Raw genomic sequence first — 72089 nt, 5'->3', positions numbered from 1 at the left:
TGATAATACTTAAATTTGTACTGCAAGGATAGTTAAAAAATGAAACTTGAACTAAAATACCAACTATTTTCAATGACCTTTCTAATTTATCGATCCTAATTATATGGCTACACTTGGTATTTGCTTTCAGACAATTTTCGAAGCTCAGAATAGATCTTACGAAATCAAAAAGTCATTTAAAGCAAGTTTATAAAACGTTTTTGTTTGAATATTTCTTGATTTTATCTGAAAGTTCTTGGTAACTTTTCCATGTTGAGAATTGAACCCACGTTCCTACTAAAGCGGGTCAAATTTGTTGTAGGATTTATCAGAATGTTCCATTTTACTAAACTAAACCAAAAAATTGCGCAATATTTGCATGGGTAGTACAATTTTTCAATTTTATTTGATTCAAACCTATTCTGATGATCGCAAAAATTGGACACTTTTTTGTACATTTTTTATTATAATTGGGATATTTTCCGAAAATATGGCAACACCGTCAAGTTTTTTCTTGGGAATGTTGGCATAGGATAGGACTCTCAAAAACTAAATAGTATGGATCTGTAATACGAACACATCAGAAGATACCTTAACATATAAAAAGAAAAAAATTCAAACCTATTCAGATGACCGCTAGTGTATATGAGCTATATCATATGTCCACAATTTTAAGTGGAGAAGTTTTTTGATCACTAGAGACCCAAATACAAAATAATAACTAATTCAATCCGAAAACTTCAAGATACTCTAAATCGATTTACACCTGAGCCTACGTTCACACTTTTTGGTGCAGACTTTTTGGATCACTGGGAACTCTAACTACCAAGTTACAGCCAAACAAGTAAAAAGTCATTAAGTTCGGCCAGGCCGAACATTTTACACCATCCGCCATAAAATATTCTTAACTACACAATTTCAGGTGTACACATTTTTTGACCACGGATACCCCAAATGCCTAAGTTATTTGAGATATTTAGCTGTGTTTCTTAACTTGCTGTAATTTTACATTCGAAAATCCTATTGGTCACATCACTTCTCCACCAAAAGTTGTCAATATAGGTGCATGTGACTGCATAGAACGTTAAATGTCAAATATTGTTCCGTCAACAAATTTTCCTAAAATCCTCAAAATACCGTTATGAAAAGGGTTGGTATATAAGCGAACGGTAGTTAGAGGACGATTTCCAGGATATTTACTATCCTTTGAAGTCAAGTCAGTTCAACTCTATTTAAATTACAAAATTTTGAACTTTTGTGGGAGAGGTACCTGAAGGAGTGGATCGATATAGCTTATCATCGAACTTAAATTAAGTTTGGACAAAATATTACAAAGGCCAAATTATGGACCGTATCGGCAGATCCATTCGAGAGTTATCTTGCGCTCCAACCACTACACACAGTGTAATGGGGTTTCTTGCAACTTTCAGGCTATTTTCTCAGGAAGTATGGACTTGCCCCTGATAAAACTTGTACCGTCGTATGGGGGGCAGTGAATACAAGTTGCTACAACAAAAATCAAAGCGGTTCGAGAGCAGGTCCAAACGTTCGGGAGGTACCCGAGTGGACCTATGTAACCCATCTTCGAACTTAAACTAAGGTTCGACAAAATATTACGAAAGCCAAATTTTGTACCAAATGGGTTTATCCGTTCGAGAGTTATCGTGCGCACCAGCCAGCCAGACAGACAGACGGACGGACATGGCTAAATCGACTCCAAATTGTCTGAAACACATTTCGTCCAAACATACTTAGGGTCTAAAACCATTATTTCCATGAGGCATATTTTGCCCGTATAAAAGTCGTTAGCATAAATACTCAATAGGGTTATAGCTTTTTTGCAATTTTTGCAAATATCAAAAATACCACCGCATAGCCGTGTAGAGCATGAACAACTACTGTGAAACACGGTATAATTTTTTCTCTATCGCGAAAAAAGTTTCCGCACCAAATGCATTGAATTTCAGTAATGCATTATTTAATATTTTTTGTTATAATGATATATACGCTTTTCGTATTAACTTTTTAATAGTTTTAATCTAATTTAAAATCAATATCATACCATTCTGGACCAATTTCTTATCAAATCGCGGTATTTCAGAGCATTTAATGCAGCTTTGACAATATTGAAAATTTTGTTTTTCTTTATAAACTCGCGAATTATATGTTTTTTTATTGAATTCGCGAAAGTTACAGACTGTTTTTAATGAATTTGCCTGTGAGAATTGTACAAAGCAAATTTAAATTTTTGAATAGAAAAAATATCAAAAGGGCTTTAGTAATAGCAGTTGGTGCGGAAACTTTTTTCACCAAATCGAACAAAAACACGCGTTTTCGTTATCAGGACAATATTTCGAACATGGTTCCGGCGTGGTATTTTTTTGGTTATACCCCTAATGCTGAGGGTATAACAAGTGAAAAGTATCAGTCAGCTGTTTTGACGGAGATATACCCACAGCCACTAAAAATACAACAACAAGAACAAAACAAATCATTGACATGTACCTAACATTTTTAGTAATCAAACTTCTTCATAAAGTACTCGAAATATTAAATTACGCAAAGCTGCACCAATCAGAAATTCCCTGCGAGAATTATCTTGAGGTTTTGCGATTGTGGTTGGTGCCGTCAGGGTTTCATGGAGCTTTTATGCCAATATCTCAGGAAGTTATAATCGTAAAGGGAGCCGCAAGGACAACCTACTGAAGAAAATTTCAAGACGATCAGAGAGGAGCTCTTAAACTTGACTTTATCCGAATTTTGTGTGAGAGGTACCCGAAGGAGTTGACCGATATGGCACATCTTCGAACTAAAACTAAGCTTGGACAAAATATTCTTCTTCTTTACTTGCACATCCGGTATTCGGATATAAAGCGATTATACAATATAATAAATATGTTCTTTATACATTTTATTTTATATACTTCATTTTATGTTATGTTAGTGATATTAATTCTCTATTTCTTGCAGCGTGTATTAGATTTCTTTCATTACTGTATCCAGTCCAATCCTGGATGTTTTTAATCCAAGGTAACTATTTTCTGCCTCGAACTCGATTTCCTTCAACATTGCCTTTAATAATGGTCTGGAGAAATTTGTACTTATCGTTCCTCATGAGATGTCCTAGGTATGCAATTTTACGACATTTTTTGACAGATTTCAGCAATTGTCGATCCAAATTCATTTTTCTTAAGACTTCTTCATTTGTGACCCGCGCAGTCCAAGGTATTTTCAAAATGCGACGGTATACCCATATTTCGAAGCCTTCAAGTTTTCTCTCATCAGTTTTTTTTATTGTCCACGCCTCTACTGCATATAATAATGTGGACCAAATATAACATTTTACGAATCTGGTCTTTGTCGAGAGACTCAAGTCATGGTTAGTAAGAACTTATATTTGTAGAAAGCACCTCTGGCTAACTCCACACGACGTTTTATTTCTTTTGACATGTTCCATTGTTCGTTCAACAGTGTTCCCAAGTATGTAAAGTTTTTAACGCGTTCGATTGTATCATCTTTTATTTTGAGTATTGTATTGTAATTTTGATCCTTTCTGCTGATTACCATATATTTTGTCTTCTTTATATTAATTTAAAGCTCGCTTACGCATGTAAGTCTATCTAATAGTTTTTGCAATCGTGATAGGCTTCCAGCTATTAGTGTGGTGTCATCAGTATAACGTATATTATTTATTAATGTTCCATGCACTTTTATACCTATTCGTTCAGTTTCAATCGATTCATGAAATATCTTTTGTCTTTTGTGAGTATATGTTGAACAGCAGAGGTGATAAGATGCATCCTTGTCTGACCCCCTTAGATATTGATATTTCATCAGTTAGTTCGCCATTTACTTCTATCGGGGCTTTCTGATTCCAGTACAGGTTTTGTATGCATCTTATTTCTTTTTCTTCAATACCAATGTCTCTCAGAATAGTCATTAATTTGTCGTGCTGGACGTTGTCAAAAGCCTTTTCATAGTCAATGAAACATATAAAAACGTCCTTCTGCACATCTCTACATTTCTGAACAAGTACTTGTATACAGAGAAGGGCTTCTCGTGTACCCATAGCCTCTTTGAACCCAAATTGAGAGTTTCCCATAGCAGCTTCACATTTGGCATATATCCGTTTATGGATAATTTTAAGAAACAATTTTAGAATGTGGCACATCAAGCTAATAAGTCTGTAGTCGCAACACCTTTTTGCATTTGATTTTTTCGGTATTGCAATAAAGGTTGAGATTAGCCAATCATTTGGATATTGTCCTGTATTATATATTTGATTAAGTAATTCCACTATCAATAGTATATTATTTCCATCTATTAATTTCAGTATTTCTGAGGGGATTTCGTCGGGCCTTGTTGCTTTCTTGTCTTTTAGAGACTTTAGAGCTTGTTCCACCTCAGATCTCGTAATAGGGGTTCCAGTGACGTCAGCATTCAAGTCGGTTATATTTTCTGATCGATTTTCATCTGTGAACATTTGTTTAATATATCTTTTCCATAAATATTACGATTCCCAAAATTTGGTTCGAATCGGTTGATCCGTTCGGGAATTATCGTGAGCCCCAGCCAGCCAAACAGACGGACAGACAGGCAGTCGGACGGACATGGCTAAATCGACTTCAAGTTGTCTGAAACGAATTTCGTCCAAACATACTTGGGGTCTAAAACCGTTATTTCGAAGAGGCACATTTCTGGTCGTATCAACGTGCATATGAGTAAAAGACACACAAATTTAGTTTCCATGAAGCCAAGGCTAAAAATAACTAAAAACATGTTGAAGCTAACGAGGTTTTTTGGTTGCTATTCAATTGCTGGTTAAACTATTTAAATGATCTGTCAGTTAAAAAACCGACACACCACTCGCGTTTTTGCGGAAACAGAGGTTTAAAATGTTTAGCGGTATGGAGGCTGTATCCAATGTAAATCCACGGTTCTCGATGGATTTTATTAAAATAGGTTGATAGCGCATAAAATTGTATGCACTTTGTATAAATTATAAGCGTTATACAGTATTTTTGCACTGGGTTCATATCCGGCCAATGATGGATTTACCAGGTTGGAAGGCGCATTGGTATGGCCCAATTATTTCATTGACCATAGGCTTTAGTCGCTCCCACAATACGAGTATCGCTGACACTATCTTATAAGCAATAGAGAGCAGACTACTGCATTTGTTGTTAGAGCACATAGCCTTATCTCCTTTCTTGTGGACGGGGCACAGGATGCTCAGGTTCCAATCATCGGGTACGCGTTCTTCTTGTTAAATGGTGGTAACTTGTCGGCTTTGAACAGCTCGGTTGGTAAGTCATCGGCTCCTGCTGCTTTATTATTCTACAGCCGGTTTATTGCTGTCTTCACCTAATCGTATCTTTGGTTATTGGATACCAACATTTTGGAAAAATTGTTTTTCCATATCCTAAGCACACTATGTGTATCCGTCACCAAATTGATAGAGACCAGCAACTACTGGAAGATGTGCCTGCATCAAATTCATCGCTTTGATGTTTCACTTTTAGTAGAACTTTCGAACTTCATTCTGGCTACTGTACATCTTGATTTTTCAAATTCCCGCTTTTCCATTTCTCTTTTTCCTGCAGAATGTAAAAGCTCTATGCAGTCAAAATAAAGGCCTAAAATTGGTACACCTTAATGCACAAATCCTAAATAACAAAATGGATGAATTTCATCGTATTTTGTTTCATCCGGAGTCGATGTAATCTGCGTGTCTTAAACGTGGTTCCTAGAGTTGGGCAATCCAGTTCCTTGTTCACTGTACTAGTTCCAAAACGTATGAGTAACATCATAAAATTTAACATGTGACCAGTGGAACTGTGTCACACAGTGTTGCCGCTTCCATACAAAAGTGGACAAAAATAGATGTTGACCTAGGTTGATGATTTTTCCGATTTTGCTATAACTCGGTAAATTTTAACCGAATAACATTCAAATGTATTATGTAATATTTTCTTAGTCCCCTGAGTAGTTTCGCCGGTTATAGCTCTTTAAATATGAAAAATATTTGTCATCTCCTAGAATATTTCTTACGTAATCTAAAGCGATATTCATATGAAAATTAGTCGACCACTAAAGAAATTATTTCTATAATATCTTTCCCCGATTTTGCTATAATTCGCTCAATTTTTGATGAATAGCCTTCAAATTTAACATGAGAGGTTTCCCCTGTTCAGTTTTCATTCGTAATTTTGAGTGTTAATTTTACCAATTTTTGTCGGTGAACAATTACAAAATTCCACTACAGCGTTAAAATGTGAAGAAAACAACTTCTAGGAGGCGACAATTTATTACGAATTATTGATTTGATTTATCGACGCTATAATTACCGCGATTTTACTGTATATAAAAATATATATAATAGTAATAATTGTTCCACAAACATCCCAGAAGGGACAAGGGAGACTTCTCTCATATTAATGAGTGCACCCCGATTAATATTAGCTCAATAATATGGGACCTACAGTTTATCGCTGAGTCCGAAGGGGGTGTCGTAGGACACCAGTTATAGAGAAGTTTAGCGATAAATAATAAAATGCAGATATATAAATTTTGTATTTTTGCCACAAATTGTACGTACAAATAAAAGGATTTAATTTTATATTTTTAAAGTTGAATTCTGCCAAGGGCAAATTTATAACAAAAATTGTAATTTTATGTTTGCAGGACTCTACCTTTGTTATTGTGCCATGAATAACAACATTAAACAACTTATTTATCAAAGAGATTTAAACTACAAGAGATGGAATCGATTCAAAACTCCAGAACTGTATCAGATGTTCAAATTATCTAGACAAGAAGTTACAAAGAATATCAAACTGCCTAAATACTTCTAGGAAAAGTTCTCAACTGATTAAACAGAAAAAGCAAATGGCAAAGAATACCTGAGATGGTATTGGTCGGAAATCCCGATCACTTTCAAACATTGAAATCGACATTAATGATCTGAAAACTAAGTTTGTTGGTGATAATACACAACATGATTCAGAAAACGTTTACTCAAAGTTGAACTTTGCTCCAAAAGAAAATTAGGAAAATTGATAGATGCACTGATAAAGAAGGAGTTTTTTCTACTTAGAAAAACAAATATAACCACGAACGCCGCCGTTCAAGCAATGTTATTGATTTTATCGATAGTAACCGGCAATCGAACTTTGGAAACCTAAGTGTTAAGGTAGACGCCAAAAAATGTGTTTATTTAAAAAAATTGTGAATGAAAAAATGTAAATATTTGTGTGAAGTTGTGCTAAGAAAATAAGAAAATTATGTATGTATGTTTTCAAAACATTTTGACATTGTTGTAACAGATTGCAAATACATCTACCGTAAACAACAGCGGATGTATTCTATAAATGTTGTTCACCTATAAAAAAGGCTGTTAATATATGTGTCTGGTTTCGTGCAAATTCTTGCCAGAAGAAATTTCTCCAGCAAAAACTTGCAAGTTCTCAATGAAGAACAGAGAGTTAACAGAGACCAAGTGAGTTAACAGACAACTTTCTCTAACAATTTGTACAAATTGTTGAAAACTTTTAAGTAACCAGACATTTTTATTGGCATATTTAATTTGAACTTAGCCTACTCACAAGAAAATACATAATCTTAATCTATTTATCTACATAATATATGTTTTGAATGTTTCTTATTCTAGTTCTTTGATATATTCTTTCCATTTTTCCCTATTTCGGGCTATGAATCTAAGTTCGTTTATTTCTTTTTGGATTGTTCGCTTCCATGTAACTTTAGGTCTTCCTCTTCTTCTCGCACCTTGCGGATTCCAGGATAGAGCTGATTGTGGTATATCATCGGTCCGTTTGCAGAGAGTATGCCTAAGCCAGCCATAGTTCGAACCAGACATACCTAATATTAAATATTTTTTTTTTGCTGAAACGCTTACTTTTTTCAAACTATTTTTAACGACTGGAAAAGTAAATTTTGACTAATGAATCATGGTAGAACAAGAAAAGGTAGCAGCAATACCCAGCTGACTGAACTGGGTTGTAGTGTTAGTGTCAAATTCCATTCGACATTTTATGTATTTATTTCTATGTTCGATGTATATTAGGGATATATATTTTTGAAGAACAAATTTATTCATCAGAAAAAAAAACTATTTCCCATAAAGACGGCTTTATATCATTGACATGTAACCTCCTCCAGGTCCGAACGACATGCCGCACACTAAAACACCGCTTATAGAGGCGGTACAATATTTGTTAATATGTGTGGTATTTTGTTAAACTTGAAAAGAATAAAGCCCTAATAAACATGTACTTTTTTGTTTTCAAAAGCAAATGATTGAAACATCTTCTCTTTTTTCAATGAATTACCAGCGACCCGAAACATTTTTGCAAGTATTCTACTTTCTGAGAGAAATTATGCATTTAGTGGAATGATATGGAAACATTCAAATTGAAAATCTAACGAGTTTTCATTCATGTTTTCCAAAATATTCAATCAAATGTGAAAAAATATTAGTTTTTTAAATTCCAATAATTTATAGACATTTCCTTGTTTTGTTTACATTTACGTTGACACTAAGGTTTACAAACAAAAACAAATTCCTTTGTGGTTGTTGTTCGAGTTGTATTTGTTGTAGTATTAACTTTACCTTGTATTTGTTCTACCATGCTAATGAATGCATAAATTTGTATATTTATTTTAATTCTAATTTTATTACTATTACTCAAACGAGTGCAAAGGACTTTTTCCAATTTTTCTTGTTATTTTGTGTAAACAAATGCTGAGATTTATTTACTTATTTTATTTTTGTTATATAAACCGACAACAAACAACAATTTTTACATTTTAAACAAAAAGACAATAAGAATTCTTTCATTTTGTTGGTTAACGATAGGCAATTTAGCTATGAGTAATTACTCGCAAATTTATGTTCAATAACTCATTTTTGAGTACACGCCAATTTTGAGTACACGGTTCGAAACAACTCGATATCGAATCACATAATTAGGCTGTTTGAATGTATATTAACAAGTAAAACAGTATCATTCGGCTTTGCCTCAGCCTATATGAATCAAAACTTTCATCTACGGACAGATCGAATGTATTTAGGGTATTTTCAGAATTTTGTGGCCCTTTTTGTACATTTGAACATGGCGACAAAAATGTCGCATTGCCTATCTTCGAACTGAAACTAAGTTTGGACAAAATATGATGAATGTCACATTTTGGACCAAATCGGTTGATCAGTTCGGGAGTTATCGTGCTATCCAGCCACTATATATGGTGCATAGAAGGTTTCTACACCTTTCGGGCTGTTTTCTCAAGAAGTAAGGAGTTGCCCCTGAAAAAATTTACCGTTGTAATTGAGGCAGTGAATTCAAGATGCTTCAATAAAAATCAAAGTGATTCGAGAGTAGGGCTTAAAGTGAACTTATCCGAAATTGTGAGTGGGATGTACCCGAAGGAGTGGACAACCGGATCTATATGTGTCACTCTCTTTAAGAGTTATCGTGCGCACAATTTTTCCAAACATTTTTGAACTTTTGTGGGGGAGGTGCCTGAAGGAGTGGACCGATATGGCTTATCTTCCAACATAAACTAAGTTTGGACAAAATATTACGAAGGCCAAGTTTTGGACCAAATCGGCAGATCTTTTCGAGAGTTTCTTGCGTTCCAATCACTACTCACGGTGCCATAGGTTTTTTTGCAACTTTCAGTCTATTTTCTCAGGAAGTATGGACTTGCTCCCGATGAAACTTGTAACGTCGTAATTGAGGCAGCGAATTCAAGTTGCCTCAACAAAAATCAAAGTGATTCGAGAGCAGGGCTTAAAGTGAACTTATCCGAAATTGTGTGTGGGATGTACCCGAAGGAGTGGACCGATTGAGCCCATATTGGAACCTCATCTAAGTCCGGTAGACATTTCAAGATGTGCAAAGTATGGACGAAATCGGTTACTCCCTTCAAATTTTCCGAACATTTTCGAACTGTTGTGAGGGAGATAACCGAAGGTGTGGATCGATATGGTCTATCTTCGAACTTAAACTAAGTTTGGACAAAATGTTACGAAGGCCAAATTTTGGACCCGATCAGTTGCTTCGTTCGAGAGTTATCGTGCGCACCAGCCAAATTTCGTCCAAACATACTTGGGGTCTTAAACCATTATTTCGATGAGGTACATTTTGCCCAAATGAAAGTGTATATACCCTCGTTAGCATAAATGCTGAGGGACTTTGGAATGACTTTCCAGATGTGTTGAAGCATTGTCAACTACAAATTGAATCGAGGTGATATTCATAATTGTTTAATGGAAATTAATGGTGGTCTACAAAATTGTAGTAACTGGGCAAGAAATAATAAACTGATAATAAATCCTTCAAAACCTAAATGCATACATGTATCAAACAATAAGCACCGTGAGCAACTGGATAATTTGAAAATATATGAGTCTATAATCGGTTTTGTCTCCTCTGCTACTTTGGTGTTTTATTTAACGATAATCTTACTTGGTCAAACCACATTATCGTTGTTGCAGGAAAAGTTTACAAGATGTTACGTAACCTCTGGTCCGTACTCCCCAGGAAATACATATGTTGTTAGCGAAATCGTATATAATCCCTGCGCTTCTCTATTGTTCTGAAGTATTCTAGAACTCTCTCGGATCTCCGTTTTTGCCTACCAACCTAGTAAACTAATTGAAATATAAAAGTCTCGCATTCTTACATAAAATCATAAATAACAAGGAGCCATCATATTTAATTGAGAGATTAAGATTTGCAAATTCAAACAGAGGCAAGAAAATCATACAATTCAGATTCAAAACTTTGATGTCTGAGACACAATTTTTTATACCAACAATACGTCTTTGGAATAATCTTCCGTCCGATATTCAGATTTTAAGCAACAAACTGCATTTAGAAATCATGTTAAAAATATTATAGCATAATTCTTAATTTTTTCTCAAACATATTAATTGTCTAACAAAATTTATTTTACTTTATAATCTGTAATGTAAACCACTAACACTAATCCATAAGAATAATCATGTCCTCATTGTGCTAGGCAAACAAATAAATAAATAAAATATACGTTTCTCCTCTCTCCTTCTCTCCCGATATCTCTCTCGTGCGTTGCTACTGATTGTGAGTTAGGCATATTCTCCATAAGCTTACCTACCCCCCTCAAGTATCTGAAAAGTTTAAGTCAAGTTATCATGTCTTATATTATAAAATAATTTTATAATCTTCTCTTATAGATTCTTGGTTCCATATTGACGTGGTTTGGATCCTGGCTCTACAATAGTGTGGATGATGAGAAATTTGATCATGGTGAAGAATTGGCATCCATAGTCATAATGACGTTGGGAGGAGTGCTAATTTTTACAGCAATCTATGGAACTTTGGCAGCCGTATTTGAACTTTCGAATATGTTGATCAGTGTAAGTAATACATATCCATATACATAGTATATGAATAATTTCTGACATTCTTCGTTTGGATTTACAGTTTGCTGTTCTGTTAATAGCTTTACTGGTAATGCAGATTGTATTGGTGAGCATTAGCTATACTGCCCTAAATAATGGCGTTTCGAAAAGGCTTGAGAAGGGATTTGATGAACTCTGGGATCCGTTACATTTAAAGCCAAGCGAGGATTTGTCATTTTATGAAGAATGGGTTAGTAAGAACATTTTTCCAATGAATACACAGATTAACATGGTTGTTGCATTTCATTTCAGCTACAATGCTGCGGCAAAAATAGTCCTGAAGATTATTATCTGCTTGACAAATATCCCCCAAAAAGCTGCTGTAAGGACCACAATTGCATACAAATCTATAATTTATACAAAGATGGTTGTGCCGACAAATATCGCGAATATGTCAAATCAAAAGTGGAGAAATTCAATTTGCTTAGTTGGGTAATCATTGCGACTGAGGTTGGTAGAAATTCAGGAACTTTACCATAATATTGAATTTTAATGTTGTCTTTTATTTACAGTTTATTGGTTCCATTTTCTCTTGTCTACTGATTGACAGCATACGAAATTTTAGAGATTTAAGGCGATTTTATAGTTGAAGAAGTATAACCCCAACAATGTCTTAATTTAAGTATTTATTATAAATATTTCCATTTTTCGAACCCATGTTACATAATGTACCTATTTTATAGTTAAGAATTTGGTTTATTCTAGTCATGTACTCGTATAGTTATGTTTAGTTATCGAAAAACAATTATGTCGAAGGTCACACTAGAGTGGTTCCATTGAATCTTTTAGGGATTCTTAAATCCAGTTCCCCACTACAGCAACTTCATGAATTTACTCTAGTATGGAAATCGACCTAGGAACCCTGGATTTCATGAAATTGCTTCAATGAAACCATCTAGTGTGACCAAGGACTAACTTGGCTAGATTTATTTGTGGCCAAGCTATGCCGTAATACTCATGTTCATATGTATGTTGTTCTAAATAAATATAAAAGAAATAAAAAATTCCATTATATTCATAGTAATGCAAATTTAAATAATGTAGTTTCCCTCCTCCTGATAAAATGGCTTTTTTATACCCACCACTATAGGATGGAGGGTATACTCAATTTGTTCTCCTGTTTGTATGTAATTTGATATGGTCACAAAACTTCTTCATAAAAAATGTCAACATAGGTTCACATTTTGGTATGACCCCCACATAATGGCACCTCCGGATTTTAGGTATTTCAAGTATTTTAGCTGCATTTTTTGTCCGAACTAGCTGTAATTTGACATTTCAGGTTCCCAGTAGTCACAAAACTTTTCAACAAATATATAGCGTTACCTCTCGATTTTACGTATTTTAAAAATATTAGCTACATTTTGACTGAACTACCATTAATTTGACATTTGAGATTCCTAATAGCCACAAAACCTACCCTTCAAAAATTGTGAACATAATCCCACGTTGTGGTATTGCTTTACCAATTTCAGATATTTTCAATTTTTTAGCGACCGAATTAGCTAAAATAGGTTTCCGGTGGTCAAAAAGCTTTTCCACCTTAAATTGTGGGCATTGGTATTTTGGTAACGAAGGAAGGTATATTTCATATAAGTTCAGAATGTTTCAAAATACTATACACAAAATAATATACTATACACCACTATGTGGGAAGGGTATTATAAGTTGGTTTTGGCCAAAAAGTTTGTAACGCATCGAAATAATGGTCGTAGACCCATACATATATATACCAAAATGAATGTCTCGACGAGCTGAGTCGATCTGGCTTCGTGTGTTCGTCCGTCTGTCCATCTAAACCTTGTAATCACGCTACAGGTCGCAATTTTAATCCGATCGTCACCAAATTTTGGGTGTTGTCCCGGAGGGGAAGAAGCCTATTGATTTTGGTGATGAGGTGGGAATGGTAAAAAAAACTCATTTGGAGAAAAAGTCAACATTATATTTCAAAGCGAATATCTCCGCTTCTATATGGGGTATATCAAAAGCAAAACCTGCTAATGCAAGCAGAATATATCACCTTTGCAACGATGTAACGTAGGTTGTCGTAGGTGGTCAAACAACGAAGATATCGTAATAGCCGCTTTTAATAATAATGACGAATATCACAGCTTTGGTTGGGGACCTTCCAAGTAGAAAATCCCATCTTTACAATGATGTAAATCAGGTTGGCGTAGTTGGCCCAATAACGGAGATATCCCATTTTTTTTATTTTTTTTTTGTATTCACGCTACACGTCGCAATTTAATTGGATCGTCGCGAAATTTTCGTCACTAATGGTGGTGGTTAATGGGGGTCCCACAGAGGAAAACCCCTATTGATTTTAGTAATGGTCGGATATTATTCAGTGGTCGGAATGTGAAAAAACTTATTTGGAAAAAAGGTCAACGTTTTATTTCAAAGCGAATATCTCTCTTCTGTAAGAGGTATATCGAAAGCAAATCCTGGCAAGGAAGGTTGTCATAGGTGGTCAAACAACAGAGATATCGCAATAGTCGTTAATGCATCGCTTTTTCCATTTTTTGTGGAATCACACTACAGGTCGGAATTTTGATCGGATCCTCACGAATTTTTTGGGGTTGATGGGGGTCTCACAGAGAAAGAACCCTATTGATGATTGGCGCACATCCCACTTTTCCATTTTTTTTTATTTGAGTTGTACTGACGATGCACTTAAATGCGTTTCAACAAAATTGACCTGTATTAATGAAGACATTCAGAGCGAAGGCGCTAAGCTATCCCAATTTTAATATTTTTAATTTTACCAGTCAAAAGATTATGCACAGCCTTGTTTATTCTTGAAATTTTAATTTTTCTTGTAAATTCTCTAATATTGATTCTCCACTTTGCTTTATCAGAAAAATGGGACGTACAGAAATAAAACCCATGAAATAACACCCCAAACGACAATGAAAACCGACCCAAATTTTTTAAGGTATTTCTCATTTTGAAAAATGGCCCATTTTGAAAAATTTACAAATTTGGACACAAGTGATAATTCGGTGTGGGCAGAGTCCTTGTTGATTAGAGATATTTGCTTATTTTTATTTGTAAAAACTTCAACTTCAGATATATTTAATTTTAATAATAATTTAATTGTTATACTATTTTTCAGTAAAGTTTTGGTGTTTTTTTAAGAAGACTACATATTTTCTCAGATTATCGACGTAATTAGCTAGATATAAAACCAGTTTAAAAAAGTAGAAGTGTGCAATTTTCGATTGGGGAATCTGCACTCGTTGATTCGAAATAGTTTTCTATTTGATGGCATTTAGGTAGCACGTAGGAATTAAATAAAACCATATACAGTCTACTCAGATAAATATTTTAAAAGTAGTTTATAGGGAGAAAAATACTGAGTTAATAAAATACCTTGGAGGATTACTGTATACCAAATACGATTGAAAGTTTTTTTTTTAAATATATCCTCATATCAGAATAAGGGTAACACTATGCAACACTGAAAATGCAAACAACTTCTAGTATTAATTTTTTGAAAGTACATATTTAGACTACAAAAACCCTAGTTGGGTTTTGTCCTGTCAGATCCAGTTCGGATTTTATGGCCTCATCTAAACCGGCCTAAATCTACACTTTTTTGCATTTATCAGGCCTTTATCTCAGAAAGGAATAGGAACTTGGCCTTGCTGTCTTTAGCAATATTGTAGCCATAAACTAGTAGAAGTTATCTTTTGAAGAAACCACATAAGAAAAACTCCATCTAGGGCATCAAAATCTTTAAAATATAGAAAATTTTACATAATTGCTGAAATTCTGGTCAGTATCGGCTAAACTATTGGGAGTTGAACCAAGTAACCTTTTGCAAAAATCTTCCAAATAAAGTTCTCAACAATTCTTTAGAACATTCTGAAACTCTAAAATGCTTACTTCATGTTGTTTCAGCAGTATTTTGCATCATATCTTTTAGAACATGTATTTCAAATACAGTTCACACCAACAGTTTATTCTCGCATTTCGGATTTCACTACATTATTGACAATTTTTTTAAATAGTCGTTGAAAAATGTACTGAATACAACGGGATAGAGCCATTTTACAACAATGACATGTTCTGAAGAGTTGTGTATTACATTCCAGGGAATATTTTTCCAAAAGAAAATATTCAGAAAAAATTAACGGTTTTGGAGATACGGTGCGAAATGTATAAAAATTGTGATATTTTTGCATATATTTTGAAATTTGAGGCAATAAATGTAGTTTTTCGAGTTCATTATTTCTCCAAATATTGTTTTGTTGTCCTTATTTACAAATTTGCTTCAGAGGTCAGAAGAAGATTCGCATTGGTTTCAGAGATATAGCCCCGAATTTCTTTAAAAACTCAATATTTAACCATGTTTAGATGGGGCCATAAAATCCGAGCTGGATCTGACACAACAAAACCCAACAAGAGTTTCTTGTCGTTGGGGTCTGTACTTTCAAAAAATCTTCAGTTCGAATTGTTTGCACAAGGTCACCTTAAAAATGTTGCACAGTGTAATCAGTCCTCGTGGTCAAAGATTTGTTCTTTTGAAAACTGGGACTGAAACTAGAGTATATCTCGATATATACTTCAAAGAAAATAAGACATTATGTTCGGGACGCATTTTTTATACCCTTCACTTCGTTAAAACCCTGTTTAACTCTACGAGGGCAGTTCGGAAACTTCTTAGCCTAGCACAAAAAGCGCGGTATAAACAGAAAAAAGTTAAGTGTTTTGGAAACTTCCATCTCTGTTATGAACACATGTTAAATTTTGTTTCGATCTGGCAACTCCTTCATATAGAAACAGGTGTTCAAAAAAGACGCATCCGCAATTTTTTTACAATGGAAAAATTAGAAATGCGTGCTTTCATTACATAAAAAAGGTTTATCGGGACAAGAAATTCATAATGATATCGCTCATTTACTCAAAGAGTGGCATAACTCAAAAAATGCGTTTTCTGAGTTAGCAATTGATATTTTTCTTCGACTTCTACTTTACCGTGTGTCAAATTTTCATGCTGATATCTCTAAAACTCGACGAGTTACAGCTCCTTTACTACGAGTTTCTGATAATTCAACACAAAAGTTTTTTGATTTTATAAAGCACTAAAACACTTCAAATCATGCTTGATCTTGCACAGAAATTTAGCGCTGATATCTGGCTAGCTTTTTGCAAAATATGGTCCAAGTATTTATTTTAGTTTTTGTATAATAACATTCTTAAGTTGGGAAGTCAAATATCAATCGCCAACTTAAAACGCGTTTTTCTCGAAACTCGATTTTTTGAGATGTGTCACTCTTTGAGTAAATGAGCGATATGGTGAATGTGTTAGGTGAAAGTGCTCCTTCATATGCAACAGTAAAAAATTGGGTTGCTGAATTTAAACGTGGTCGTACAAGCATGGAAGATGAACCACGTAGTGGACGTCCAAAAACAGCAACAACAGAAATTGTAGCCAAAGTGCATGATATGGTATTAAATGATCGACGAATAAAAGTGCGTGAAATTGCTAATATCATAGGCATCTCAAATGATCGAGTCCATTTTTTTTTTTATTTTTTTTATTTTCCAATTTCTTTTATTTATTTTTCAAAAATCGTTATAAATAGTTAATACAATTACAATTTTATTTCGTAAAGTAAATAAAGAAATTATTCAGCATGGTTGTATTTAAAACCGTCAGCTGGAGAATTGAGTAATTTATTTGTATATAAAAATAGTTTTTTTTTTGATCAGTTAATAATTAAATTCATTTATTAGCATATTTCGGTATTTAAGAGCTTCTTTCAAGAATCTGCATAAACTAATCCAACAAAAATCTTCACCACCATTTAGGATTGAAATAATTTCATCAAATAACATTTCAGTTTTGTTAAAATGTCTAGATCGTATACTTGTTAATATGGGGCACCGCCCTAGAAAATGCACGAATGTTTCCGCTTCTCCCATGTTGCACATGGAGCACCTCTGCTCATTCGTAGTCCTGTACCTATTGTGATTTAGCCAAAACAGGTCACCTCTAGCCTTCATTATGAACGTGATATATTCTTGACTGTAATTCTTGCTGCAATAGATGGGTCCGATGCTAAAGTCTAGGAACTTGAATAATCTATATTCACTCTGATTAGCTTTTTGAATGTGTAAGTTGTAAGTCCTGTTCTTCATTTCCTGCAGCAGTTTTTTGCTTGCATCTGTCCAATATTTCTTACTTGTGTTGACATTTCTGTTGCATACATTATGCTCGTCCAATCTTAGCATGTAATCTTTGTACCAAGAAATGTTTTTGTTGCGTAGTTGTAGTGCAAGAATGTGTGGCAGTCTATGACCTTCAAGATCAAATAAAACTTTAGATAGGTAATTTAAGTGAAGCGAATACGTATATATAAATCCCGGTTCGTATGCCGTCTCCAGTGCGATTATGTAATTCGGGGTGCTTTCTGGTAGTCTTAATATTCTTTTTATGTAATAACGATACAGTTTGTCGACTTCTTCAAAATATGCGCCTCCCCATACCTGTGCTCCATAACTATAAATGGATCGACAAACTGATAGAAACAGTTTGCATTTTGCGGTTAAGTGTATTGATGGGTTGGCGATAAAAGTTTTCCAAGTCGAGTTTAATGCCATTTTTGCCGCCTCTTCTTTTTTGATAAGATGCTTGCTAAAGGATAGTTTTGGGGTTAATACAATTCCTAGGTATTTGTACTCATTGACAATTCGCAACGTTTCTCATTTATATGTCCATTTTTCGTTTACCGCAAGTTTACCTCCTCTTCTAAACACCATAATTTCAGATTTCGCTTGATTCACTTCCATTCCCCATCTTTCGAAATATGTTTCCAATTTTAAGATCATTTTTTGCAGTGTATTGGGATTATCGGCCATTATGACTATGTCATCCGCGTACATGAGTAGTCGGATGTTTTTCTTTTCAATATAAAGTCCTCCCTCTAAGTGTTCATGAAGGTCGTTAAGGTATATTGCAAATAAAATGGGCGATAAAAGACAACCTTGTTTTACTCCAGTTACGGTATCAAAGTAATCAGACAGCTGGTTTCCTGACCACACTGCTGACTTGGTATTCTTGTATATCTCATCTACGAAGGTTATGATTTTAGCAGACAAACCTATCTCATGAAGTTTGTAAATTAGTAGGTCTCTAGGAATTCTGTCAAATGCTGCCTTGAAATCTACAAAGAAGGCGTATACTTTTTTGTTTTCATTAAACTTCAAATTTACTATAGCCGTTATATTAAATATGTTGTCGACAGTTGAGTATCCTTTACGGAACCCGGCCTGGTATTCATTTAATATCTGGTATCTATCTATCCAACTCACTATTCTTCTATTTATCATACCAATCATGAGTTTTCCAATACAGTTCATGAAGGTTATACCTCTATAATTGTTTACATCCGTGATATCGCCCTTTTTATGTATTGGAAATATTATTCCTGTACGAAAAGTTTCGTAATCATCGAAACCGTTTAAGATCCTTGTAAAAGTTTCACATAGGCGTTCTAAGAATAGATCAGGTGCATGAATGAAAAACTCGTATGGGATTTGGTCGTCCCCTGGCGCCTTATTAGTTTTTAAAGTTCTGAGTTGCGCTTTAATTTCCTCGATTGTGAAATTTCCGTCTAATAGTGTGTCTGTAATGTTGGAGCGCGCATACAAAATCGAGGCTGTGTTAATTGTTGGGTTCAGAAGACAATTGAAGTATATTTGTAATACATCCGCAGATAAACAGCAACTAACTTTTCCATTTGACTCTCTAATTTCTTTAGCGAGACTCCACCAGGCCTTACTATCCGACGTATTGTCTAATTTTTCCTCCAAGCTCTTGTAATAATCCGCTTTTTTGATTTTACATACACTACCGCTCACTTGAATAGAACCCCCCTGCAAAATTTTTTTTCAACCTCCATTTTTTCCAAATTATACAAGATATGAAATTATTAAGTTTTATTATATTTTGCTACATGTGTTTGGAGTAAACTTAGTCATTCATTTGCATTCAAATCCAATTTGTATAAGAATTATGCAAGGAAAACAAAATAAAGTCAAAAATTGAAGTAAAAAAATTGGCTCACTTGAATAGAACCCCCCTTTAAAACTTGGGAATACAGAAAGATTGTAGTAGAATATTGATGCATATTTACTATATATTGAAAGCGAAGTACTTTCAGTAATATTCAGTAAAAGTATATCCCTCCTGATTAAGGATACACCCGTATATCCGGCATTGGCAGGGATTCTTTAAATAATCGGGTGTAATGCCTAGCAAAGCTTGCTTTTTTCATTCAACAAGCTTATTTTTGGAAGCGTGCTGTCTCCTTTAGTCGTACATTTTACGCATAAATCATTCCCATACAGTTTAGACAATATTTTCCACTCTAGAGTAGGCCGGTCCCGCAAGGACATCCGCATTTCTTTTCAAAATTTTAAGTTTTTATGACTCGAAGTGTACAAAAGTTTATGAAATCGTGATGAAATTTCCACACGGGATATCCAAAAATGTTACTCACTACTGGATATGCCTGTTTCAGAACTCCTTTGTAAATTGTCGTGCGCATTTAGGGTGAAAGAAATTGACACCCAAGTCCTTCATAACTAGTAAGGACTATCCTTATTAAGTAAACAATTGCATAACTATAGAACTATATTTTTAGCGTCTATTGAATGGAAAACCATCTTCTAAATTGTTTCTGTAGCGATTAATGTGCTTTTATGGTGCTGGAAGGCATTACTAATTATTAAGGACATGAGCGTCAATTTACTTCACCTTAATGCGTACGGCAATTTATAAAGGAGTTCTGAAACAGACATATCCAGTAGTGAGTAACATTTTTGGATATCCCGTGTGGAAATTTCATCACGATTTTATAAACTTTTGTACACTTCGAGTCATAACAACTCAAAATTTTGAAAAGAAATGCGAAAATCCTTGCGGGTCCGTCATATTCTACAGTGGTAAATATTCTCTAAAATGTATGGGAATGATTTGTGCGTAAAATATACGACTAAAGGAGACAGCACGCTTCCAAAAATAAACTTGTTGAATGAAAAAAGCAAGCTTTGTTGGGCATTACACCCGATTATTTAAAGAATCCTTGCCAAAGCAGGATATACGGGTGTATCCTTAATCAGAAGGGATATACTTTTTCTGAATATTACTGAAAGTACTTCGTTTTCAATATATAGTAAATATGCATCAATATTCTACTACAATCTTTCTGTATTCCCAAGTTTTAAAGGGGGGTTCTATTCAAATGAGCCAATTTTTTTACTTCAATTTTTGACTTTATTTTGTTTTCCTTGCATAATTCTTATACAAATTGGATTTGAATGCAAATGAATGACTAAGTTTACTCCAAACACATAAAGCAAAATATAATAAAACTTAAAAATTTCATATCTTGTATAATTCGGAAAAAATGGAGGTTGAAAAAAATTTTGCAGGGGGGTTCTATTCAAGTGAGCGGTAGTGTACGTTTACATATGCTTTTCTCTGCTCAGTGTATGCCTTTCTGTCGTTTATGTTCCCGGATTTTCTGTACTTGTTGAGCAACCTCATCGTCTTGCTCCTACTCTTCAAACATGCTCTATCAAACCATTTATTTTTGAATCTAACACTTTTGGGCATCATTTGTTTTGGATATGACTCATATGTATATTGCTCCCGTTAGGTCTTTGATGAATGGAATTACTGGCAATGACTCTGTCTTACAATTCAAAGCATGTTGATAAGAGCTTTTGTGTTCATTTTTCCAAGTTAATTTTGGTAAAGGATTAGGATTTTCAGGCATCTTAGTTTTTTCACATGGTATTGAAATCATTATTATAATAGGAAAATGGTCTGACCATATTTGATCATCTACTTGGAATGTTTTCAAAACATCAAGGATTTCAGGAGACACGGAACATAAGTCAATTACGGAACTACCGTTTTTATTGGCAAATGTAAACTGTCCTTCCTCATCCATTTAATTTTGCATGAAGAACTACAGATGATGGGTGCCGCATTTGTTAACAGTCGATCAAAAACGCATAAGAATAAACATTTCTCAAGCTTGTTTGGATCGTTTTAAGCGAAATAAAATGGATTTTAAGCGTCGTTTCATAACTGTTGATGAGACATGGATCCACCACTATACTCCAGAGACAAAAGAACAATCCAAACAATGGACTGAAGCTGGAGGAAGTGCCCCAAAGAAGGCAAAAACAATTCAATCGGCTGGTAAGGTTATGGCAACGGTTTTTGGGACTTCAAAGGTATTTTATTGATTGACTATCTGCAAAAGGGTAAAACAATAAATTCAGAGTACTAATGCAACCTTTTGGATCAATTAAATGTACAAATTCGAGAAAAACGTCCTGGCTTACAACACAAAAAAATTATTTTTTTTATCAAGACAACGCACCAGTTCACAAGAGTGTTGTAACAATGGCTAAAATCAACGAATTAATGTACGAGTTGCTTGACCACCCAACTTATTCTCCTGATTTAGCTCCCAGTGACTTTTACTTGTTCCCAAACCAAAAAAAATTCCTTGCTGGCAAGCGTTTTACCTCAAATGAAGATGCAATTACAGTTGTAAACCACTATTTTGAAGACCTTGAGGAAAACTATTATAATCAAGGGATAGAATTGCTAGAAAAGCGTTGGACTAAGTGTATTGAAGTTTCAGAAGATTATATTGAAAAATAAAAATATTTTTGAAAAACTAACTATTCTCTTTCGATGATAGGCTAAGAAGTTTCCGAACCGCCCTCGTATTCGACATATTCGCGAATAAAGTTATAAATGGATTGATTCAAAAAGGTGCATCTATTTTGACCACATTCTGCCTATAGGTTCTCCAACCGAAAAGGAGGCGCCCGATGTTCCTAAAAAATTAGCTCAGTAGTGGGATTCTGTAACTCATTTTTGTTGTTACCGACAAAAATCGGTAAAATTAAATCGCAAAATTATGACTAAAAACATAAAGAAAAGTTGGCTACACTGTTTGGTTCGGTAAAGGCTAGCGACTACTTTTTATTCATCGTTAACTTACCGAAAATTTTCGTTAATTATCGAAATTATAAGCATTTTAATTTTACCGACAATTACACTGTACAACACAAAATTACAAGGTAATTCGCACAGATTATGAAAGAGGACCAAAAAAAAGAAGACACATGTATCGTCGTTTTGAAAGTTTACGTCGGGAAGTAACCTAAATAGGCGTGGCAAGTTCCGCCCATTTCTACAGGTTTTGAAATATTCGACATCAGATTCCTTGGAATCCGTGCATTTTAGGTATAAAGTGTCTTTGGCAATATTAATGACAACAATGCAAGGTATCTTTCTATGACAAAAATTAACCCTAATGCGAGTCGCTAAAGGGGTCTTTTTGGTCCTTTTTTTCAAAAACGTTTAAAAACTCCTTTAAAATATGATCGTATCAGATCAAAATATTCTATAAAATTATTTGTCATAAAATTTTACTATAGGTCCCCGGATACACTAAAACTCTAAATCGTACCTAAACGCCAGGATTCTGTCAAAAGTAAAATCACGTTTTTGGGTTAACTCCATATTTTATCTGAGTTTATTAAGTTTTGCCACACAAAACTTCATTCTAGATAGAAGACGTCAAAGACAAAAATAATCTCCATCAAATTTCAATATAAGTCGTTGATTAAATGAAATATGTATTTGCAATATATATCAAAAAAAAAAAAAAAATATATATATATATATATATACATCAAATTTGCCATAAACTACCAAATATTTTTTGAATAAATTTGTTTTGTTCTTTTTTCGAGTTGATGCATGAAAGTAACATGAAATTTAGCTCTAGACGAAAGGTGTTAAAAGAAGAAATATTCTACACAAAATTTCATTTCAATTCAGTAAATTTTATCAGAGCAGGAGTAGCTGCCATAGTTAGTGTATTTAGGACTATGCCAAAACCATGGATGTTAGGACTCGTATGTCAGATATATATTCACTGGTCAATAGCCGTAGGCTATCCCAGCATTTTCACATACAATATCAGGAACCTATGACTTATCCTGATGACGTTATTTTAGTTTATGGTACTAAAATACGTAATTTTTCAAAGTCCGCTCTGGATTATCAATATTTTCCCTATATATATTCACCATAGATATTTCAAAAACAGTTTGGATTGAGCACACCTAATCTTCTGAAAGAATTTATTATCAAAAAACTTCAATAAAGTATATTTTGTGACCGCAGATAACGAAACTGTGAATAAAACCGGTAGAATATGGTCCTAAATCATATATAAAAAACGAAAGCTTCTGAAGATGTTAAATATTATTGCTACAAATTTCATTTGTTCAGAGACTCGTAATGAAATTTGATTTGGAACATTTCTTCTTTTGACACAACCCCCAAAAACTGCGGTATTTTAGGAGATTTTGGATCAGTATGGAACAAATTTTAATTAAGAGTCTAAAAGTGTAACAAATAATTTCTACCTATAATATCTAATTTTATAACGTCATTTTCTTAACAAAGTATTTTACCCAGATATCTAGTTTGTTCTAGGACTTACAATGAATTTTTGAGTAGAATATTTCTTCTTTTAACACCTTTCGTCTAGAACTAAATTTCATGTTACTTTCATGCATCAACTCGAAAAAAGAACAAAAGAAATTTATTCAAAAAATATTTGGTTGTTTTGTTGGCAAATTTTATGTATATATTTTTTTGATATATATTGCAAATACATATTTCATTTAATCGGCGACTTATATTGAAATTTGATGGAGATTATTTTTGTCTTTGACGTCTTCTATCTAGAATGAAGTTTTGTGGGCCAAAACTTAATAAACTCAGATAAAGTACAACATTAACCCTAAAACGTGATTTTACTTTTGACAGAATCCTGGCGTTTAGGTACGATTTAGAGTTTTAGTGTATTCGGGGACCTATAGTAAAATTTTATGACAAATAATTTTGTTGAATATTTTGATCTGATACGATCATACTAGTGTTAATCGCACTAGTGTTAATTTTTTTCATAAAAAGATACTCCGCTTGTTTGTCAGCAATATTGCCAAAGACACTTTATACCTAAAATTAATGGATTCCAAGGAATCTGATGTCGAATATTTCAAAACCTGTAGAAATCGGCAGAACTTGCCACGCCTATTTAGGTTACTTCCCGACGTAAACTTTCAAAACGCCGATACACGTGTCTTCTTATTTTCGGTCATCTTTCATAATCTGTGCGGGGTTTCTTGTAATTAAAAAAAGTTCGATTTTGTTGTACAGTGTTATCGATAACAGCAGAAATAAGTTACAGAATCCCACTACAGATCTTTGAAATACTGAAAATCTTCTCCGCGGGAATTAGAAAAATTGGAAAATTCTCAGATTGATATTCGGTCCACGTTTTTAAACAGCCCTCATAGAACGGTGCTTCCCGATTTTCGGTGTATTGAATGTTTCAGACACATTATCCTACCAAAATCGATGAAATTTGTCAGTATAGGTCCATGTATTAATATAGCCCCCATAGAACGGTACCTTCCGATATGTGAATTTTGAAGGTTTTAGCCACATTACCTTACCGAAAAACGTTCTTCCAGAATATGTATGTATGTATGTCGTCTACGTTTTGATATAGCACCCATAGAACGTTACCTCCTGATTTTCTGTATTTTAAAGGTTTTATCGAAACGGCAGAAATTTGGCATTTTTGCCTTCTCTAGGGCTACAAAACTTTGCCCCAGAATTTTGTCGTTATGATGTAGACCCATAGAACGGTACAGCCGATTGTCGGTATTATCACCGTTTAACCGCATTATCCTAGATGGATGGGCAAAATTCGGTATATCGTCCTCGTTGGGGATATGCAACAGTCCTGCGGAGAATTGTTGGTATAGGTCTGCCTTTTGATATAGCATCCATAGAACGGTATCTTCCTATTTTGTCTATTTTGAAGATTTTAGCCACATTATCTAACCAAACTTTTTAATATTCGTTAGGGGTACAAACCGATATAGCCCATTTTCAAACTTGGCCTGCCTATGGAAAAAATATATTCGGGTGCAAAAACATAGCGCTCTACCTCAATTTTTGTGGACGCTAGAGTGATTACAACTGAAGGCCGTGGGTAGATCGACTCACAATTTTATCCTGATCAAGAATATATATTCTTTATAGGTTGGAAAGTGATTATTTCAATTCGTTATAATCTTTCTGTTTGTACAAACAAAAAAGGTTACGGTAAGAAATTATATTCATCCTTGCAAAATGTATATGAGGATTTCTCAGTGAAATCGGACAGTTTTTCAAAATAAGGTTTTTGATTTTCTTTATTTTTTGCTGTGGGGATGTTTCTCATCAGCAAAAACATTTCAGTATATTTTCAGATTTTTTTGACTAACGGTTCCAGAGATTTCGCGTCGAATTCAGTAAAACTATATGCAAAGAAATACTCATAACTTCCTTAATATTGGTCTAATTTAAAAAAATTTTATGTTTTGTTGTTTTATCTTGTTAAATAAAGAAGAGGTTTAAGGTAAATTCCTGGGTGCCACCGTGGTGCAATAGTATGCACGCCCGCCTTGCACGCTGAAGGTCGTGGGTTCGATTCCCCGGGCAGGCAACATTAAACATTTTTCAGCGGTGGCAAATACCCCTCAGTAATGTTGGCGACATTTTCTGAGTATTTCAGCCATGTAAAACTTCTCTACAAAAAGACACGCCGTTCGGACTCGGCGATAAACAGTAGGTCCCATATCATTGAGCTAATATGAATCGGGGTGCATTCATTGATATGAGAGAAGTCTCTCTTTTCCCTTCAGGGATATTTGTGAAACAATTATAAGGTAAATTCCTAAATAAAAAACAAAACAAATGTTAAAAATGTATTTTTTTTTTGTTAAAATAAAAAATGTTTCGCCCTGGATGAAGGAAAAATTGTATCGACAAATTATAAAAAATAAGAAAAAAATAGTAATCATTCAAATCCCACTACCGAATAGGGCTTAAAATATTTGTAATAGATTGTAGTTTAGTACAAAAAAAAATCAAGAAAATCGAGGAATACAATCATTCTTAAAAACTGATATTAAATATGAAACCGCGAAAATTGCATCCAAGCTCACTGTGTGTATTTTTATCTATCTTACCAATATTAAAGAAGTTATAAGTATTTCTTTGCATATAGTTTAATTCGACTTTTTCAAGGCGCGAAATATCTGAAATCGTTAGTCAAAAACAAATCTGAAAATATACTGAATTGTTTTGCTGATGAGCCGCATCACTACATCAAAAAATAAAGGAAATCAATATCCTCATTTTGAAAAAGTGTCCGATTTCACTCAGAAATCCCCATATTCATCTTAAACTAAGCAATATCAAAAGAATTTGTCATTCATTCAAAATTTCGTTTCCATTTTCCGTGGTGTTCAGGTGTAATTGAAATGATTTTATCAACGATTTTATTAAAATATTCTTACAGTGTGTCGAATATTGTTTATGAATGAAGCGCGTGGGTTTGGGACAGATAGCCAGCCATACATCACAAAATTGTTTAACTTGCTGCTGTAAAATATGGCCAAAACAACTATTAAAAACAACAACACTTTACAGCCGCCCTGTTCAGAATAAAAAACAAAAGCTTCACCACCGAAAGCCCACTTGCCGAAAAAAAAAACAACTACATCAAAATATCAATAACTTTTCTACAGAATTGTTGTGGGAGGCAGCGAGAATAGATCCAAGATCACTGTCAGCATCTTTACGATACTCGACTGCAAGTGAAATGATTATTCAGCGACGGACACAAATAAACAACGCCACCAAAAGTTCTCCAAAGTAGAAACCACACCGAAACAGAGAAAGCATCAGCAGCGGTGACCGCAGTTGCTGCAAATGATAAACTAGTGAATATAGAATTTAATAAAAATATAAACAAAAACTCTTTTGGTATTTTGAAACATGTAGCAAAGTAGAAGAAAGACAGATGAATCGTAACGAATTTTTATCAACCTATACAAAAATTTGAATATCCAATAGTGTAAATGTGTAAAGTTGTGGAATGTGCTGGAATTATGTTTTAGCTACATTATCACAAGGAATGTTGTGCATATTGGGGCTTATTCTACATATAGGGATTTCAGATTAGTTGTAAAATAATTGGAGGATATGCATTTTAATAAAAACTTTTTATTATTAGGGCACCCTATTGTACATATTACTTCAATTAAACTTTGGATTAAAAAGGAGATACCATTTCAATGGACTGTATACGAGTATACTATAGACGTTGACTATGTAGCCCTTAAGTAAAACAAGGGCTGTACTGAAAAATAAAACATACTAAACGAACAAGACGCTGTAGTCAAATATTCCATTGGAATTTTTTTAATATTTATAATATGTGGGTGCCCTAGTGGTGCAGTGGTAAGTACAACCGCATTGCACAACACTGAATGCCAGGGTTCGATTCCCTAGTCAATCAACATCCCATTTTCAACGGTGGCAAAAATACGCCTCAGCGAAATGCAGGGGATATTTCCTGAATATTTACCATAGCAATGGATCGATGTGCTCTCATTGTTATAGGAGAAGTCTCCCTTGTCCCACTTGGGATGTACGTGGTAACATATGTATGTATGTACTAACAAACACTGGTATTGCCCGATCTTTTTCGTTCAAATATGGTGACTTAAAAATGGTTTCTCTGAAGTATTTTAATTTAGATGTCACGTAAATCTCGTTGACGTTTTCTGAGTCATTAGTCACTTCAATTACGTGGGCATAATAATAGAATTTCGCTTAGCAGTAAACAAAAATTTTCTAGTATATTTTTAAGATTGATGCACATCGAACGACAGACCAAATGAACGGTCAAACAAATGTAGGTGATCTGAAACAACAGAAGATTAAAAGAGATATTCTGATTTTAGTTTAATATCGAGTGCGAAACGGAACAGTTTGTTATTGTGACATACGAATATCCAATTCCGGTAATGAGATTCTCTATACATATTTAGATAATTGTCTATGATATACGGTGATTATTCATTACATTTACCTTTGTACAATTTGAATGTAGAGCGAAAAAAGTGAAAAGACAATTCCCACTTTCGATCGCATTTAAAAAATTTAAAAGTGAAAAATAATGCATAAATTACGTCATATTCTATTTATATATTTTTTGTTTATGTTTCATTTTCAGTGCCACCGAGTCAGTGTGTGAGCGAGTGATAAACAATTAGTGATTATTTTTAAATTATGCCAAATTAAAAACAACAAATAGTTAAATAAGTGAAAACAAGTAAAGGAAGCAGAGATACAATAAACATTGCATCGACATGGGATTCGAAACATCAACATTGAAACATATCCTGCTGCTGCTGAATTTTATTTTTGCCGTAAGTTTCGTGAATCACCCATCTGTCATCATCTATTAATTGCATTAATCATTGAATGGAGGTAATTATATTGGGTGCATTGGTAATAAGTGTTATTTTGTTTTTCTTTGAAAGATGATTTGTTTTATAGTGGAGTAATCACAACCATTAGAAGATAAATAGTAGTTTTTAGTCGGCGATGGAGGGGGTTGGATTGAGGAAAGTTGCTTTAGGGAGTGAAAGCACTTGGTGAGTATATTAAGAACCGTGAAGGACAGATCTGCCGTGAGTCGAACTTTTGAGTTATGACGTGATGAATTTTTGCTGGATACCATATAAGGCATCAGTGATTAGCCTTATATCTTTGTTCAAATCAAACAAGATTTTTTGTAGAGCATTTTGACCTTAGAACTGGCTTCCTGCAATGTCCTTTTCGTCTTTTATTTATGGAACCGCAATAAAAGTTATAAAGTGACTGACTGATTCATCGAAGCCCATGCGAAACGACTGACACTAGAAATTTGGATACGATTTTTTTTGGATAAGGCTGGGTGTTTCGATATTCGTACTCGAAGGGTACGTAAAGAACTTACTTAAATGGATTTTATTCTAAACATAACCTTTTTTCAATAAGCCGAACTATGAATAGATTTCCAAACACACCGATCTTCTACTTTACTTCTCTAATTTTGGACTTAGACAATTTGGTCTTTCCATCGGAGTTTTGGCCTTGCCTTAGGGCGTATTCCGTCAAGTGGTTAGTATTCTTATGCCTTTCTGGTGGGGCATCTTTATTGATCCAATTGATAAGGCCAAGCCAACGCATTCGTTATAGCTCGAAAAGTTTTAAAATATGGACATTGGTTGTTGTTTTAACAGTGCTGCGATAGATGGGAGATGTTCTCCTAGGACCGCATTCACAAGTTAGTTCTTTACGGCATCTTACCACAGGTGAACAGAGTGGTGGTAGATTTAGTGTCGGATATTTGCAAATTCCTCGCGTGGAAAAATGTGGCAAGATCAGTCAAATAGGAGTTCAGCCTTTCACAAATGACATCTGGGAAGGTACCTGGCGCCCAGATCGTACGATCATCCGCTACGTTACGATCTAAATGCCGTCTGGAGGGGCGGAATACAGGAGATGTAGAGGTTAAATAGTTACGGAGATATCACCCTATCTTGGGTAACTCCCGGTTTCACTCCACGTGGCTTGAACTTCTTATTCTTGAATTCCATGTACAACTGGCGTACACATATATAACGTTTCAAATTTGTCCGGAGGGTTGTCTGCTCGATGTTCTCAAACAGTGTGGACAGTAGGGTTATGACTTTTTGACATTTTTCCTCAAAAATGATTTCCTGTAGCAGGGATGAATGAACTTTTGCCTATTAATCACTATGCTATCGTTTATTTCATTGAAATATAAAAAAAGTTCACGCACAAATCGATTTTAAAAAAATAATTTTTTGAAAAAATATATGAAATGAAAAAAATTTTTTTTCAAAAAATTATTTTTTGTTGCACGAATGAATAAATATAAGCCTTCTAATAACTATAATAACGTTTATTTCATTCAAATATTAAAAAAGCCGCGAAAAAAGTCACTTTGGAAAAATTTTAAATTGTTTGTTTTTTGTTAAAACATTATATTTTTGAATAAAATCGTTTACGACATTTTTACGATTCTCAGAATTAAAGAAAAATAGTGAGAAATAAATTTTATGTAATTTTAATTATCTCATGTGGCTCTAAAACTTATTTTCAATTATATATCTGTTTTCAGTGACTTCAAAAAATTGTCCATAATTTTGATAAATTCAAATTGTAAAATCATTTTGTGCGTGAGGTTTTTTCACCGAATCACCTTATAATTAAGATTTTATGTAATCTTATGGCAAAACTCATCACGCTATGATACAGGGATATGAGGTTGTAAAAAAGTCATAACCCTAGTGGACAGTATCAAAGGCTAATATGTGTGGATATGGCGTGCAGCGCTTTTGTCGTATTATTTTGCTTACGGGACCCAAGCTGATGATCGGCAAGTGGATAGCTTTTTCTAACGCTGAGGTGACTAAAGCCTTAAGGGTATGTTCTACGGGCGACAAAAGGAAATCGGTCTCTACGATTCACCTTTATTAACATCCTTGTCTGGCTTCAGTAGCGGGACAACCCTGCCTATTTCCAGACTTCGGGGTAGCTAGCGACAGGTTGAGAACATAAGTGAAATACTCGACTCCCGACACATCAAGCTATTTCAGCATTACCACGGAGATACCATCAGGGCCCATAGCATTGGTCAATTTAGCCTTTCTGATGACATTCACAACATCTTACATTGTAAATTGTGATGGTTCATCATCGACAGGAAGAGATCTAATGCGACGTAGGATACTTCCCTTCGCTCTGCCACTCCCGCGGTGCTAGACAAATTGTCGTTAAGAAGACCTTGCGCACCTCTTCGGATCAGTTAGCGTAACGTCGCCAAGTGTAACTGAGGTCCAATCTTCCTTTTTTCAGGGCTCGAGAGTGACTTAACCGTTGCACATAATTTATTTATTGCGGCTCCAATGTTGCGACTCTTCAGATGATTTAACCACTTGTTCCGCGTATGCTCACCGACTAACATGTTAACTTTGAGTGTCTGGATTGTGATAATTGTCTCATCTACCGAAGTGAATTAGGAGGCCAGGCCAGTGTAATCTTGATATTATCACCTTACAGGAAGTGAGAGACTTAAATCTCACTTCCTTTAAGGTGATAATATCAAGATTACACTCACATCCGCTAGTTCGCAAACTGCACCATCTCTGTAAAGAATCTGGACCTTTCAAAGGGCTGATTCGAAGATCATGGTCCTTAGAATTTTTGCTGGGGTTGTCCGCTTTAGATGGGTTTGCTTTTATTTTTTGTTTTTGTTTTGTTTTTTTTTTTTTCATAGTAGGTTGCATTTAAATAGGTGTGGAATACTAATCCGAGATCCACGTTTTTATCGTTCTTATGGGTGGACGCGCGATACATTTTAGCTCATTACCTTTACAAATATTCAAGACAGTTTTCCTGATGACACCACGGATAAATCAGTGTCCGCTTCAGATGAAAGAGGGACCAAGACAAATTCTGGGCTTTGCAATTTTAAAGCCGCTGAGTATTAATAGGTACTAAAAATGAACCCTTTGTAAGGGGAACACGGACAAAACGGTTTAAAATTTTACGAAAAGTACTAAAGTGTACTAAATGTGGTATCATTTGCTATTATGTAATGGATGGAGTAAAAATATAAAATAAGAAAGTAATTTTGGAAATGTGCACTTATGTATGTGTACCAAAAACAGTGGGAAAAGGGATATAGCTGTAATTCTTACTTTTAGTATTCCGTCACTGTTGGTATGTAGGGCGGATATAATGAGAGTTTTGGTATATGGTATTAAATTTGGTACTAAGTGTATTGATAGAGCTCGAATTCTAAACTACTATTTTACTGAAATATTTATTTTTTATTTGTGTTTAAAAATATAGTTTAAGAGTAAGAGAAAATATCAGCTGATCTTACTACGTCACCTGGTTATTGCATCATGACAAGAATCCAGTACCTGTTTTTTTTAAGTTTTAACGTGGAATGTGTATCATTTGTTTATGGAGAATATGGAAATGTTTTGTTTTAACATGAATTTGGATTCCATATATAGTAGTTTCCATATTAGGGTAAGAAGAAACATAGCAACATTCCAAGTGTGTTATTTAAATTTTTTTTTTAAAGATGAATGGAATGTTTTTTAGGCTCTATGCACACGATGCACTTGAACCAACTTTAAGACCTTGCGCACCTCTTCGGATCAGTTAGCGTAACGTCGCCAAGTGTAACTGAGGTCCAATCTTCCTTTTTTCAGGGTTCGAGAGTGACTTAACCGTTGCACATACTTTATTTATTGCGGCTCCAATGTTGCGACTCTTCAGATGATTTAACTACTTGTTCCGCGTATGCTCAACGACTAACATGTTAACTTTGAGTGTCTGGATTGTGATAATTGTCTCATCTACCGAAGTGAATTAGGAGGCCAGGCCAGTGTAATCTTGATATTATCACCTTACAGGAAGTGAGAGACTTAAACCTCACTTCCTGTAAGGTGATAATATCAAGATTACACTCACATCCGCCAGTGCGCAAACTGCACCATCTCTGTAAAGAATCTGGACCTTTCAAAGGGCCGATTCGAAGATCATGGTCTTTAGAATTTTTGCTGGGGTTGTCCGCTTTAGATGGGTTTGCTTTTATTTTTTGTTTGTTTTTTTTTCATAGTAGGTTGCTTTTAAATAGGTGTGGAATACTAATCCGAGATCCAAGTTTTTATCGTTCTTATGGGTGGACGCGCGATACATTTTAGCTCATTACCTTTACAAATATTCAAGACAGTTTTCCTGATGACACCACGGAGAAGTCAGTGTCCACTTCAGATGAAAGAGGGACCAAGACAAATTCTGGGCTTTGCAATTTTAAAGCCCCTGAGTATTAATAGGTACTAAAAATGAACCCTTTGTAAGGGGAACACGGACAAAACGGTTTAAATTTTTACGAAAAGTACTAAAATGGACTAAATGTGGTATCATTTGCTATTATGTAATGTTAGAATAATAGAATTCAATTCAATGATTCTTTATTTTTTTCAAATATCGTTACAATATATTGCAATTATAGATATTATGTTAGAATAAAGAATATTTACAGCATGGTTTTATAAACCGTCTGCTGGGTAGATGAGTGGTTATATGATAATGTTTATCAAGATGTACGCTAATAGTTAAATTCATCGATTAAGATTTTTCTAAATTTTAGTGCTTCCTTCAAAAATTTATATAACTGAATCCAGCAAAATTCTTCACAACCATTTAGTATACTAATAACTTTTGAGTGCGACAATAGGGGTTGTTGTAAATGTCTGATACGCATATTTTTTAAAACTGGACAACGTCCTATGAAGTGCTCTACTGTTTCTATTTCTCCAGTATTGCATAACGAACACCTGTGTTCCTCCTCTGACCTCCAAGTATTAAAATTCAGCCTTAATAATCCACGTCTGGCCTTCATTATTAATGAAATTTGCTCTTGCTCGACAATGTGTCCGTCCGTGTTGTCGATCATCCTCATACATTTTACATTTTGAATAACTGACTGACCGCTTAAAGAGGGCATAAGTAGGATGTTAATAAGGCGTACAGAAATAAGGCCGCATGAAATAACACCCCAAATTGAAAGTTGAAATTGCCCCCAAACAGATATATGGAAAACAACAACAAAACTTTTGGGGCCTATTTCATTCAGCTGTTGGGGCCAATTTGTCTTCACAACAAGTAAATCGAAAATTTGAAAATCAAATTGGGGTCTAAACTATATTGGGGTCCAATTGCTTTTTTCATTGAGGCCTTTTTGCACATGTTTAGGGCCCAAATGCAATCCAGTGTTTAACAGAAAAAATAAATTGGGTAAATTTTCGCAAGTTATTATGAAGAAAACGAACAAAAATTAGGGTGTAATTTCATAAAATTGTTTAAAAAACTATGCACGGAAATAACTTCCAAAATTATGTCCGTGAAGCAAAGCGAACATAACTACAAAAACAAAATCGCGGACATAACTCTCAACGATTTTTTCTTAATGTGAAAGTTACTTTTTTTGCTTTTCGAAATTATTTTCTATTGATGGAAGAACTGTTGTAAATTTTAGAGAAGAAATTAGAATATTAAAGGAATTACCAAACAATACAGAAGTCTCTACAAAATCTTCCAGATTTCATAAAAGTACTTAAAAATAAAATTATATTTGAATTTGTCAGTAGCAGTTCGGAGCAGTAAATTGAAAAAAAAAATAAATCGGGAAATTTTTATGTGTTTGCATTTTTTACAAAAGTCAGTATTTTTAAAAAAAGCAAAAATATTTTGTAAATCGCGCGATTCTTTCAAAAATAATTCCGTTTGGGTGTTATTTCATGGGACCTTATTTCTGTACGCCGTTAATAATGCTCACGCGATGGATATAATTCCCATTTTATCTCGACATTTTTTCATGGGAGGTTTTCATCCATTAACAGTCCTAAACGAAAATTTTTATCTGATATAATTCGAAGATGAGACCAAAGCCATCAAAATACCTGCATACCAGAATGTACCTTAACATAGCCAATTTCGTTGGAAATTGCTTAGAACATTAAAAAGGCTCATAAAATCGAGTTTGCAAAATTGTTTTCCTTAAAGTCTTTGGTGAAATTTTGGTGAAAATGTAGTTACCATGTGTTATTTTATACAATTTTGGTTTACGTGAAAAATCGTCATTTTAGACCACAAAATCGTCAAATCGTCATTTTTCGATTTTGGGCCTAAAAATCTTCAAAATGACGATAAATCGTCAAATTCGGCAACACTGGTTCCACTACATTCTGCTTTTTCAATATGTTCGATTATATTTTTGAATTTCAGTTCTGTCAGCAATTTCTGCGCAGCTTCTAACCAATAAGTCTTGTTAGACATTACGTTGTTGTGATAAATGTTATTCTCAGACAGTTTTTGCTTAAATTCCTTAAACCAGGATATATTTTTGGTAGCCAATTTTATTCCCAGTATGTGTGGTAATCTATGACTATCGAAATCAAATAATATTTTCGATAAATATTGTAGGTGCAGGGAATACGTATATACATATGTACCCTGGTTCATATCCTGTCTCAAGTGAAATCACATAATTGGGTGTAGACTCCGGTAGGTTCAATATCTTCTTGATTAAGAAGCGATACATTTTGTCCACTTCGCTAAAGTACGCATTGCCCCAGATTTGTCCCCGTAACTATGTATTGAGCGGCATACAGCCAAAAACATTTTCCATTTTGCAGTGAGACTTATGGAAGCTTTTGAAATAAATTGTAATGGATGGAGTAAAAATATAAAATAAGAAAGTAATTTTGAAAATGTGTACTTATGTATGTGTACCAAAAATAGTGGGAAAAGGGATATAGCTGTAATTCTTAATTTTAGTATTTCCGTCACTGTTGGTATGTAGGGTGGATATAATGAGAGTTTTGGTACATTGTATTAAATTTGGTACTAAGTGTATTGATAGAGCTCGAATTCTAAACTACTATTTTCAATGCGTAAATAAAGACGCACGTTTTGGATAGAACTGAAATATATATTGTTTATTTGTGTTTAAAAATATAGTTTAAGAGTAATAGAAAACATAAGCTGATCTTACTACGTCACCTGGTTATTGCATCATGACAAGAATCCAGTTTTAACGTGAAATGTGTATCATTTGTTTATGGAGAATATCATTTCATTTTGTTTTCACTGAATTTGGATTCCATATATAGTAATTTCCATATTAGGTTAAGAAGAGACATAGCAACATTCCAAGTGTGTTATTTAAACAATTTTTTTTAAATAGTTGAATGAAATGTTTTTTTTACAATTCTCCATTGAGGCTCTATGCACACAGTGCTCTTGAACCAACTTTAAATGAAAGGAGCTTACAACTGGGAAGTTTTTGCGGATTCTGCAAATACAATCTTCATAGATGAGAAAATTAAAAAAAGAAAAACAAAAATCGCAGGAGCGCTTCTAAAATAAATCGCGGTAAAAGTTCACATTTTAGTGTTTTTTAGGGTTTTACGATTTTGCTTGGAAACCGCAAGTCCAATCGAAACGGGATTAGAGAAAATGTTGTAGCTGTGAAAATTCTCTACAAGACTATCCTTTACGATATTTTCGTAGGTTATACCATTTTTGAGATATAGAAGTTCAAATTTGGACAATTCGCTGACTGTATCGCCTCTTTATAAAACAATGTCATGTACGGTGCGCCTTAACCAACTTTAAATGAAGACCGCTTATACCTGGGAAGTTTTTCTGAAACAGCAATGCTCATAAAGGACAAATATCCAAAAAAAAAAAATGCTGGAGGGATTTTTAAACAAATCGCGGTCAAACTTCACATTTTTAGGTTTATTTTATGTTTGCGGTTTTGCTTGGAAACCGCAAGTCCTATCGAAATGGAGCTAAAGGAAATGTTGTAGCTGTGAAAATTCTCTGGAGAATTGACCGTTATGATTTGTTCCTAGATTTTACCATTTTGAGATATAGAAGCTCAGGGGCTTGATTCTTGTTCTATGAATATTTCAAATGAAAAATATTTCCTTTATATTTTTTTTTCATTTGACAGTTTTTTCCTTTATAAAAGTTTTCATTTCACATTTTCATAGAAACAGAATTGAGCCCCAGCACAGTGGATCCACCCATTGCACTATAGGTAATTTGCCGTGTTTTTGAGGCAAAAAGTCGATTTTGTAACTTCTCATAATAATAATTTTTTAGTTAGCATTGAAAAATGAACATGTCAAAATTTATTAATATGAATGACATTTCTCAAAATAGCGTCATTATCGCGGTTTAAATTGCAGTCAAAGTGAGAATTTCGAAGAAGAACTAAAAAATATATACATATTGTAGGGCATATTTCAATGTACTTAAAACCGCGGAAAAATAAACCAAATATAAATATATATAAAATGGAATAGATTGGCAATTTCGAGAGGAATTTATTTCATATATAATATAGCTTAAACATTTTGGGTAGCGACCAAAAAACACAAAAAGTCAGAAATAAATATTTTATTTTTCTTAAACTCACTTCATATAGACTTATACTAAATTGGCCGTGTTTGGCCGTGATTTTGCCACCTAGAACACATTACTGAAAGTCTTCTGCATTGGTATTACTAAATTTCAAAACCCGATTTTGCCCGTTTTTGATATTTATGAGATTTTATTAGGTTACTTCTCAATAAAAAGTCTTAAAATTGTGGAAGTTTGGTTTGAAGAAACAAAGAATAAATGTGAAAAATATTGTTGTTTACAATTTCATTGCAAGTAAAATAAGTTATGGCGACAAATTGTTCGGTATATCCGTGGTTTTCTATAAACGGTGCGGCAGTAGTAAGCTTTATTTTATCTCTCTATTACATATTAATCATTAATACGGTTTAAAGGAATACTAAACTCGTCTTTAATAACGTATATTCAAAAAATATACAAAACTGTAGTAACAATTCGTTGGAAAATCTACTCGCGGGGACAAAATTTGTGTTACTTACTACCGTGATCGTTTTCATCAGTTTGTTGTGTATAAGAAAACTAATGAAAATGGCATTGGAAAAAATAGTTTCGTTCGTTATATACGTAGTTGCTTATAACCGTTGTTCCTTATATCCGAATTTATCTCTAAAAATCTTTGTTTTATCTCACTGTTACACATAAATAATTTAAAAAGTTAAAAAATCCTTTAATTTCTTAATTTCTGTTATTAATTTTTGTCTCCCTATAGTGCATTGGCCAAAAATAAAAAAATGAATGTCCAAATTTTGGTACAACATCTGGCAACTCTGATAGCTATGATATGGACTTTTTTAAAAAAAAATATTAGTTTTTGTTTCATTCGAACGCGATCTTCTTAAGAATAGCTTCAAAAGACGGAACATTTGACTAATATTTTTTGTTGTGAGTACAACCTATATTTTAAGTGCAAGTAAATATATTCAAAATATCGCGAAACTAATACGTATAGCAAAATATTATAGTGGATTTTGAAGGAGGAGGTAATAGCTTAATTTTCATTAAAAATATTGTTTTAGCATGTTGTGGAACTCTAGTTAGCTACATATTTTCTTAGTGTATTTTGTAATGCCAATTCGATCATATACTTAAATTTGACCCAAGGTTTCAGTCATGATGCCCACCAGTGCCCCCCTCGGGAATAATTTTCCAAATTAGGTCATGGGTTTAAGATTATTCAGTATTCAAATCAGCTGCCATCTAGTGCCAGACTATAAATGGTGGGTCGCTGACTAAGCTGTCCTATAATAGGGTTTCTATGGACATATTAGCGTATAACTGTTATCTGACCGCGTAGAATAGCATTATTGGCATCAGTGGCAAGATGAAGAAATCTTTTTCCAAATTAGTCTTACGTTGGCGGTACGTGCCTTCCAGGAAGAACGCTATAATATCTATATTAAAAATTTTGCCAATTTTCAGACAAAAATGTTGATTTTTTTTAATAAGCTAAATTGGTTGGATTTTATGTTGTTTTGAAGATTGTTTTGTTTCCCTAAGCCTATTTTTGCATAATAAGATAATCGGGACCTTTGTTCATGCCATTTTGTATTAACCGCCTAAAACAAATTTTAACGTTTACTCCTCCAGAGGGGAAAAGGGGGAGAATATCACGCTCGTTGTTTCTTAAAACACTCTTCGCAGCAGCACGAAGCTGTAACCGGCGTATTGGCTTGATTTTTACACTCTAAATATTTTTGGCCACTTTCTCCATACAAGTGGATCCACTGTGCCCAGGTCACATTTTTAGGTTGTTTGTTATTTATTTATTTTATTTACATTAACTAGTAGTAAATACAAAGTTAATAAGAAGGTAGCATTGGCTACTAAGGCCATCAGCTATGGTTTTTGTTAGGCTTTCACGATTTGCTTGAAAACGGCAAGTCTTATCGAAATAGGACTAGAGAAAATCTTATAGCTGTGAAAATTCTCAAAAAGATTGGCTTTCGTAATTTTTTCTAGGTTGTACCATTTTTGAGATATATAAGTTTTATTTGGGAAATTGCAATCATGACATTGTTTTATAAGGAGACGATACAGTCAGTGAATTTTCCCAATTTGAACTTCTATATCTCAAAAATGGTAAAACCTACGAAAATGTCATAAAGGACAATCTTGTAGAGAATTTTCACTGCTACAACATTTCTATTTTTATACGGCTTGCGGTTTCCCAGTAAAATCGTGAAAACCTAGAAAAACCTCTTAAAATGTGAACTTTGATCCCAATTTAAAAATAATTTAAAAAGCGCCCTGGCGATTTTTTTTGTTTTTTTATTTTTCTCATCTACGAAATTTGTGGTTTCAGAATCCACAAAAAATCCCAAGTGTAAACTTTCATTTCATGTTGGTTCAAGAGCACCGTGAGCAGTTTGAACGAGTGGCAAGTGGACCTGTCGACCCCCTAATTTTGAGCTGTGCTTGTCTTTTTGGAATAGCGGTTAAAGGTTCTTAATTCGCCAAATAGAAGGAGAGATATTTGTTATTAAAATAAAAGTTTCAACATATTAAAATTGGGATAGCTTCTCGTCGTTTGTAATAACTCCGATATTTGACCAATACATTCGACATTAATGTAAAGCTCAGAAGGTCTACTTCCATTGCAATACGTCCAACAGAAGCAGAGATATCCACCATGGGAAAAAATCCAGAAATTATAAATTGGAATAACTGAGCATCTTTTTCTATATCTCAAGTGTTTTATCACTTTTGTTTAGAAGGTCTTGTTTAAAATTAGTCACTTGTGTGGGAATGCTCCCAACCAAATCTGGGATGATCGTCATTAAAATTAAAATGTAGAAATGTTATAGATTAGAGACTACAGCGACATTTCTTTTATTTGTCCGCCTACCTTTGCATCGATGTTAAGGCGAGATTTTCTACTTCCATTTAATATCCCTAATAGAAGTAAAGATATTATATTTGTAATATTTAATTAAATTTAAAATAATTATCATAGATTTCGTAGATTCCTTAAACAATAAAAAAACTGTTGGGTTTTGTTAAATCCAGTTCTAAAAATATATTATACGAATTATTTAATATATTTACATGTGAAAATCCCGAGTTTGTTTGTGCCTTATCTCGAACCTCTTAGACTCGTGCATTCGTACATTCAATTTCGATGGATGTAATTTTTAGAGTAGTTTTCAACAAAATTCGCATTAAAATTTATATATGAGAGAACTTGACTTTAGTTCGAGCAGTTTCGACCATGGGGAACCTCTGGAGAATGAATTAATGTAGTCATCGAGTACTGATGTTGGACTATTGTAAACGTTAGAATTAAGTCTAAAATCGGTATGCTCGGCTAAAATGGGTACCTCAACAAACGGAAAAGCGAATATTTAAAGAAGAGTGCGTATTTCATTTTATCTTACGAAAAACTAATGGTCGTCCTAAGCAATGGACAATAGCCTAGATTGTGCTGCCTTCAGTCAAAGATAGAAATGTAACTCTAATAACAGTAACAAACCACGTAGGAGTTGTGTGTTATGATATAATTCACAATTCAAGTGTGAACGCAGATAAATTCAAATAAATTTTAAAGGAAAACGAATCCAAGAAATCGATGTTTATTACAACGTTTATTCACAAACACATACCTATGTTAGTATATGTATTTGTAACAACTATTTCACTTAATGTTAAGATTTTAATGTAAAATAATCGAAAATCCACATTAGTTTAATTTCCCTTTTAATAAAAAAGGTTTAATTTGATATGGAAAACGCTTCATTTCAAATGGAAAAGGTTTCATTATTCTGGAAATCAGTAGATTTAAAACGCCAATTTATGAATTAAAAGTTTTAATAAATGTTGACAGCACTCTTAATATAGGTTGTACTTCGCGACTATTAAATTTTGATCGTTATCTTATGGATATTTTTCGTTAATTACCGACATTATATACATTTTAATTTTACCGAATTTTGTCCTTAACTCGACTTGGTGGCAAGTTCATACTTCCTGACATAATGGCCCAGAAGCTCTATGAAAATCTTGTCGGCACGAACTATGAATATGTTGTTCAAGTGCATGTGGAGCAATGAGGACTACACCAACAAGGGCACATTTTATGCATTTATCTATCTATATAATAGATTTTAATAATTCAAAAACCGCTGAACGGATTTCCTGAAGTTTTGAGAGTATATTGCACCATCGCCTGAAAGTAACATAGGCTATAATACAGTCGTACTCCTCTGTAAAGAACTTCCCTATAACGAATTTTTCTCTATAGCGAATGAAAATTTAAAACACAACTTTTTCCCACCCATTTTCATATTTATTTTAACCTCTCTGTAGCGAACTTCCCTATAACGAATACTTCTCTATAACTAAGCTTTTTGAATGTTTAAGTGGAAATTCTCACAAAAAATTATCTCTCTATAACGAATTTTGAAAAAAAAACATTATTCATTTTAATTAACACAATAAATGTGAAACAAAACACATTCATCAACGCTGTTTTTATTGAAGTTAATACTAAAACAAGTAACCCAAGGCTATAGTCGGACGGGGCCGACCATGTGATACCCTACACCTTTACCACTGGGAATTAGCTTTTCACAAATCAAAATTTCTTATAAACTTATTGTAAGAAATAACTTTGTGGATTCTGGTACCGTGTCACACCAAGCTTAAATAATGGTATAATAATTGTTTCACAAACATCTCAGAAGGGACAAGGGAGACTTCTCTCATATCAATGAGTGAGTGTACCCCGATTCATATTCGCTCTATGATTATCTCCGGGTCCGAACGACGTGCTCTAAGACACCACTTGTAGAGAAGTTTTATATGGCTGAAATTCTCAGAAAATATCGCAAACCTTACTAAAGAATATTTTGCCACCGATGAAAATTTGATTTTTCCTGGGAATCGTTTTGCAAAAAGGTGGCAAAGCGATCCATGCTGCAATGTATGTATAAAAATCCAAATGGACAATTAAAACGTTAGGGCACCATGTAATTTGCAATAATGCAAAAACTGCGAATAGGAAAATGTGGTTGTCTACGCAAAACACATTATATTAAGCAGTATGCCCGTTATCTAGAAGACACGTGATTGCAATTTGCATCAGGGGGAAGATCAGTAGTTCTATTTCCATATGTAGTCTACTTTGCCGTCATAAGCCCCCCAGGAAATAAAATATAGATGAAAAATATTTTTTTTGTATTTTTCATACAAAAGTAAGTAAGTAAAAGTAGCTAAATAATATCAGATCATCATCCAAAATTGTAAGCATCTTCTTTTGCCTAAACTTTTCTGCCTAAACTTTATGATAACACTACAAACAAATAACTGGGTATATTAGGCTGTAACTCTGTTATCTTATCATGTACATCAACACAATTGAAATCAATAGAAATGTCAAGCGTTCCTCTTCCAAGTATAGCTTACTTGCACGGAATGTCTCTTCCAGTAAAAAAGTTATAAGCTGTATATTAAAAATTTTCACAATTTTCATACAAAAGTTTTGGTCCATTTAACCCTTCTAAATATTATCTGATCGCCATATCATGGTTCTTCTTTGACATATACTCTTACCTTATTTAAAATTTCGAGGCGATCGGACTATTATTGCGACTTACAGAGCAGCTACAAAATCGGATAAAAATTAGGTTTTTGGACCATTTCACCCGCTAAATATTTTACGACCAATTGAAATAACGATCTGTTCTGATGTGAAACCGACCTCGACGATCGGTCCATAATTGCGGCCTGGAGTTTGATTACAATTAATAATCGCCTTATTTCGCCGAGATATGAAGATTGGTCTCCGACGAATATTTTGCGGTGTTACATGAATTTTTACTAAAACAAACTTATAATACCCTTTCCACATAGTGGTGTAGGGTATAAAAAGGAGAAGCAAAACTCATTTATCAACGCTATTAGAATAAAAATTGATTCAAATTACGTTAAATTTCCAACGACTAATATGCATAGTTTCAGTTCATTGCTTTAAAATGACTGGTTTGTCATTTTCTCGGTTTCTCTATAACGTAGTATTTTGCCGGTCCCCAATTGCTACGTTATGGAGAAGTTCGACTGTAATTTTTTACTTAAAATTTTCTATTTTCTATGCGAATATCTTAGAATGGTAACAGGTACAGTCTGCAAATGTTGTCATAATAAATGCGAAGTTACTACACGCCATCTCTTAAAAACAAGCGTGGTGGGGTCAGAGGGAGCATATATTTGGATCAATATTAGCTTGAAGGCCTTTAAACTTATTAAAAGTTAGGCTAAAAATAATCAAATATGACACGAGAAAAAAAGGCAGTTAGTCAAGGGAAGGGGGAAGGGGATGGATCCAATAATAACATTTAATATTAACAGTAATAGGAAAATATAACGCGGGTAGGCAAAAGAGGAATGTATCCCCAATAGGACACCAATATTGGATTTTTATTCATTACTAGCAGACCCCCGTCTGCTGGCCCATCGTAACGAGTTTTAATGACAATTTTTTATGGACTTTATGCTTGACAATTCAAAAATAGGTATTTTCTACCTCACTTCTTCGGTCCATTGTCAAACCGAGGAGGATATTAAATTTTTCAACAGATTTTGTCTGTAACCTTTTCTTTTACGGACTTTGTCGGATTTTTTCGCCAATTGAGAATTTATTATCGTCCGTGTCCCCTTCTTTATCTTAAAGCGATCTAATTACACTGTGTGTAATTTTTTGAGTCATGTTTTATTAACCATATTCTGACTACACATTGTGATAGAAAACCAAAAGAGAGAAGAGATATTAACGCCGAACTTTTTTTCAGTCGATAAAGCAAGGCTTTCTCATTTCTAATCTTTCACCAAAGAAAACCTATAAATTATTCCGCGGACATCGAAATAACAGCGTCAAAGGTTTTAAATTGACAGATATTTGGAACGTCTCGCGATATCAATAGGTGTCGCGCAGTAATGTCATATTTCTTAACAATAAGATAGAATATGACAAAGATAACCTCAACGGATACAATCGAGTGCTTCGGATGCTGATAAGATGAAATATTTTCAAAATGTCTTATAAAAACCTTGATGTTTTGTTCAATAAAATGTTTTTCTGCGAACAAGTGAGAGGAAGATAATCTCATATTCTATCTTATTGTGAAGAAATATGACATACCTGCGCAATTCCTATTAATATTTCGAGATGTTGTAATTATCTGTCATTTTAAACCCTTGTACGCTGTTATTTTGTTGTCCGCGGAAGAGCTAGAAAAAATTGTTTCTGTGTTTGATATGGAACATTATCGACTTTAAATCCCTACAGGATTAAAAATGTAGATTCATTCTCTTCAGGATAAATAATCTAACATTAACAAAAATTTTCGTGTTCTATTCTACTGACGTGGAGTGTATTACCATATGCAATACTGTTCCTCCCTTCGAGACTTGTCGTACGTACCATTCTGTGAAGTTTTGTGGAGGAGGATATTAACCGATATGGCCTATCTTCGAACTGAAACTAACATCGAACAAAATGTTACAATGCTCAAAATTTGTGCGCACAAGCCAGAAAGACAGACGGACGGACATGGCTAAATCAACTCCAAGTTGTCTGAAACGGATTTGGTCCAAACATTACTTCGATGAGGCCTTATTTTTGTCGTAGTGTATATGGGCAATATTATTGAAAATTTAACATCGTTGAAGCCAAGGTTTACCCCTTTATAACTCGCGAATAGTGGTTGTATATTGTACAATTTAAATGCTTTTGGATAAAATGAAATGTTTTTAGACTTGGCAAAAAATATTGGGTTTCAAAGTTGATTTGCGTGGAAGCTGTGGCTATCTTTATGTTAAAAACTGGGTAAAAATGGGTTGAAGCCAACGTGTCTTTTTTTGTTTTCTCTCGATTTGTGATTAAACCACACTTTTTACGATTTTCCCGTTAAAGTAAAATTAGAAGGCAACTAAATAAGGGTCATCTCACTAGTGTATAACTTCTCAAAATTTGATCTGCGTCTACCATTAAATGATGCTGACATTTTGAAGCCAGATTTTAAGTGTTTTTTGAAATTTTCTTATAATTTCGTTCCGCAAACAGGTTTTTCAAAAAATCAAATATAGGAATGAAGAACTCACGATTCTGATTTATTTGATATATGTGTCGTGAATGTAGCCTACACAGCTTCAGAGAAATCTGTATCCAAATACGAAAATTTTGTGTGAACAAATTTCTAAAAATCATATTTTTCGGGCCTAATTTTTACAATTGGCATTCGATTTACTCGTACTTGATTGTAAATTTTTGATTTTTACGTTGCGGATCTAATAAATCAATACTCGTGAAATTCCATCTACTAAAACGCGAGATACGAGAAATTCCAAGGTAGGAAAATCACCTAATATTGTTTTTGAAAATATCGCGCATTTTATCGCGTATTCTGTCGGCAGCTTGCACTGCTATGAAAAAACTAGTGCAGGATCTTCCTTTTTGCGGAAAAAAAGATTTAAAAACTTCACTGATAAGGGAACTACATTCATTTTATCCCAAAAATAGTGTGTGATGCTACATCCACGGTTCTTGACTGATTGCCTTGAAATAGGTATATATCGATGCAGATTTTCATGGTGACACTAAAACCGGATGCGGAACGAAATTGTATGAACTTTGGAAAAATTAGCGATGTTTTATAGGTTTTTTAATGCTAAGATGCAGCCGATGCTACATCTTAGCGTCCAAATTATATTTCGAAAAATATATACAAATTATAATGTATGGTCTCGCTGTACATGAAAATCACATGCGGACAAAACGATTTTGATAATTACGCGATTTACACATATTTTAATAATGCATATAAGTTAAAGCGGTTTATTTGAACTCTGTTTCCGTTTAAGAAGTCTAATGATTTATTTCAACAACCCGATAACTATCCTCAATGGGAAACCTTCTATGTGAATGTAGATAAAGCAAAATCCACCCATTTTCTTGGGAGTTTCAAGAAAAATAAAAGAAGTACTCTTATAGAATTTTTCCAATATTTTCGACTCTAGAATGCGTGTGAAAACTATTATTCCAAACCAAAATTAGTTTTTTGTAACACAAATATGTGCTTATTTTGGCTATAATATCCTAACTATTATCCCGATGATTATAAGTTTGGTCTCATTTGATTCCCCGTGAAGTCTTTATTTAAAACTGTTACTTTTTTGTAATTTTTGATGGGTATATGGAGCTATATTTTCAAAAAATTCGGATTACATTTAAAATTTTGTCAATTTTTTGTAAATTCCGCGAATGCTGAGAAACGTTTTACAAGTATTATGCAATCTACTTAATGACGTCACTTCGTGATAACTTTTTAGTGACAATTGTGCTCAATAAAATAATTAGCGTGTTTATAATAATTTTTTCTTAAAAGCAGAAGTAAAACCGCGATAACATTTGTCCGCAACAACCAAAAATTTGCTCGCGAGCGGATTTGTACTGGGGAATTTTTTCTTAACCTATGTACCAAAAATCGTTAATGTAGCGCGAAAAGAAAAAAATCAATTTTTTGGAAATGGAATATGAAATAATTGGCAGTTTTGCCCATATACACTTATACACTCCTAAGCGTAAAGACTGATACGATTAGAATACACCATTTGATGTATGTTTTATATTTGACAACTGTCGTTCACCTATTTGATACTGATTTAAAGCTTTGATGGTCTTCTGCGATTAGCAGGCTACACGTTCTTAATTCATCAATTAGAAGTAGAGATATTTGCCATTCAAATAAGAGTTTCAAAATATGTATTACAATTGAGATAGCTTTTGCAATAACTCTGATATTAGATCATTAGCACCAATAACTTTGACATTAATTTAAAGCTCATAAGGTCCATGGGACCACGTCCAACAGAAGCGATAAATTTCAAGCTTATCCCTCCTAAAATTTGTTTCTAGTAGTATTTCATGCAGACATTAATCAGGATCACATCGGTCCACCCTTTCGGGTACCTCCTACATTTTTTAATATTTTAAAAGTACAGTTTAAGACAAGCTCTCGGATCGTTTTGAAACTTTTTGCAGAAGATTATCCTTGCGGCCACTATTGCAAGGGTACAATTTGTTTCGGGGGCAAGTCCATTCTTGCTGAGATAATAGCCCAAAAGCTCTGCATAATCCTTGCCGGCACCAACTAAAATTACTGATGAGCACAAATACTTAAGAATTGAATATCCGATTTGTACTTCGACGGATTTTTAATTACTAGGAAAACAAAATTGGGACAGTAAGTATTTTCAAAAAAGTTTATTTTTTGGGAGTTATCCTAGATAGAATTCATAAATGAAAAGACGACATTCATGATAAAGCCAACAAAGCTCATAGATGTTGGATCAAAATGGTGGTTCACTCCGAAGATGGTACACTGACTATTCAATAATGTAATTACACCTTTTCTAATATACGCAGCTGTTGTCTGATAGACAGCTCTGGACAAAATGCTATATTAAAATAGAGTATACAGAAAGTCCAACGAATGTGTTGCTTAAGTACATGTAGAGCAAAGAGGGCAAGACCGACTAAGGAACATTTTGTGAATTTATCCAATATAAGTTCAGTTAAGTTATTAAAAGGCCATCGCATACGTCGTAGTTGCCTTGTGCGAAACACTAAACAAGACAGAGTTTCTTGGATTCGTGGAACCCTACGGATGGCTCGAATTAAACCAAGAATATTCCTTCAAGGCCTACTCCGACTTAAGTATAAGTCCTTCGTGTTTTGTTCGTATATGGATTTTATTATATAGTTAGAGTGTGGGACGAAACGTAGCTAAAAACGCTCTGAAGTTGCAAGAAGTCATGTTTGGACTTGCTTTAAAAAGTATTAGTAGGCTTTGCCGGAGAGATATACCCAGGCTTTGTGAAGGGCAACTTTTATCTATGGTCATATCGAATACCGGGTAAACAGAATATAATAATCACCAACGAAACGATAGTAGCATATTAGTTGGATGTGTGTGGACTTCGTACTTTTTCAATTAAAAACAAGAAGTGAATCTTATTTGTGAGTAATTATTTCGATAGATATCGCCCAGCAAACGAATAACAACGCAAAAAACTCGTTAGCGTTATCGTGTTTTTACCTGTTTTTATTCATGTAGGCGGTCATAGCACAGTAGCACAGTGATCGCCGCCATTGGCCAAAAAATTAAAGTTTACTTTTGGTAACAAATCATTAGAAGCAAGATCCTAAAAGTTCCCATCGATCCCATGAGTGCAAAAAAGTTATTCGGGGTCAAAGGTCAAATTTTAAGGTTTTTTTTAGGTTTTCGGATTTATTTTTTTGAAAACAGTTGATCTAATCAAAAAGTGACTAAAGTAAATATTGTAGACAGAAATATTATCTCCAAGTTTAGTCTTTATATTTTTTTTCCTAGAAGGAACTATTCTTGAGATATAGCCGTTCTGAAAACACATGATTTTTTATGCAATTATAAGGAAAATATGTACATATTCAGACGAACCGGCTAAAATAACCGAAGTAACCGGGTCTGTCCCCCAAAAAATATATTTTTCCTTGAAGAGCGAAATTATAACTATCTTTTAAAAAAATCCAACAAAATCGGAGCATGTTTAGTAGAGTTATTCCATGTTAGAGCCATTTTATGCAAAAATAGCCCATTTAAACCACATGTGTAATCGAAAGCCCAACGGGAACGACCCCAACGAAAATTCTTCGATTTTTTTGAAGTTTTGTCCAAAGGTAGGATTTGTTGCGCTGATTACGGAAAAATATAATTTTCAGTGGCAGCGGTTCCGGTTCGCTGGTTATTCGACCCGAAAGACCAGGTTTAAAAACCGGGTTAGACCCGGTTCTACTGAACCGATTACAAATTGGATATCGTTTTAAAGCTTAGGGAAATACCTGACACAAAGTGTTGTTATTTTAACCGGTTCGCCTCATAATGTACTTGTGCGGCTAATTTTTAATTTGAAAAATCATAAAGAATATTATTGTAGACTATTGCTACATCTACAACTTTTAATTTAACTGATGTGCCCTCATTAGCCTAAAGGCTGAGGGTATAAAAAGAAAAAAAAAAAAACTTGGTATTACAGACATATGGACATTATTTACCCGCCATTAAACATTCAATAAAATGTTTGTGAATCGTGATTCCTTAAAAACTAATTTATTATCCTTTTTAGGTTCTTGGCATAATTCTACTTGGATTTGGAGTATTTGTATTGGTCAATGTACCGGAACATAAAACGGTTGTACATGGCGAGGAGACCACAGTGGATATTGGTGAAAATCTTGCTGGTGGATTAATTGTTGCACTGGGTGTTGTTGTCCTTCTAATTTCCATTTTTGGTTGTTTGGCGGCCATTCATGAAGCGAAGCGCAGACTTCTTATCGTATGTCAAGAACAATTGTTCGCCGTCCTAGCTATGCCATTATAATGTAAGCTTCTTTTTTTAATTGCAGTTTATTGTCATATTGTGCGCCATGGTTTTGATTCAACTGTTATTGTCGAGCATGGCATCACAGGGTACCCGTGACGGTTTGTCGGGTAGTGTTAAAAAGGGCTTTGAAGATTTGTGGGAGGAAGAGAAGAAGGAACCTGGTGCATTGGCCTATTACGAAAGATGGGTAACATGGTGGAAATGATTTACTTTAAAGATTATTTATTATTCATAATTTCTAATTTCAGCTGCATTGTTGTGGTGTGAACGGTACAAGTGATTATGTTGCAATAAAACACGATATTCCAAAAACTTGTTGTGAAGAACAACATTGTACGGCTAACGGCAGTTACTTCACCGAAGGATGTGAAGACCAATTCAACAAGTATTTGGCTGGCAAAATGTTGACTTTCAACATTGTCAATTGTTTCCTTATTATGACTGAGGTATGTATGCTAGGAATAAAGAATAATATTAATGATATTTTCAATATGAATTATTTTCAGATCGCAGCTGCAGTATTCGGTTGGTTGCTTTTCAGCAACTTGAAAAACGAAAGTCGACGCTCGAATCTTACATGGATATAAAACGATATTTTAGAATTGTTATAAATTTTGTATTATTTTAACACACACATACATACTTGTTGTTAATGATATGTAATATAAGAAAATATAATAAAGTTTACTTGACTTTGTAACTTTTTGATGGAGATACAAAACATGTTTAATGATGAAATAATTTGGCATGGAAATCTTTCTACTACCAATTCGTCTAAAATTCCTGCCTAATTTTATATTTTTTCCAGATTAATTTAATATTTTCTTCTCCTGTTAGTTGTTCCTTCATAGTTTATTGTACGTATTGTTATACCCTACACCACATTGTGGTAATGGGTATTATGTCTTTGTACATTTGTATGTAACATCCCAGCAAAATATACACACAGAGAAGAGATATTGCAGGAGCAATCATATTCTAAGAGTAAAATGGTGTATTTTAAAAATGTGAAATGAATGCATTTCGATAAAATGTACTGTTTTAGAACGATTCTCCTACGGATTTTAAAAAAAAAAAAATTCTTTGCGCGGAAACTTTGGCCGTTTTTAGGTTAAACAAGTAACTTCTTCATTAAGGACTCAAAATATTAAACTACGTTAAACTAAGTTTTAAAGAAATTTTTGAAAAAGTTTTAAAGTTATCTTGTACAATAGCCATTTTAGTATGTGTAGGCAGGGGTTTGGGCCATTATCTCAGGAAGTACTGACTTACTACGGAAAAAAATTGTACCGTTGAACCTACATACTGAAAAAAACACCAAAACAATGCGAGAGGAGCTTCTAAAGTTTACTTTTTCCGAATTTTGTGCGAGGTGGACCGATATAGTCCATATTGCAACCTGATACATAACTGGATGAAATAATACTATGTGCAAAGTCTACACCAATCAGAAACTCCCTGCGAGAATTATCTTGAGGATTTGCCATTTGGGTTGGTGCCGTCATAGTTTCTTGAAGTTTTTGGGCCAATATCTCAGGAAGTATGGACTTTCGCAAGAAAAAATTGTACCGTTGTAAAGGAAGCCGCGAGGGCAACCTCCTAAGAAAAATTTCAAAACGATCCGAGAGGAGCTCTTAAACTTCACTTTATCCAAATTTTGTGTTGGAGGTACCCGAAGGAATAGACCGATGTAGTCAATGTTCGAACCCGATCTATACCTGGAAGAAATAATATGATGTGCAAAGTTTGGACCAAATCGATTGCTCCCTTCGAGAGTTATCGTTCCCATCACTTTACAGACAATTTTTGAACTTTTGTGGGGGAGATACCCGAAGGAGTGGTCCGATATGGTCCATCTTCGAACTTAAACTCAGTTTGGACAAAATATTACGACATCCAAAATTTGGTTCGAATCGGTTGACCCGTTCGAGAGTTATCGTGCGCACCAGCCAGACAGACAGACGGACATGCGGACAGACAGACAGAGGGACATACAGACGGACGGACATGGCTAAATCGACTCCAAATTGTCTGAAACGAATTTCGCCCAAACCGTTATTTCTATGAGGCACATTTTTGGTCGTAACAAAGTGTATATACCCTTTCTAGCCTAAAGGCTGAGGGTATAAAAATAGCCATACATCAGCACGGGTAGTATCAGTGTTTTGTAGAGCGTTATTTTTGTTTGACGAGATGTGGCTTTGTTTTTAAACTGCTTACTTAAACCAAAGTAGCATCTGTTGGCCAATACAATTCTTCTTTTTATTTCACAACTGATGGCATTTGTTGTGTTTACGGAGGTGCCGAGGTAGACGAAGTCTTTTACTACCTCAATATTATAGGAACCAACTTCCATAGTCGATCCGAGCTCAATGGACGCATTGCGCGTCGACACCATCAACTTGGTCTTCTCACCGTTTACCGCCAGACCCACTTTAGCAGATTCTCCTTCGACCTTCATAAAGGTATCAGTTACATCTTTTACTGATCGGCCCATGATGTCTATATCATCAGCATAAGCAAGTAACATGTGACTATTGGTGTATATTGTGCCCATCCTTTTCCAGCAAGATGTTGAAGAGATCACACGAAAGGCTGTATCCTTGTCTGAAACCTCTTTTGGTACCAAACTCTTCGGAGAGGTTCTTTCCTATTTTAACTGAGGACCTCGTGTCAGTTAAAGTCATTTTACAAAGCCGGATGAGCTTTGCGAGGATACCAAATTCAGACATGGCTTGGAATACTTTTGAACGCAGCGGTCTGTCGAAGGCTGCTTTATAATCGACAAAAAGGTGGTAGGTGTTGATCTGCATCTCTTGGATCTTCTCGAGGATTTGCCGCAGGGTAAATATCTGGTCAATGCAGGCAATAGGGAGTAGACTTATGCCCTTATAGTTAGAGCATACAGTCTTATCTCCCTTCTTGTGGACGGGGCACAGGATACTCAGGTTCCAATCGTCGGGTACTCGTTCTTCCTGCCAGATAGTGCTAACTAGCTGATGAATACACCTTATCAGCGTGTCGCCTCCGGTTTTGAACAGCTCGGCTGGTAAGCCATCGGCTCCTGCTGCCTTATTATTCTTCAGCCGATTTATTGCTGTCTTTACCTCATCTTGGATGGGCGGTATACATTCAATACCATCTTCTGGGATTGGGACTGTGGTATCTTCGTCGTCTTCGCTGCTATTGGATACGAACAGTTTTGAAAAATGTTCTTTCCATATCCTGAGTACACTATCTGTATCAGTTACCAAATTACCTTGCTGGTCTCTACAGGAGGATGTGCCTGTACCAAAACCATCAGTTTGATGCTTGACTCTTTGGTAGAATTTTCGGACTTCATTCTGGCTCATGTACATCTCGATTTTTTCACACTCCCGCTTTTCCATCTCTCTCTTTTTCCTGCGGAAAAGACGTTTCTCCTCTCTCTCCTTTTCTCCCTGTATCTCTCTCGTGCGCTACGCGTTGCTACGGATTGTAAAGTAGCCCTATATGCCGCATTTTTCTCTTCGGTGGCAGCGCGACACTCCTGATCATACCATGGATTCCTTGGTGGAGGTCTCTGGTATTCAAGTATGGATTTTGCGGCTGTTTGTATGGAGTGGGCAATGACTTGCCATTGCGCTGATATGTTATCGGGATGAGGAGTGCTTTGATTAAGCAATTGGGCTAGTTGAGTGGAATATGCTGTGGCTATCTGTTGTGATTGCAGCTTACCGATGTCTAACTTTCGTGTTGTGTCTGTTCGTACTTTGTTTGCTACGTTTAAGCGTAGTGGTCCGAATCAATGTTTGCGCCTCGGAACGATCGTACATCCAACACGCTCGATGAATGTCTTCCATCTATCACAACATGATCAATTTGGTTTCTTGTTTTCTGATCTGGAGACAGCCAGGTGCCCCTATGAATATCGAGATGATTAAAACTGGTACTGCTAACTACCATGTTTTTTGCAGCTGCAAAGTCTTTCAGCCTCATACCATTGTCAGATGCTTCACTGTGGAGACTGAATTTCCTGACTGTTGGGCCAAAGATATTCTCCTTTCCAATTTTGGCATTAAAATCGCCTGGAATGATTTTAATGTCATGGGCAGGGCAACGGTCATATGTTTCTTCTAAGCGCTCGTAAAATATATCTTTGGTCTGTTCGTCCTTTTCTTCAGTGGGAGCATGAGCGCAAATAAAGCTGATGTTGAAGAATTTAGCTTTTATTCGAATTGCAGCAAGTCTTTCATTCACTGGGGTGCAGCTTGATACCAGATGTTTTAGCCTCCGACTAACTACGAATCCGCAACCAAACTCATGCTTTACGTCATGGCAGCTATAACACAGTGCGTCACCTTTAGGTGTTGTTGTGACGCCTTTCCCAATCCATCGTATTTCCTGTATGGCAGTAATATCGGCCTTGTACTTTTTAAGTACGTCTGCCAATGCGAAGACTGCACCTTCTCTATAAAGAGTGCGAACATTCCAGGTGCAGATTCGCAGATCATGGTCCTTAAAACGTTTGCGGGGTTCGTCAACTTTAGAGGGGTTTGTTTTTCTTTTCTTTCGTTTTTTCATAGTAGGCTGTTTTTTTCTAGGGGAGGGTTACTAACCCGACGCCCAAACCCAAGTTTTTAACGTTCTTATGGGTGAGCGCGCGGCACATGTTACCTCACTACCTTTAACGGGTGTTAAAGGCAATTCCCCAGGTGACACCACGGGGAGGTCAGTGTCCACCAACTAGTCCGAATAATAACCCTCGAAGGGAGAAACCGATTTGGTCCAAACGTTGTACATCGTATTATAGAGACGCCAGAAGAATTGTGCATTACTTCTTTTCTTTAGGTCAGAGGCTGAGGGTATATCTCATTGGCCAGGCCGGGCCGACAGATACTTTTTTACTTGTTTTTTAAAATATGTTTGCAAATACGTTAAATTTGTCATAAATTTGATTTTTCGCGAATCCATTTAGACATTGCGGGAGTATTTTTGCATCATTGCAAAGAGAACGAATTCAGTTAATGGTAATGATATAAAACATCTTATTATATCAAGCCACTTGCACGCTGAAGGTCGTGGGTTCGATTCCCCGGCCAGTCAACATCAAAATGTTCAACGGTGGCAAAATACCCCTCAGTAATGTTGGTGACATTTCCTGAGTATTTCAGCCATGTAAAAGTTCTCTCTTATTATATGTATGTCCGTCCGAGGTATTGAGGTACTGAAATTTGGAAAATGCGACGGGATTTTGTCTAGAAATAAGTTCCCTAAATTATATTAAAATCGTGGAGGTGTAGGGTATCATATTGTCGGCCGCGCCCGATCCTGATTCATTCTTTACTGTTGTTTTTTTTCATATAAATGATTTAGAGTCGATAAAAGATTGCTGAACTAAAAGAACCACCTACTCTACTTAAAAGAGTTGAACTCTACATAGTTTAAGAGTCGCGGGTATTTCTATTATTACAACAAATAAACAAATTTAATATATTCTGAAAGTGTATTCTAGCCACAGAAACAACAAAATACTCCCCCGAAACGGCTTGACAGAATTTGATAAAAATGTCATAAATGTGAAATTTATGACGTATTGAATTTTTATACCCTACACCACTATGTGGGGAGGGTATTATAAGTTGGTTTTGGCCAAAAAGTTTGTAACGCATCGAAATAATGGTCGTAGACCCATACTTATATATACCAACATGAATGTCTCGACGAGCTGAGTCGATCTGGCTATGTGTGTCCGTCCGTCAGTCCGTCCGTCTGTCCACCTAAACATTGTAATCACGCTACAGGTCGCAATTTTGATCGGATCGTCACCAAATTTTGGATGTTGATGAGGGTCCCGGAGGGGAAGAAGCCTATTGATTTTGGTGATGGTGGGATAATATTTAGGGGTCGGAATGGGCAAAAAACTTATTTGCGGAAAAAAAGTCAACGTTTTATTTCAAAGCGAATATCTCCGTATCTATAAGGGGTATATTAAAGGCAAAGCCTGCTAATGAAAGCAGAAAATATCACCTTCACAGCGATGTATGGTAGGTTGTCGTAGGTGATCAAACAACGAAGATATCACAATAGTCGCAAATAAAACCCAAATTTTCATTTTTGCGATTTTAATTATAATGACGAATATCACAGCTTTGGTTGGGGACTTTCCAAAAGCAAAGCCTGGCTATGAAAGTAGAAGATCCCACCTTTACAATGATGTAAACAAGGTCGGCGTAGGTGACCAAATAACGCAGATATCGCAATAATCGGTAATACATCCCATTTTTCCACTTTTTTGGAAATCACGCTACAGGTCTCAGTTTTGATCGGATCGTCACGAAATTTTGAGGGTTAATGGGGGTCACACAGATAAAGAAGCCTATTGATTTTGGTAATGGTCGGATAACATTTAGGGGTCGTAATGGGCAAAAAACTTATTTGGAGAAAAAGACAACGTTTTTTTCCTAAGCGAATATCTCAGCTTCAATATGGGGTATACCAAAAGCAGAACGTGCCCATGAAAGTAGAAAATATCGCCTTTCTAATGATGTAAAGTGGGTTCTCGTAGGTGACCAAACAACGAATATATCGCAATAGCCGCGTATACAATCCAACTTTTTATTTTTGCGATTTTAATAATAATGACGAATATCACAGCTTCGGTTGGGGATCTTCCAAAAACAAAGTCTGACTATGAAAGTAGAAAATCACATCTTTACAATGTTGCAAAGTAGGTGGGCGTAGGTGGCCACATAACGGAGATATCACAATAGTCGGCAATACATCCCATTTTTCATTTTGTTGTAATCACGCTACAGGTCGCAATTTTGATCGGATCGTCACGAAATTTTGGGGGCTAATGGGGATCCTACAGAGAAAGAAGCCTATTGATTTTGGTGATGGTCGGATAATACTCAGGGGTCGGAATGGGCAAAAAACTTATTTGGAGAAAAAGTCAACGTTTTATTTCAAAGCGAATATCTCCGCTTCTAAAAGGGGTATATCAAAAGCAAAACCTGCTAATGAAAGTAGAAAATATCACCTTTGCAACGATGTTACGTAGGTTGTCAAACAACGAAGATATCACAAAAGCCACCTTTTTCTATTTTTTCCATTTTTGTGCAATCACACTACGAAATTTTGACGGATCCTCAAGAAATTTTGGGGGTTGATGGGGGTCTAACAGAGAAAGAAGCCTATTGATGGTTGGCATACATCCCACTTTTCCATTTTTTATTTGGGTTGTACTGTCGATGCACTTAAATGCGTTTCAAAAAAATTGACCTGTGTTAATGAAGACATTCAGAGCAAAGGCGCTAAGCTATCCCAATTTTAATATTTTGAATTTTATTAGTCAAAAGGTTATGAACAGGTGTAGTGGTGTAGGGTATCACATAGTCGGCCCCGACCCGACTATAGCCTTGGCTCACTTGTTTTAATTGACTGTATTATCCCCACTTTTGTTTTTTTTAACATTTTCTTAAAACAACTAATATATTAGAGGTGAAATGTTGGTCATGTTCGCAGGGATGACTATAGTTTCAGACCTCGCCACAGACCTTCATCAGATCCCTAGTTTTTTGTTTGTGAACATGCTCCCCCTAAGTTATCTTTCAATAACCACGGTGCTCTTGAAACAATTTTAAATGGAAGATGCTTACACCTTGGAAGTTTTTGCGGATTCTGAAACTACAATGTTCATAGATGAGAAAAATCAAAAAACAAAAAAAATCGCCGGAGCGCTTTTTAAATAAATCGCGATTTAAGTTGACATTTTTAGGGGTTGTTTAGGTTTTCACAATTTTGCTTACAAACCGCAAGTCCTATCAAAATGGATCTGAAGAAAATGTTCTAGCTATGAAAATTCTCTACAAGATCGACCTTTAAGGTATTTTCGTAGTTTTTACCATTTTTGAGATATAGAAGTTCAAATTGGGACAATTCAAATTCAATTCAATTCTGTATCGCCCCCTTATAAAACAATGTCATGAAGGGTGCGCCTTAACTGACTTTTGATGAAAACCGCTTACACAAGGTAAGTTTTTGTGAATTCTGAAACTGCAGTGTTCATAGCTGAGAAAAATCCAAAAACAAGAAAAAATCGGTGTAGGGATTTTTAAATTAATCGCGGTCAAAATTCACATTTTTAGGTGTTTTTTAGGTTTTAACGATTTTGCTAGGCAACCGCAAGTCCAATCGAAATGGAGCTAAAGAAAATGTTGTAGCTGTGAAAATTCTCTAGAGGGTTGGCGTTTACCATTTGTTCCCAGCCTGTATCATTTTTGAGATAAAGAAGCTCAGTTTAGATTTTTAGTTTTTTTTGTTAGGGTTTCGCGATTTTGCTTGAATACGGTAAGTCTTATCGATATGGGACCTGAGAAAATCTTAAAGCTGTGAAAATTCTCTACAAGACTGGCTTAAGTAACCTATCCTAAGTTGTAAATTTTTTTTAGATATATGAGTTTAAGTTGGGAATTTGCAGTCATGACATTGTTTTATAAAGAGGCGATACAGAATTGGATTAAATTTGAATTGTCCCAATTTGAACTTCTATATCTCAAAAATGGTAGTAACAACGAAAATACCATAAAGATCGATCTTGTAGAGAATTTTCGTAGCTACAACATTTTCTTCAGTCCCATTTTGATAGGACTTGCAGTTTGTAAGCAAAATCGTAAAAACCTAAACAACCCCTAAAATGTCAACTTAAATCGCGATTTATTTAAAAAGCGCTCCGGCGATTTTTTTTGTTTTTTGATTTTTCTCATCTATAAACATTGTAGTTTTAGAATCCGCAAAAACTTCCAAGGTGTAAGCACCTTCCATTTAAAATTGTTTCAAGAGCACCGTGTAACTTCTTCAATAAACATCGTTTAATACTCAAACATCAATCGTTCGCTCGAAATATTGGAGTTACCAAAGAAACAATCTCATTGAAAAGTTCTCTTTTTTACACCCCTATATAACCCGATCAGCCGTGTTTACAAAAAGGACAGAATTTCTCCAGTGCTTTTCAACGAATGCAAAATAACAAAAATTGTTTGTTTGCTTGTTACAGAAATGAACGGAATATACAGCCGTGTCAGTGTTTCTCAATTAGAATATTTGTGGTGTTTATTTTAGGGATTGATATTACAATTTCGTTTTTTACCCTCCACCATAGAATGGAGGGTATATTAAGTTTGTTTTTCCGTTTGTAAAGCAATCAAATAATCATTTGTCACCCTAAAAGTTATATTATTTATAAGCGCAAAATTCTGAGACAATATATGCATGTACGTCCGTATCTCTGTAGTAATAACTCTAACATGCAAACAAATTGGGGTAGGACGCTAAATTGTTGAAAAAATGCATATTTTCTTTGCAGACAGCTCAAGTTCGAAGATCGGCTAAATCGATCCACGTTTGGTATAGCCCCCATATAATGATTTCAGGTATTAAGAAGTTTTTATTTACATTTGAAGTATAAATTGACTGTATTTGAAATTAAGCGATCCATAATTGTGAACATAAGTCCGCGTTTTGCAATAGTTATAATTTGCCATGAAGAGTTCTCAGTGGCTTTCCAAAATTTCGGACAAGAAACCACGCTTTGGTATAGCTTTGGCAGTTTCAACTTTCTTTCTACAATTTCGGTCTAAATTGCTTCTATTTTCAGTGTCAAGAATATTCCCAGCAAAAAAATCATTACCAAATAATGAGTTTTTGTGGTAGTTTTTGGTAGACGTAACTACTTACAAAACCCTCTACTGACCCATTATTTTAACAAGGGCATGCCGATCTGAATTATGAAATATGTTATATTTTTGTTGAGGAGGAACTTGTTTTAAATTTCAACACACTTCATATTTTTACCCTATACCACAATGTGGAAAAGGGTATTATAAGTTTGTTTTGGTAAAAATTCATGTAACACCGCGAAATATTCGTCGGAGACCCCCAATGTGGTATACCAATCTTCATATCTCGACGAGATAAAGCGATTTTGAGATGTGTGTCTGTCCGTCCGTCCGTCCATTATAAATTGTAAACACGCTCCAGGCCGCAATTATGGACCGATCGTCACGAAATTTGGTATGGAGGTCGGGTTCAGATCTGATCAGATTAGATCCCTATTCTTATTGGTGATGATCGTGAAATATTAAGCTGGTGAAATGGACCATAAACATTATATTTATCCAATTTTCTAGCGGCTCTGTAGGTCAAAATAATAACCCGCAAAATTTTTAACAAAGTTTGAGTTTATGATGAAGAAGAAGCGTACAAACCAACGTTAAGATCAGATAATACTTAGCGGGTTAAATGGACTGAAACTTTTGTGTGAAATTGGTAAAAATTTCAATAACATAGCGGTTAAACAACGGAAGTAGTAGTACTACAAAAGTTTTTTTCATTACATTTTAGTTTGTGTGAACTAAATTTTTCCATTCCTGCTACAAAAATGTCTTTGTCATGCTAAATAACTTTTTGGTTTTGATCATAAGTATTATACATTACATCTCGGATATTTGATAATTAAATTTTCACAATCATTGAAAAGAAGTTCCGTGGAGAGCGATTGTCCAGGGATAGTGGTATAGGGTATCCCATGGTCGGCTCCGTCCGACTATAGACTTTTCTTACTTGTTTTATTTTATTTTTCTCTCTGCTGGATTTGATCCCGCGAACTTCTGATTTATAGTCGAACACACTACACATTGCACCACGCGTACGACAAGAGTTGTTTAAACGCTTGCATGTGCACCTTTGTAAACAAAAAACTCGCGTGTAGACGGTGAGCGTTGAACACACAACCCTCGTATATGTAGTCGGATATACACGCTCTGTGCCAACGTACTCATTACTTGGTAAGTAGTAAAGTAAGTAGTTGTTTTCGTTTACATTACTTTGTAATGGGTTACATAACGACTAACGAATCCGAATGTTTGCTCTGTTCTCCACCAAAAATTGATTTGAGGTATTTTGAGGCTTTTATCGGTTTAGTTGGTTTCGGTTTAGTTGGTTGTAATTTGGCAATAAGTGACTAAGTGTCAACAAAACTGTTCTACCAAAAATTGTGGTCATGGGTCCACGTTTCGGTAAAGCACTCATATAAAGTTACCGCTGCATTTCAGGAATATCAAAAATTCGAACATAGCTGAATTTTCGTGGAGAGCTAGGGTTTGCCATGGGAAGTAATTTCCCAAAAGTCCCCATCCTTCCCATACGTGCAAAAAAGTTATTCTGGGTCAAAAGCCATTTTTTGGAGGTCTTACTCAGTTTTTTTGAATTGATCTTAAATCGGTAAGACATATCAAAACCGGCTTAAGTGAAAGTTGTTGATTAAAAAATTGTCTATAAAAATGGAGTCACCAATCTTGAGATATGGCGCTCGAAGTGTCAAATAACACAGTTTGTAAGTACATTATGAGGCGAACCGGTTAAACTTTTAAACGAAACCCACTTTGTTGTAATTGGTGCTGTAGAACCGGGTTTAAATCCGGTTTTAAATCCGGCTTTTTGGGTCAAATAACTGGATAACCGGAAAATTACACATTTCCGTAATCAGTGCAATAAATTCTACCTTTGGACAAAAATTCAAAAAAATTGCAGTGGTTTCGTTTGAGTCGTTCCCGTTTGGCTTATGATTATACACGAGGCTTAAATGGCCTATTTTGACATAAAATGTCTTTTTCATGGAAGAACTCTTCTAAGCAATCTTCTATTTTCGTGGACTTTTGATGATGTGATGGTCGGATAATATTCAGGGGTCGGAATGGGCAAAAACGTATTTGGAGAAAAAGTCAACATTTTATTTCAAAGCGAATTTCTGCGCTTCTGTATGGGGTATATCAAACGCAAAACCTACTGATGAAAGTAGGAAATATCACCTTTGCAACGATGTGACGTAGGTTGTCGTAGGTGGTCAAACAACGAAGATATCGCAATAATCGTTAATAGAACCCAACTTTTCATTTTTGCGATTTTAATAATAATGACGAATATCACAGCTTTGGTTGGGGACCTCCCAAAAGCAAAGTCTGACTGTGAAAGTAGAAAATCCCATCTTTACAATGATGGAAAGTAGGTTGGCGTAGGTGGTTTTTTGTGCAATCACACTACAGGTCGGAATTTTGATCGGATCCTCAAGAAATTTTGGGGGTTGATGGGGGTCTCACAGAGAAAGAAGCCTATTGATGGTTGGAGTACATCCCACATTTCCATTTTTTATTTGAGTTGTACTGACGATGCACTTAAATGCGTTTCAACAAAATTGACCTGTATTAATGAAGACATTCAGAGCAAAGGCGTTAAGCTATCCCAATTTTAATATTTTGAATTTTACCAGTCAAAAGCTTATGCACAGGGGTAGTGTTGTAGGGTATCACTTAGTCGGCCCCAACCCGACTATAGCCTTATATAATAGGCAATATTTCATTAATTTTTGCAATAGGAAATCATTTTAGTGAAAAAAGTTCAAAAAGTCATAACCCTAATGTGTGTCTTTTAGAACAGCAATATCTCAAAAATGGTTCGTCCTAGAAAAAGAAATCCGAAAACCTAAAAAACCCTTAAAATTTCTCCAATTTTTTTTTTTGCCCATAGGGGATCGAAGGGGACTTTTAGGACACTGCTTCTAATGCCAAACTCTACCTCCACACCAAAATTCTGCTTTGTGGAATTTTTTGCTATTTCAATGTCTATTTTGACTGGGCTATTTTTTATACCCTACACCACACAGTGATAAGGGGTATTATGTCTTTGTGCATTTGTATGTAACATACAAAAGGAAACGAAATAGACCCATAGTTCCTTTTGGGGATATATATATAATAACTTTCTGAGTCGATTTATGCATGTCCGTCCGTCTGTCCATGTATTTTTGTTCGCAACGTACAGGTCGCATTGTTTGTCCGATTCAGCTGAAAATTGGGGGCTACAACTTTTTTAGCCATAGGAAGAACGCTATTGCTTTTGGTAAAAATCGGTTCAGATTTGGATATAGCTCCCATATATATTTTCGCCCGATTTCACTTATTTGCTGCACCATACACGCTATATATGTCCGATTTCGATGAAATTTTGAATGTGTGACGGAATTCGGTCTAAAAATAAATGTGCCAAATTATATCGAAATCGGTTCAGATTTGGATATAGCACCCATATATATTTTCGGCCGATTTCGCGTATTTGCTGCTCCAAACACGCTATATAAGTCCGATTTCAATGATATTTGGAATGTGTGACTGAATTCGGTCTGGAAATAAATGTGCCAAATTATATCAAAATCGGTTAAAATCTGGATATAGCTCCGATTTATATTTTACATATTCACAGTGGTGTAGGGTATCATAAAGTCGGCCCCGCCCTACTTTGATCCTTTCCTCACTGGTTTTAAAGTACATTTTCGGCCTAAGTTTACAATAATTTGCATTCAGAATTCCCAGATGTTAAAAAACTTCTACACCACAAATTGTGGACACATGTCAACCTTTTGGCATATGACCCGCTCTATGTGTGGTATTTTAAAGTTTTTATCTACATTTTCGGCATAAATTGGCAGTTGTGGTTTTCTGTACCTAAAAATTACTCCACCGAAAATTGTGATCACAGTGATCAAAAAACTTCTGCACCTAAAATTGTAGCCCCTATATAACGGTAACGTCCGATTTAATGTTTTTGTCTATATTTTAGGCCTAAATTTGGTGTAATCTGGATTCCCAGTGATAGAAAAAAACTTCCCCTGGACATATTGTGGCTTTGGCTTTTATACTAAACAGAACGTTTTGTTCCAAAAGCCGTATATAAGACTTATAATTTGTTCGATTTTTGTGTTAGATGCATTGAGATACACCTAAATAAAGAGTAAATAAAAGTCTGTTTTGCTTCATTTAAACATTTTTCCAAATTATACCTTGCCCTCATTGTGGGTAACATTAAAAATTTGGCCCGTCAATCATAATATCTCCCAGCTATACATACAAATTGGCCGGTCTTTCAAAATAAATGTCTTATAATTACATACTTATATTTTGCATTCGTTTAGATACTGCGGACAGGGTTTAAACTTAAATTTCCGTGAAACATTCGGAAAAGTTAAGCGGCTAAAAAATATTTTTCCTAGAAAGCCATTATTTTCCTCTGTCAAATATTTAATCAAATAAAGATCCCTTTCATGATTCTATTTAAATTTAAAAATTATTGACAGATTAGTTATAAGGCCATTAGTTATAAGATTTAGTGGACTAGCTTTTCAATAAACTTTCACTCAATCACCAAGGCTACCATTTCTTATTTTAATTCGATTTGTCTCATTGAATTCCAAAAAGAAAATAAATGACTGCACTCCATCACTTCGAAAAAAAGATAAAAGTCCGCTCCGCTCAACCGCTAAAAAAAATATTGAAAATATAAACTCCGCATTTTACTTCAAACAAAACTGTGTAAGTTGCCGCCTCTTAAATTAAAATAAAAATCAATTTCAAATTAATTTAAATTAATAACAAATTTGTCGTTACATCCCAATGTACATGTATTACGGCATAAATACATCATTTTAATATACACACATTACCCAAACAAACACTTTCCTCAAAACTGAAAAATAATTATTCTTTCATGTTCGCCCCCAAAAAAATCTCTGTTGGTGAAATTTACTTGCTTTTTGGATACAAGTTCTCGTGTGTGTGTTCAAATATACGGCTGAATGGTGTGATTGATATTCAACATTTCACCATTGACTGGTGATGTTGTTCTTAATTGAAAAAAAAAAACGACAACAAACACAAGTGGCGGAAAATTCACATCAATAAAAAAAGAATTTCCCTTCCAAACACGTACACACACGCACACGTTCAAGTGTGAATTTTCCACATTACAGTTCTGGTGGTGGAGAAATTGTGGTGAATTTCTGTGGTATGCTCACGCACACCGTTGCAACGAAAAGCATCATTGTCAGTGGCAGATGAACCTGCATAAGATGCCTCTCATAGCTTTTCACCTCAGTAACACTTGTTCCTTAAGACAAAGGTGGTCGTGAAATAAAAGCGAGCGGGTAAAACGAACGAACCAAACGGCATGAGGAAATTTGTTTAACAGCGAACAAATGCGTGTATAGAGTGTGCCTTCAGCATAAACAAACAAAACCAACCCAAACAGATCAGATAAGAAGGGAAGGGACCGGGCGAACGTACTGACTGAGCGACGGACAGACACAGTATATGGTGTAGTGTTTATTTTCAGATTTTTTCAGAAAATCTGATTCAGAAAGCAAACAGCATCACAAGAATTTTCAAAATTCTCTTTGGGTACGGTACACATGGCATAATGTTTTGATTTCTGCGGGAAATACATTTTCGTTTCGTTTCGATAGTCTTTTTGTTTATCATTTGTTGTTTTTGTGTCTATGAATTTTTCTTAAAAATTTAAATATTATTATGTCGAATTGTATTATTTAAAAAAAAAGTGTCATTATTGTTTGCAGAATTCAATTTCATGCCCACCTTTCATGCATCCTGCCATTTGAGTTTATGTAACAATTTAAGGATTTGATTGCACGACAGAAGGACCGACCGACGAATTGAATTTTTGTTTGGCCTAAACGTTTGTTTGTTTGTTTTCATAGATTTTTTGGTGGTATCTGTGTGTGTGTTCTTTTCAGTTGAATTCCGTGGCTGGTAAAGGTTCAAGGAAACTGCCGTAAAGATGAAAATGTCATTCTCAATTCCTGTCTGGAAATATGCTCTACTGACCTTGAGTATTATAATTTCGGTAAGTAAAACAATGATAACAACAACAGCAATCACATCGAGTTTAGTAGGCCTTTGAGAGTGTTCTACAAAAATGTGGAGCAGCAACAATGTCATGAGCAAAATATTGTCATTTTGGTGTCAAAGTAAAAAAGAAGGCCAAACTAGTCAAACAATAACAATTGTAAAGTGACCCTGAATTTTAACATGCTGCACGAGGATGTACGATATTACGCCAAATGTTTTAAACATACATATATATGCACAAGTACATACATATATACATTGTATATACTACCGAGCACATGTCCTTATGTACTTGACTCTCACTCTCTTCCATATGAGTTACCTGCAATAAAAACACAAACTAAAAATAAACTCAGAAGCAGGTCAATTTGGAATTTTCATTCTACGTTCCGGAGGCTTTTTTAAGTTATTCATACATGGTGTCAGATTTTATTATATGAAGTGTATGCCTGTGTAATATAAATGCGTCAACATTTGCTAACAAAACAGCACATTTTAAATGAAATAAACAAACTGGAAGTGTAGCATTCCGATCGTTGAATTTTGAAAGGTTGTACAAATATTACCAGAGTAAATGATAATACAGTAGGATCCCTTTAATTCGTAACCCAAGGGTCCAATAATTTGTTTACAAATTATAGGGGTTTTTGATTTATCAAGTTTAAAATACGCTTGAAACCGTTTGAAGGACTGACTGTTATTTAGAAATTATTGAGGCTTTCGATTTGTTGGGTTATTTTGTGCGAACTTTTGCTCTCCAACACGAAATATTTTAAAATGCTAATATTTGGGAATCCTAATTACCAATTACAGCAATTATGGGCCAAAAATGGAGACAAAAACTTCAAAATACCTCTAATAGGACTGCACTGTTATATACATATGTCATATGCCCACAATTTTAGTTGAGGAAGTTTTTTTTTTATTTCGGTGAAATATTGGACCATACTAAAACATGGCCAAATGCATGCCACCCAAATATTTTAAGGGGTTTTGGCCACTTGCAAAAAATCGAATTTTTTTATTGGCTCACTTTAAATTGCAAGTAGAAAATAATACGTTGCAAAAATTCCGAGTCGATCGGACAAAAATTAGCTGAGATATGAACGTTAGAAAGGAAATAATCATTGTGATTTGTATGTAATATCGATGTTTTAAACGCTGTTTTCTCGAAATTGTATTTTTGAATGTGGTGCCCACTATAGCTCCAAAACGTATTATCCTATCTTCGTATGTTTTTGTGGGATTTTTATACACATACAAATCTTGTACTTAAGCGAGAGACTTTTACAAATTTTTTTGATGATAAACACCAGGGTTGCGGAGTCGGAGTCTAGCAAATTTTGCTGGAGTCGGAGTCGTGAAAAAAGCTCGAGTCCGACTCCGGGCAAAATTCTTTTTTTTTCTAAATTTATCAAAAGAATTTCTATTTTAGTTTTATATGGTAGAGAGATGAACATTAATAAAATTTGGGAATCGTTTATTAATTTTATTTGAAAACTATGAGGAATCGCCTATCCAAAGGCTTTATTATAATTATTTATTGGTCCAAATGATCTACTTAATTTTTGCAACAAAATGTAAAGCTAAATGAAAATATAATTATAATTGCACCTTTTGCGTAAGTGTTCAAGCTGAATCGATTTCTTAACATACATTTATAGGAAAACTTATATACACTTTAAAACACTGGTTTTAGATCCCACTGATTTACTACTTCACTATAATGTGGAAAGTGTATTACAAATTTGTTTTGACCAAAATTCATGTAACACTGCTAAATAATCCTCCTAAACCCCCCTTTAATATACCAATTCCAACAACATTCCATAAGATGACTTTTGGATAGAAAACTTGAGTGTTATTCATTTGACATCGATTTGTAGAGATAAGTTTCATATTAGAAGTGACAGGGTGCCAAAGTTCTTGCTATAGTTGTTAAAGGCTTTTATTGAAAGAAGAAAACACTATCGAAAATACTATTGGACCTTTACTGAAGTTAGGTGCTTGAAAACTTTACATAATATTTTAGCCACATGACTGAGCATTCCTGATAAATTAAGTCAACTATATAAGACGGATTTGGTAATAATTTTGTTACATATAAATATCCTGTCTGCAGGAAGTGCTGCAAATGGTTCGTAGATGATGATCCAGTCATTACCGTAATGGTATAATAATCTAAAACCTTCTAAAATGTATATGTCGTGGTTTTTATACCCTCAGTATTTATGCTAACGAGGGTATATATCACCAATATTTTTGAAAATTTAACATAGCTGAAGCCAAGGTTTACCCTTTTAGAACACGCGACTTGTGATTGTATATTATACAAATTAAATGTTTATGGATAAAATGAAATGTTTTTGGACGTGGCAAAAAATATTGGCCTCAAAAGTTAATTTGCGTGGAAGCTGTGGCTGTATTTATGTTAGAAAATGGGTAAAAATGGGTTGAAGCCAACGTGTCTTTTTTTGTTTTCTCTCGATTTGTGAGTAAACCACACTTCTCACGATTTTCCTGTCAAAGTAAAAGTAGAAGCCAACTAAATAAGGATAATCTCACTAATGTATAACTTTTCAAAATTTCATCAGCGTCTACCAATAAATGACGCTGACATTTTGAAGCCAAATTTACAGTGTTTTTTGACATTTTCTTCTAGTCGCGTTCCGCAAACAGATTTTTCAAAAAGGCTTTAATAGGATTATAGTACTTGCGATTCTGAGCTTTTTGATACATATATCGTGAATGTAGCCTCCACAGCTTCACAGAAATATGTATCGAAATGACGAAATTTTGTGTGAATATTTTTCTAAAAATCATATTATTCGGGCCTAATTTTTACAATTGTCATTCGATTTCCTCGTACTTGATTGCACATTTTAGTTTTTTACGTTCCGGATCTAATAAATCATTCTCCGTGAAAATCCATCCACTAAAACGCGAGTTACAAGAAAATCCAAAGTAGAAAAATCACCTAAAATTGTTTTTGGAAATATCGCGTATTTTATCGCGTTTTCTGCGGTTCGTTTCCACTGCAATGAAACAACTAATACAGCATCTTCGTTTTAGCGGAAACAAAGATTTCAAAACTTCACTGATAAGGGAGCTACATTCATTTTATCCCAAAAAATAGTGTGTGATGCTACATCCACGGTTCTTCGTTGACCGCCTTGAAATAGATATATATCGAAGTAGATTTTTATGGTGGACACTGAAATCGGATGCGGACAGAAAGCATACGCACTCCGCGCAAGTTAGCGACGTTATATAGGTTTTTAGGCACTAAGATACAGCCGATGCTACATCTTAGCCTCCAAATTAAATTTCGAAAACTATATTCAAATTAAAAGATACGGTATTACTGTACATGAAAATCATATGCGGACAAACTGATTTTGATAATTACGCGATTTACACGTATTTAAAAATGCATATAAATAAAAATGGGTTATTTGACCTCTATTTCCATTTCAGAAGCTTTGACATATATCCCCATCAACCCAATTAGCTTCCCTAATGGGAATGCTTTAATATGAATGTCAATAAAGCAAAATCCGTCTATTTTGTTGGGAGATTTAATCAAAATGAGGGAAGTATTCCTATAAATTTTTACAATATTTTCTACTACATAATGCATGTGAAAAATATTTTTTTTTAACAAAAAATTATTTTTTTGACCGAAATATGTGCTTATTTTGGCTGTAACATCCAAACTATAACACCAATCTGTATGATTGTAGTCTCATTTGATTTGCCGTGAAGTTTGGATCCACAACAATTTTTTTTGTAATTTTATGACCACTAAATGGGCCTTAATTTTGAAAAAAAGTAGACTTATATTCAATAATTTATCAATTTTTTGTACATTCCGCGAATTCTGTGTAACATTTTGCAGGTATTATGCAATCTACTCGCTGAAGTAACTTCGAGAGAACTTTTTTGTAACAATTGTGTTCATTAAAATAATTAGCGTTTTTATAATATTTTCTTTCTTAAAAAGCGAAATAAAAGCGCCATAACTTTTGTCCGCAACAACCAAAAATTGGCTCGCGACCAGATTCGTACTCGGAATTTTTTTCTTAACCTACATATCAAAAATCGTTGATGTAGCGCGAAAAAAATTTATCCTTTTTTTCTGAAATGGAATATGAAATAATTGACAATATTCCTGATATGCACTTTCATACGGGCAAAATGTGCCTCATCGAAATAATGGTTTTAGACCCCAAGTATGTTTGGACGAATTCCGTTTCGGAAAATTTGAAGTTGATTTAGCACTGTCCGTCCGTCCCTCTGTCTGTCTGGCTGGCTGGAGCGCACGATAACTCTCAAACGGATCAACCGATTCGGTTCAACATTTAGCCTTCGTAAGTTCCAAGATAAGCCATATCGGTCCACACCTTCAGGTACCTTCCCCACAAAAGTTTAAACATTTTTGGAAAAATTGTGCGCACGATAACTCTTGAAGAGAGTGACCGTATATCAGTAGTGCGATTCTGTAACTCCTTAACGACAGAATTAACGACGAATGTCGGTAGTTAACGATAATTTTCGGTAAGTGCTATTCTGTATACCAATTTTAACGATTTTTGTCGTTTATTACAGAAAATTATTGTTAAGTTAAAAACGAAAAAAAAGTAGTAGTTAAGACTTTACGACAGTACATTATTGTAATATTTTGCTGATTTCTTTTAACAACGGCGTTTTTATATAAACATATGTTATGTTAATAAGGTACAAGGTAAATTCCGCCTTCTTGAGAATAATCTTCTTAAGGCATTTACATAAGGGTTAACTATGTAGGATGACATGGGGCAGCTTCGCCACTGTTGTGCTTTCTCCAGCGCCGATTTTATTGAAGCTGCATAAAGATCACCAAAGAGAAAGTTGTAGATCTTCGATTATCTCATAACTTTCCCTTGGACGATCTTCATGTAGCATCAATTAATAGGCGCTGGCAAAGGCGCAATAGTGGCTGCCCCATTCTACCCTATCCTTATTAGTAAAGATGAAAAACGTTAGCTAAAGCTTCAAAAGAACTCAAGTGTGGTACTGTTATATAAGACCTATACCAATGCCCTTAACACTATTTTTCTGAGAGGCCAAAACGTGTATAGTATTCCTATAACCTACTTTGTTCTGTGGTAATATTATAGATTTAAACTCAGCATCACTAATAACCAGAATGCTAAAAATGGCGTATGACGGTAACGTGGATTCACGTACATCATTGTAGGGGTTAAGTCATTTCAAATTTCAAAACTCATTATTCATATGGCAAAATTAACTCTTCGTTTTATTGCGGTGTGTCTTGATCTGTACATGCATACTAATACAATTCACTTCAAAGTGACCTTTTGACCAATGATTCTGGTTACACTGTCCTGCCCACTCCAAACATATAATGCCTTTCCGAGCGATTACTTGGTTGCGAATGACATGTTTATTCATATCCTGAAATAAAACTACGAAAATCTATGAGATTTATTTGCCTCCTAGAAGTACATATGTACATACATACACACTTGACGCTTTAGAGGTTGAACGAATACTTGTTTTTCGCATTGTTGGGATACTTGCAGATACTTATGTTACCACATTTCTACAAAAAGCGAAACTTTTTTTCTCCCTTATGCGTGTATTTTCGAAGAAATAACATTTTTAATTCAAAAATTCATTAATGAATATCAAAATATAATATTTGACAAGTTGACTTTCCATCGATGATCGTCGGTATGTGCTAACGATTTCTACAATCGTTAACATAAAGTTACAGAATAGCCCATTCGTTAACTCAACCGAATATTTTTGTTAACTACCGATGTCGGTTCGTTATTCAAAAAAGTTACAAAATCGCACTACTGATATAAATATTCGGTATTGTTGTTGGTTTGTTTAGGTAACTGCATAAAGTGATTTTCAACTTTAGACGGGTAACTTTTAACTTTCTAGTTGTTTTCTTTTTTCTTTAGAAGGGTTGAATATTTTTTGCAAACGTGCAATATGCTTTTAAAATCAGTTAACAATTGGATAAGTTATAGTGGTTCAGGTGGGAAAAATGCTCTTAAAACAGAAAAATGCTTTTCCTCAGGTTCTAAGCATGTTAGAATATACCAAACAATATGAGTGGTTATTATTGCGAAAAAATGTGAAAAAACATTGGAACTCGTCTGCGTATGATTATTATAATTTCTCTAATAAATAACAATCATACGCACTATATTATAACTAGACATGGGATTTTTGCATGTTTTTTAGTTCTTATCCGATTGGACTCAAATTTAGGATCTAGGCGGTTTAAGGGTTAATTTTTCGATATTTGGATGGACGGACATAGCTAAATCGACTTAGAATTTTACGCTGTTGAAGAAAATATATACTGTGGTGGGTATAACATGATTATTTCGATGAGTTACAAACGGAATGACAAACGTAACATACAACACATTTTATGGCGGATGGTATA

At 34.6% G+C, this 72089-nt stretch overlaps 3 protein-coding genes across 8 annotated transcripts in view; all 3 read left to right on the top strand.

The window, feature by feature from the left end:
• Tsp42Eh (Tetraspanin 42Eh) overlaps nt 1-12479 on the top strand; it is a 15056-nt gene extending 2577 nt beyond the window's left edge. The window contains exons 2-5 of the mRNA XM_073990567.1: nt 11216-11398; nt 11466-11633; nt 11696-11893; nt 11956-12479. Coding sequence (XP_073846668.1) covers nt 11216-11398; nt 11466-11633; nt 11696-11893; nt 11956-12033 — 627 coding nt within the window. The 3' untranslated portion in view covers nt 12034-12479. The remainder of the gene's footprint in view (nt 1-11215; nt 11399-11465; nt 11634-11695; nt 11894-11955) is intronic.
• A 14664-nt stretch (nt 12480-27143) lies between these two features.
• Tsp42Ei (Tetraspanin 42Ei) lies at nt 27144-50607 on the top strand. 3 transcript variants are annotated; one of them, XM_073990565.1, is made up of 6 exons: nt 27144-27340; nt 28639-28834; nt 49629-49838; nt 49909-50073; nt 50135-50332; nt 50393-50607. In XM_073990565.1, the coding sequence occupies exons 2-6, from the start codon at nt 28775-28777 to the stop codon at nt 50471-50473; spliced, it is 714 nt and encodes a 237-aa protein (XP_073846666.1). In that variant the 5' UTR covers nt 27144-27340; nt 28639-28774; the 3' UTR covers nt 50474-50607. The 3 variants fall into 3 exon arrangements, with proteins under 3 accessions (XP_073846666.1, XP_073846664.1, XP_073846665.1); XM_073990563.1 differs by lacking the exon at nt 27144-27340 and adding an exon at nt 28295-28426; XM_073990564.1 differs by lacking the exon at nt 27144-27340 and adding an exon at nt 28365-28473.
• A 14212-nt stretch (nt 50608-64819) lies between these two features.
• Nucleotides 64820-72089, top strand: part of Tsp42Ej (Tetraspanin 42Ej) — a 32236-nt gene continuing 24966 nt past the window's right edge. The window contains exons 1-2 of one of the 4 annotated variants that reach the window (XM_073957823.1): nt 64820-64899; nt 65506-65615. In XM_073957823.1, coding sequence (XP_073813924.1) covers nt 65550-65615 — 66 coding nt within the window. In that variant the 5' untranslated portion in view covers nt 64820-64899; nt 65506-65549. Of the gene's footprint in view, nt 65153-65328; nt 65616-72089 lie in introns of all 4 variants that reach the window. The other 3 variants (XM_073957825.1, XM_073957826.1, XM_073957824.1) reach the window with 3 other exon arrangements.

Source organism: Musca autumnalis, unplaced genomic scaffold (assembly GCF_047663935.1).
Source record: "Musca autumnalis isolate F117 unplaced genomic scaffold, ASM4766393v1 scaffold_5, whole genome shotgun sequence".
NCBI classification, from domain to species: Eukaryota; Metazoa; Arthropoda; class Insecta; order Diptera; family Muscidae; genus Musca; species Musca autumnalis.
This window is presented reverse-complemented; position numbering and strand designations above follow the sequence as displayed.

Coding starts and splice junctions, on each gene's coding strand:
- Tsp42Ei (XM_073990565.1), top strand. CDS start 28,775: ATGGGATTCGAAACATCAACATTGAAACATATCCTGCTGCTGCTGAAT. Junction 50,074..50,134: donor TGGCCTATTACGAAAGATGG/GTAACATGGTGG, acceptor TTCTAATTTCAG/CTGCATTGTTGTGGTGTGAA. Junction 50,333..50,392: donor GTTTCCTTATTATGACTGAG/GTATGTATGCTA, acceptor AATTATTTTCAG/ATCGCAGCTGCAGTATTCGG.